Here is a 72,089-nt window from a genome sequence, read left to right on the forward strand (position 1 = left end):
TGTTGGATCTTTCAAAACACTAACTCGAGCTTTTGGTGCTCGCTTTACTACATGCAGCAAGCCTTTGGGATCCTTGCTGAATTTGTCTATGCGAGAGGGCGAGACTCTCAAGAGTAACTCGGATAGGTACTGGGAAATGTTTAACGAAATAAAGGGAAAGAATGATCCTGTGGCTATAACCACTTTCAAAACTGGTCTCCCAGCTGATCACGATTTGAGGAAATCCTTGACGGGTAAACCTGTCACTAGTGTGCGCCAGTTAATGGACAGAATAGATAAGTACAGAAGGGTAGAGGAAAATCAACTTCAGGGGAAAGGAAAGGCCAAGGTGATCCCTCAGGAGAGGAGGGATTTCAGGTCGGACCGTTATAACAACAGCCGACCAAGGAGGAACTTTGTTGGGCAGTTGGGCTCGGCGGACGCCTAAGTTGTTAATGCAGTATTTCGGGAGCCCGTTTAGCAGGTTTTGGAGAAGATAAAGAACGAGTCATTCTTCAAATGGCCAAACAAGATGGCGGGAGAACCTAGAAAACGCAACCCGAGTTTGTATTGCCATTATCATCAGGATCATAGGCACACAACGGACAACTGCAGAAATTTATGGGACCACTTGGAACAGTTGGTTTGTGAAGGGAAATTAAAGCAACTCTTGCATCACTCCAGTGGAAGGGCGAGCCAAGCAGGTTCCGAGGTGCGTAAGGACGCTTCATCAAGGCTCCTCCTGGGTACGATCAACGTTATCTTTGCGGCCCCGGGAAGGATTGGATCTTGCCCCTCCAGAGTGTTGTCGGTGTCCCGGTCCCCAGTCGAGGATCACTCTCAAGCATTGAAGAGAGCCAAGAGGCGTGTCCCCCTGATTTTGGGCTTTTCAGATGAGGATATGGCTGGGACCATACAGCCTCATAAGGATGCCTTGGTGGTAACGTTAAGGATTAGCGGGTACAATGTCAGAAGAGTGATGGTTGATCAGGGAAGCGCCGTGGATGTGATGTATCCAGATTTGTACAAAGGGCTAGCTTTGAAACCAGAGGACTTAACAACCTATAATTCCCCTCTAGTAAGTTTTGAGGGAAGGTTGGTCACTCCCTTGGGGCTAAGCAAGCTGCCCGTGCAGTTAGGTACGGATGTGGTGGAGGTGGACTTTATCGTCGTAGATGTTTTTTCTCCGTACACGGCTATCGTGGGCAGACCTTGGCTTCACACCCTTAAAGCGGTTTCGTCCATCCTACATCAGAAGGTGAAGTACCCATCTGGAGACCAAGTGCTGGAAATAGTAGGGAGCCAGGCGGCTGCTCGGCAGTGCCTAGTGGCGGCTATACAGCATCGGCCAGAAGCAGAAACCTCAGCTACGGCCGACAATGAGTTATAGCAATTAAAGTCCCCAGTATCAGGCTTAGACGTGCCAGCCAATGGGGTAGAATGTGAAGATCTGGAGAAGGTAGTTGTTGCTGATGATCCAGAAAAATTCTTCCAGGTTTGAGCCAAATTGCCTTTGCAAGAGAAAGCGAGTTTGCTGGATTTCCTCCGAGCCAATGTGGACGTTTTTGCATGGGACCCGTATGAGGCCCCCGAGGTGGACCCGAATTTCATTTGTCACCGGCTCAATGTGAACCCTGTCGTTGTGCCCAGGAGACAACCTCCTCGGCGACCATCGAAGGAGCATGCCGAGGCGGTTAGAAGCGAAGTTGCCAAGCTCAAACAGGCCGGGGCTATCAAGGAAGTTTTCTACCCTCAGTGGTTGGCCAATACGGTGGTAGTAAAAAAGAAGACTGGAAAATGGCGGGTGTGCGTGGATTTCACAAATCTTAATAAGGCCTGCCCTAAGGATCCATTTCCTATGCCAAAGATCTACCAGTTGGTGGATGCGACCATGGGTCATCCCAGGATGAGTTTCCTGGATGCCTTCCAAGAGTATCACCAAATACCGCTGGCCACCGACGATCAAGAAAAGACTGCATTTGTGACCCCGATTGGGAATTACCATTACAAGGTGATGCCCTTCGGCTTGAAAAATGCCGGATCTACCTACCAACGCATGATGACAAAAATGTTTGAACCACAACTAGGTAGGAGTATTGAAGTTTATATCGATGATATGGTTGTCAAAAGTAAAGTGGTGTCTGAGCATGTGGAAGACCTCGCGAGTATCTTCGGGATACTGAGGAAACACAAGTTGCACTTGAATGCTTCGAAGTGCTCCTTTGGTGTAGGTTCCGGGAAATTCTTGGGATACATGATGACCCATAGAGGAATTGAGGTGAATCCAGACCAGATTAGGGCCATTAACGATTTGCAAGCACCTCGAAATCCAAAAGAAGTTCAGAAACTGACTGGGATGACTACTGCGTTGAATCGGTTCATCTCCAGGTCGGTTGAGAGGTGTCGTCCTTTTTTTCGCCTATTACATAAGTGGTAGGGATTCGAATGGACTGCGGAGTGTGCTGAAGCGTTCCAGCAGTTGAAAGATTACTTGTCCAGGCCACCCATCATGTCTAGCCCTGAGGTGGATGAGGTGTTGTATGCCTACTTGGCAGTAGCCCCTCACGCAGTGAGTTTCGTCTTGATACGAGAAGACAATGGTGTCCAAAGGCCAGTGTATTATGTAAGTAAATCCCTCCATGAAGCTGAGGTGAGATATTTGTCATTAGAAAAGGCCATACTGGCGGTGGTCCATGCAACACGCAAACTTCTGCACTATTTTCAGGCTCACACTGTGGTTATTTTGACCCAACTGCCTCTTAAGTCCATACTCAGAAGTGCTGACTACACCGGAAGAATTGCCAAGTGGGGCACGATCTTGGGTGCTTTTGATATCAAATACATGCCTCGCACCTCTGTAAAAGGTCAAGTCCTTGCCGATCTGGTGGCTGAATTCGCCGAGTGCCTAGAGGAAGTTAATATGAATCAAGATCACATGGATGAAAAATCGGTTGGCTTAATATCCGCACAAGGAGAGTCTTTTTGGAAAGTGTACGTGGATGGGCCGCAAACCAATGGGGAGCAGGATTGGGATTGGTGTTGATATCCCCTGAGGAGGTCATCATCGAGAAGTCGTTAAGATTAGGATTCTCAGCTACTAACAACGAATCAGAATATGAAGCTTTGATAATGGAAATGAGTATGGTCCATAAAATGGGTGGAAAGGCAGTGAAATTATTTTCAGACTCGAGGTTGGTAGTCGGTCAGGTGACAGGAGAGTTGGAGGCCCGAGATCCAAGGATGTAAGGGTATCTGGATCGGGTTAGGCGTATGCATGCGAAGTTTGAGTCTTTCGACGTATTGCATATTCCTCGAGGTGAAAATACCCACGCTGATTCCTTAGCGACCCTTGCCACCACCTCAGTACGAAGTTTTCCTCGGGTGATTATCGTTGAAGACCTGTGTACCCCTACCTCACCGGAAAAGGAGGTTTGCCAAGTCAATCAAACCAACCCGTCGGCAAGCTGGATGGATCCCATATTAAAATTCCTTGAAAGTGACGTGTTGCCCGACGATAAGATGGAAGCTGAGAAAATACGAAGGAAAGCTCCTCGGTACTGGTTTTCCGAGGATAAAAAGTTATACAAACGGTCCTTCTCTGGGCCATACCTACTCTGTGTGCCTCTTGAGACAGTAGAGTCGATACTGGAGGAATTGCATAAGGGCATTTGTGGGAGCCATACAGGAGGAAGGTCTCTAGCCTGTCGAGCCCTCACACAAGGATATTGGTGGCCAAATATGCGAAATGAAGCGCAGGAGTACGTTAGGAAGTGCAATCAGTGTCAAAGATATGCTCCAAATATCCACCAACCGGGAGGGGCTCTTAACCCTCTCTCTAGCACTTGGCCTTTTGCCCAATGGGGGCTAGACATTGTCTGCCCTTTTCCTAAAGCCATAGGAAACAAGAAGTACCTGCTGGTCGGAACAGACTGCTTCACTAAATGGGTCGAGGCTGAGCCCCTGGTGAACATCAGAGATGTAGATGTGAAGAAGTTTGTTTGGAGAAACATTGTTACGCGATTTGGAATCCCCCGCGCTCTTGTCTTGGATAATGGGCTCCAATTTGATAGCAATGCCTTTAGGGAATATTGTTCAGAACTGGGCATAAGAAACAGATATTCCACTCCGGTTTATCCGCAAGGCAATGGGCAAGCTGAGGCTGTTAACAAAGTGATAGTCAATGGGCTTAAAAAGAGGTTGGATGACGCTAAAGGAAAGTGGGTGGAAGAACTGCCACATGTGCTTTGGATGTATCGGACAACACCCCGACGTTCGACGGGGGAAACTCCCTTTTCCATGACCTATGGGGCCGAGGCCGTCATCCCCCTGGAAACTGGATTCCCAACGTTAAGGACCAGTACATTCTCTTTGGGTAGTAATGATGCGATGTTGGAGAAAAGTTTGGACTTGATTGAAGAGCGAAGGGAGAGCGCGATGGTTCGACTAGCTTACTACCAACATAAACTCAAGCAGGGCTATGATAGTAATGTGAAGATGAGGCCGTTAGCCATAGGAGATCTGGTGCTGAGGAAAGTGCTGAGGGCCACTAAGAATCCAAATTGGGGAAAATTGGGACCTAATTGGGAGGGGCCATATCGGATCACTCTGTAGCAGGAATAGAAGCCTACTATCTAAAGGACCTAGATGAAAAACCTGTACTTCATCCTTGGAATGTAAATAATCTCAAGAGGTATTATTATTAATAAAAGTATTTCAATTCAAATATTTTCTTTTAACTTACGTCAACCATACATCCTGTACTTCTGCATCCTATGATTTATATTGAATTGTTAAACAGAAACTAGGTTATGCCAGGTTATCGGATCGCAAACTTAGTGGAAATTAACATCCTATATTGTATATTGAAATGTTAAACAGAAACTAAGCCATGCCAAGTCATCGGATCGCAAACTTAGTGGAAATTAACGTCCTATGATTTATATTGAAATGTTAAACAGAAACTAAGCCATGCCAGGTCCTCGGATCGCAAACTTAGTGGAAATTAACGTCCTATGATTTATATTGAAATGTTAAACAGAAACTAAGCCATGCCAGGTCCTCGGATCGCAAACTTAGTGGAAATTAACATCCTATATTTTATATTGAAATGTTGAACAGAAACTAAGTTATGCCAGGTCCTCGGATCGCAAACTTAGTGGAAATTAACATCCTATAATGTATATTAAAATGTTAAACAGAAACTAAGTTATGCCAGGTCTTCGGATCGCAAACTTAGTGGAACTTAACATCCTATATTGTATATTGAAATGTTGAACAGAAACTAAGTTATGCCAGGTCCTCGGATCGTAAACTTAGTGGAAATTAACATCCTATAATGTATATTAAAACGTTGAACGGAAACTAAGTTATGCCAGGTCCTTGGATCACAAACTTGGATGAAATCAACCTCCTATGTTGTGTATTCAATTATTGAACAGTAACAGATTTGTGATAGATCTTCTAATCATAAACTTGACGGGAAATAACACCCTGTAACATTCATGGAGGAGTCAGAGAGAGATCTTTGGACGTAAGTTGGCGTACAATCAAGAAGGTGGTTGAAGTGAACTCATCCAAAATTACAATGACACAGAGAACGAGTGCAAAGATAACATAGAGCCGCAAGAGTGATAAGAAAATGAGTAAGGAAGTCCTCTACTAAGTGTCTAATTGAGTTACAAAATAGGTTCTACTTTTTTAATTACAACTGGATCTATGGGTTCTGACTGGCGGGTAGGTCTGCCTCCGAAGTTGTGATTCCATCTTTGGCTTCGGTAATGCCCCCAGTTGGTAGAACTGTGGAGTCCAATTCCCGTTGAAAACCCTAGGAGGCCGTCTCTGCTTCCGAAGCGGTGGTGGTCTTGTCTGGGGAGGCTCCTGGTTCCGGTTGGCCGCGAGGAGGAGAATTGCGAGTCAAAACCTCCTCGTTGAGGTTAATGACTGGAGAAGGAACATCAACCTGTTGGAGTTGAAGAACTGAGGGGCGTATTGCCTCGGGATAGAATATTCTCTGGCCTACGTAGCTCAGATGAGGCTTCGACCCCAGCACGATTAAGAGCCTCGCTCTAAGTTCTTGCGCAGTAGATACGGCATACCTTCAGAACCTCGGCTCTCAAAGCCTTCTCAGTTTTAGCTATACCAACTTCGTAGCCTCTCTGCTCAGCTTCGTTCATTGCCTGTTCGGCGTTGATTTTCGTTTTTTCAGCTTGCTCTTTGGACTTTTCAGCTCACTCCCTTAGCTTCTGAGTTTCCTCCAGGTGCTTCTTAAGAGCTAGAACTTGCTCCTGAGTCTTCTTTAGCTTGGCATTCGCCTCGAGCAGAAGCCTTCCCTGGTCCTTGGCCTGTTTCTGGTAGCCTTCTAATGCCGACTCGGCACTCTTGCGAGCTTGCTCTTCGACCTGTAATTTTCTCCTTGCGTCGGCCAAGTCCTGTTCAGATTTGGACAAGGTCTGTACAGCCGTTGCCCGTCTTTTCCTTTCGCCATCTAGCTGATCGGAACAGGCATTGAGCATCTCATCTAGCTTGAAAGTATTTTGGATGATCTGTAAAAGAAAAAAGGGGTTAACACTATAGTCAAGGAAAAGTGCATATTAGTGAGTAACAGTCATAGAATGAAAAAGGATAAAAGATAGCTTCTTACCATGCCCAAATATCGTTTGTTGTCGAGGACAAGTTCATTCTTCCTCATTTTCTTTATTTCGGCCATGTCTTTCGGGAGCAATAAGGCTTCCTCTATGGCCGAGGCTACGTGACACCCTATGCCGCCGTTAAAGTCCCTTATAGAGGCATCATCTCACAGGGGCTCCCCACTATGCATAGGTGCTGGCAACCATGCTTGTGGCTCAGGATGTGGGGAATCAGATTTCTCTTGACCCCGCGTGGCTTGGTGCTTGGTTTTCTGCTGCTTTGCAGCTCGGTGGACATCCTCCTTTCGAGTGGGACAGGACTTGCTCGTATTTGCCACCTCCTTACCCTTCTATTCTCTGCGCCTTTTTTGCTCAGCAGCGTTGGGAAGCGCTGGTTGTGGAGATGACCGAGGAGGGTGATGAGGAGCAGGAGGAGGAGACCTAGCTGGAAGGGATGAAGCCTGGGCTGGTATTGTTTTTACAGGAACATTCTTTCCCGGCTGACCTTCCATCAGCTCCAGCAAGCTTTTCTGGGGTTTTCTTTGTATCCCTATCTCGTCAGGGTCTTCCTTGAGACTTGTGGGTTGATCAAAAATCCCGAAATCGTCCGAGGACTCAGATACTGTTACAACGGTTTTCTCGCCTCTCCCCTTTTTCTTTCCCCTTTTTATTCCCTTTTTCCTGAGGAAAGGTAAGGGTGAAGAAGTTCCCGCCCAGACGCTGGCTACGAAAAGAGGCTCTGTGCGAGATGTATACTGAGGAAGTGGAATACCCTCTGGAACAATGAACCCTTCGTAGGCAACACTGATACGGTGAAGCCGAGGATCGCGTGCTCTAATCACGCACTTTGGCGCCTGAAAAGCAAAAGAAAGGGGGGTTTAACCGAGAATTATATGTGCTGCTCGGAGTTGACCATCAGCCTCATTCACGTATATTTCAGCCTTCAATAGCTTATCCAGGCTCGCCTTATTGACTAACCTGAGATTGGGCTTCGTGTAGCGTCTATCTACAAAACCATTGAGTCTAGAGTTAAAATTGTAGGAGACAAAAATAATGAAAAAGGGAAAAAGTAAACGAAATGTGTTCACGAACTAAATAATATAGATCTATAAAAATTGATACCTTCAGCACCCTAAATCCAGTTGAAATGCTCGCATTGCTCAGTGAGCACAGCTTTAACACAACTTATTTTATCTAGGGATGGCTTTTGAGTTGCGTTTGTGACAACAAGCCCTAAGGCTTTGTAACCATCTGGGCATTTTGGCCACCAGATATAGCCAAACCCATCTTGATCGATATCTGATGAATACATGCTACTCCACGCATAATTGTAATCCACTGGAGCCTTTACATTTCCACGTAAGTACCTATCAAAGGCTAGGACAGATCGTCTAGTAAAGGGCTTGTTGTTGGGTTGGCTATAGTAACCTAGCACCTTGTATCCTTATGCTGTATCATCAGTTGTTGAGGGTTCAAAAAATGTTGCTCCAAGGTTGTCTGGACCACCTGAGCGAGTCCTCCAAATTACTTCAAAATTTGTTGCTTCTGACACTATTAAATCTCCCAGACTCAAAAACCTAGTTGCAAATCCTGTTCCTGTTGTAACATAGAACACCAAAAAAATTAATAAAAATTACACATGTTGCCCACACTTACTAAAACATTGACATCTTTAACCGTTCTCACAATTTCATGACTAAGGGTGTGTTTAGATACTGCTTATTGCTGAAAACTAAAAATTAAAAATACCGTAGCAAAATAATTTTTAAATGTGTGAATAGTGCCGTGGGACCTAGTTTTAAAGTTGTTTTAAAGGAAAAAGGTACTTACGGGTTCCAAAAAAAGGAATATAAGGTCAGACTTATTACACACTAGCATGTGTTTACATGCAAGTGTTAAATAATGCATTAAAATTGTGAGTTTAATTTTGAATCAGTGAGTTAGACTTACAATTTTAGTGTGTAATAAACATAGCCTTAAAGAATATACAATACCAATCAAATTTTAGTCTCAAAATTTTGAAAATGGTTAACGGAATAATAATAATAATAATAATAATAATAATAATAATAAAACGATGATGATGAAAATTAACAATAATATAATAAGTGTCTGTTTAGGATCTGCTTATTTTGCTGAAATTGAAAACTTTTTGCTGAAAGTACTATTGATAAAGGTAAAAGTTAGCTGAAATAGTACAATGAAACTCATGAATAGGATCAAAAAGTGCAGTGAGAGCCATGAATAGTAGAATAAATAGGCTGAATAATAAAATAAGTTGGCAAAAATAATTCATGCCAGACACACACTAAAGATCATATTGAGAGATATATACCAGATGGCCAAATTGGTAATGGAGCGGGTAGCTGGAAAACGATTTCAACGGGCAAGGGTGGATTTGCTTTAGGACATGGTGACATTCTACAAATAACACGAACACAATCTCCAGCTACCACAATAACCAATAATGTGATTACAAAAGAAGCAAATTTTGCTAAATTCATTGGGAATAAGAGGGCCATCTCAACTTCTTTTTTATTTTTTTGATCAACTACTAGGTTTCTGTGCCATGGAAGAAAGATTGGGTTTGACTAAAAAATTTCCAAACTTTTTCTCAATTTCACTTTTGTTGGGGACTTTCTTTTATAGTTTCCCTACGCCTATTTTTTATTACCTTTTTTAAGTACCTTTTTATTAACTACTTTTTTTTGGTATATTTATATTTTAATATGTGTGCTACTATGTTCACAATATTTTCACAGCACTGCTATGAACCTAAGATTTTCACAACATTTTTCTATAATTGATAGCCACCTTAAAAAAGAGTTAGAAAACTATTCTTAACTTTTCTATTTAGGTTAGCCTGAGACAAAATAGAATTGATTTTCATAAAATTTTAGGAAAAAACAACATCTGAAAAAGTAACCCATATTTTAGAGGAGGTCGGCTACCGTATCTTTTTAGAATATCTTCCCCTAAATACTTTTACCCTTATAGCATATCATTTGCTCTTTTTTCGTTTAGCTAAATAAATGCTAAACACATATTTGACAACTTGTTTTCCTTTAATAGGAGGGTTGGGGTATGAATATTCCTCCCACATTATAAAGGAGAATTGGTATTTGAATATTCACCCCTCGTTGTTGTAATTATCAACCATTCAAAAATGGGAAATGCTAATGAATGCTCTTAGGATAATGGTTAATAATACATTTAAAGAAATTTTTTAGTGGAAAAGAAAAAAAAAGTAATTAATGTTTTGACAGTTTTTTCCATTTCTCATAAAAGTGGTGTCAAAATTTTCCTGAAATGGATTGTTAACCATTGCCCTAAGATCACTCGTTAACATGACAGTTTCACCCCTCATTGTTGTAATTATCAACCATTCAAAAATAGGAAATGCTAACGAATGCTCTTAGGGCAATGGTTAATAATATATTTAAAGAAAGTTTTTATGGGAAAAGAAAAAAAAAAAGTAATTAATATTTTGACAGTTTTTTCCATTTCCTATAAAAGTGGTGTCAAAACTTTCTTAAAATGGATTGTTAACCATTGCCCTAAGAGCACTCGTTAACATGATCCTTAAAAAATTAGTCTTATCACAAATACAATCCATAACTTATAAACAATAAATAAAATGAGCCAAAATAAGTCCAAAGCATTTATGGATTGAAAAGAAATTGATAAACACATGAAAATTTGCATTGTGAATAGTTTTGTTACATTATGCAAAATAACATGTGATTCACATACTAACACAAATTTTATATATATTCCAGATATTTGTTAACAACTACATTTTAAGGGTGCAATTTAAAATGTATGAACTATCAAGTATGTAATTATTAATTGTAATAATGGAATGTGCATTAAAATATACACTCAATATATGAGCAAGACTTAGGTACAATACTTAGATGTTGTTCCTTAGATACCCCTCTGTTATGTGGATTTTTTCTCATGAGATGTAAGTGTATTTTTTAGTTAAGTAGCCACATGGCTGAATCTTAAGAGGGTAATCTAAGGAACAACACATAAGGTACTGTACCTAAGTTTTGTCCTCGTTATATATATATAGTATGTGTACATGTAAATAATTGTGTAAATTTTGTGATATATTATAAAAAATATATGAAATGTTGGACTACATGATATCATAATGTTGTGGTCATCCCATAGACACTTAAACAACCTGGCAAGGTAAAACATCTAAATTTTTGTGCCTTTTCTAAGATGTGTCCAATTCATTAGTCATTCAATCGAAGAAGCGAAGATTACTTGAATTTGAAGGACGCCCTATTGTAGGGTGCATGTCTTGCAATTTTGAGTGCTTCTTTTGCTCAGTGAGATCAAAACATTTTAGTGTCAAATTGAGAGTCCGTTTGGGAACAGCTTATTTAGCTGAAATTGAAATTTTTTTGCTGAAAGTGTAAAAAAAAAAAAAAAAGGTTAACAGTTAGCTGAATGGCATTATGTAACCCATGAATAGTACCAAAAAGTGCAATAGACCCATGAATAGTACCAAAAAGAAATTAAAAACTAAAATAAGGTGAAACTTTCATTAGCTCTCAAATGGAGTCTGAATTTGTCGTTGTTATTGTTTTACAATATTATATTCTTCTAAAAAAAATGGTTAATAACTCTGTTTTTGAATAGTTAGAAATAAACATTGATGCTTCTATGAATAAACATTTATTCATGATATCAAATATATTTTATATGTTTAAGTAACTTCTTTTAATTAATTAAGTACGTTCTACTTAAATTAAATGATTTTTTTTTTGAATTAATTTGTTTTCAACCTCTTTATTTTGACCTTTCTTGGACCTTGAACTAAAATCCTAGATCCATCGTGGGTGCAAACTGAACATTCTTATAGACACATAATAATTACCAAGAATGTATGGAAAGGCTTAAAATATAACATTTTTAATAATTTAGAGAGACCAAAAATGATTTTCATGCAAATTTTAGGGACAAAATGAATATTTTGGCCTTAAAAAATAATGAAGTGACATAAATACTCATTTTTAAATAAGTTTTTTTTACCACTTATTTCTCCACTTTTTTTTTTTTTTTTTTTTGGAGAGAGAGTGTGAGTGAGAGAACAAATGAAACATGTGTATAGCTTATTTTTTTATGGAAGAATTATTGCAAATGAACTAGCAATAAGTATTAGAGTACAAGTGTGCATGTCATTTGTTAGAGATAAATTTGGGTTTGTAATATTTTATGTATTGGCCCAAAAGGCCCAATTGTAGTGTAAAGCTCATCTATATATACCTAACACTAGATGTGCTAGTCTCTATATACCATAATAGGATTCTCTATAATGTGTACTTCATCATATATCAAAATTAGTTGCTAATACGATGTATGTGATAGTCAATTTTTTAGTAAAGATTACAAAAAGAAGTTATGATATATATTGCCCCATATATGTTTAACTAGTGGCAGAGCCATGATTTTAGGTGAGGTGGGACAAGATTAAAAGACAAACTTGAAAGTAAAATTAATCTGAGAAATGTTAATCAATAATAATAACATAATAAATACACCACTATATGTTAAGATGTTAGTTCCCCCCTCCCCCCTAACTTCTCAAATATTAGACTTTTATACCTAAATATACCAAATATTTACGAAAGAAATATTGTTAGCTCCCCAAACTCTTCATATTTCTTATATGACACTGTTTTATACTTGTTATAATCCCCCCCCCCCCCCCCCCGCCCATTCATAAAATCCTAATTCTGCTCCTGATTGTGAAATTGTTGTAAACGTAGAATTTCTCCTATTTTTTCCCCTTCTAGCTTTTGGTATATTCTGATCCATTAAGGGTTTTTTTTTTTGGGTGTTATTAAAGATTAATTCATTGAAAAAAAAAAAAACCCTTTCGTCAAATTTTCATACCCATCAATGACCTCATAGTTTTGCTTTAAATGTTTTATTTATATAAACGTGTCTAGTAAACTAGAAGACTGAATTCAATCTTTGCCAATAGAAAAGTTAGATATGATTAACCAACTCTTTGGTTTTTTTATTCTTTATTAACAATTTAATACATCACATAATGAAAGCAAAAGAAGGCTACGGGCCTGTAACGGCTTGCAAACTCATGTGTTTTTCACATGTCCCATTCAAAATTGGTTCTACGATGTCTCACACTTTATTATATAATTGATATATAAGATAAATTATGCAATGTTGACACTTGAATATTCTCTTAAAGGCTTCATCTCATTTATATACAAATGTTTATAAATAAACTCTTTAACTTACATCGTTTGCCATTATTTTATTTATTGGCCAACTGTTGAAAAAAAAAAAGTGCTAGCATTTAATTTATTGGCCCTACAGTTGCATTAAAAAAAAAAAATGAGAGTCATAACAAATATAGACTATCAAATTTCATCTCCATACCAACTGCTTTTGGTCTTGATCGATGTGGGCCCTTCCTCCTCCAGTATTTTAATTGGTAATTTGTAGAAAACTCTCTTGAAAGGACCTCTAAGAAACTTAGGTAGTCTTTTCATAATCTTATCAAACTCATCCTCAATATAAATAGCAGCTCGTGGACCCCATTTTCTGCTATAGTTGATCCAAGGTGGCTCAACAACTGCTGTGCCCAAATACTCGGCTGACAGTAGTGTATAAAAAAATCCAGTATCCAAGTACAAATCAGCCTTTTCACAATCGTTCCTTAATCCAATTCCATCACTCCCATCCAAAACAAGTCCAGGCTTTGAATAAAATGCATGCCCATGCTTTGATGCATACACAGCAGCCTTGTTACGATCTTGAAACTCGATATCTGTAGCATCCACCCATGTACCCCCACTATGTTCAGACAAATAGATCCTTTGTAGCTCTCCATTGAAATTGTTGACTCTCAAGGTCACATGCTCCCAATCACCAGTATGTTCACCTAGGTGATCGGCTTTAATATTGAAAATTCTGAACTTTACCGTGGCAGGGCCATTAAATGGATAATACATCCATATAACTATGTCAGTGAATGTAGCACCAAACATGGGCTTTACATGCACATAAACCTTAGCTTTTGCTAAATCTCCTCTCTCAAGCTTGTCTCTGGCGTCTGAGTCAGGTGGTAAATCCAACCAATAGGCATTATCATCTGAACCACCTTGAGGAAGGTTTGAGCCGTCGGGCAAAATTGTAACAGGATTTGCCTCGTCCCCTTTCTTATATAATAGTCCTCCATTCTCAAAAAACCATTCCACTGTAGCCGGCCGGTATTTTTCATCAGGATGAAAGAACACCCATGGAGCGTAGGCATCAATTAATGGCTTAAGTTGGTCAAGAGTAGGCATAGCAGATAAATCAGATTTGGTATTCTTCAAGCAAGCTATGTCAGACATAACCCCACCAACTTGGGCAACAAATGAACCCAAATGAACTCCCATTGATTGGGTCCCTCTATTGCTAGGCCTTGTAGTATAAACATTGAAACCTTCCGCACCCCAAATCCACTTGTAGTGCTCACATTGCTCGGTAAGCTCAGCTTTAACACACCTAATTTTATCTGGGGATGGCTTTTGAGTTGAGTTTGTGACAACATGGCCTAAGGCTTTGTAACCATCTGGGCATTTTGGCAACCAGATAAAACCAATTCCATCTTGATCGATTTGGAATGACAAGCTGTTCCACAGATTAATGTAATCCACCGGAGCCTTTATATTTCCATTTAGGTCATCGTAGGCTACAACACTTCGTCCACTGAAACGCTTGTTGTTAGGTTGGCTATGGTAACCTAGCACAGCGTATCCTTGTGCTATATCAACAGTAGAAGGTTCAAAGAATGTTGCTCCAAGGTTGTCTGGACCACCCGAACGAGCCCTCCATACTACGTCAAACTCTGTTGCTTCAGACACTCGTAAATCTCCCAGACTCATAGATGCAGTTGCAAATCCTGTTCCTGTAGTAGCATAGGACACCAAAACAATTTATAAAAAAATTACACATGTTGCCCACGCTTATCAAAAATTATACATCTTTGACTGTTCCAACAAATTTTGAGACCAAGACTTAATTACTATTTTTATGTACAATAGATAGTGTTCCAACAAAATAAAAGGTAGGGTAAAATTTATTACACACTAGTGTGTATACTCGCAAGTGTTAACCTAAAACATTAAAATTGTGAGTTTAACTTGCTTTTTTAATTTTAGTCCAAAAATTTTGAAGTCGGTTAACGGAATCAATATTATAATAATAATGAAAATTAGCAATGACCTAATAAAGATCACATTGAGAGGTACCTGATGGCCAAATGGGTAATGAAGAGGGTAGCTGGAAAACAGTTTCAATAGGCAAGGGTGGATTTGTTTTAGGACATGGTGAAATTCTACAAATAACACGAATACAATCTCCTGCTACCAAAATAACAAATAAAGTGATAAGAAAAGAAGCAAATTTTGCTAAATTCATTGGGAATAAAAGGGACTTCTCAACTTCTTTTTTGTTTTTTTGAGCAACTGAGTTTCTGTGTCATGGAAGAAAGAATGGGTTTTAATAAATAATTCCAAACTTTGCCCCAATTTCACTATTGCTGCGGCCTTTTCATTTATAGTACCTTTCGGCTATTTTTGTTTACCTTTTTTAGTACCTTTTATTCGTTTATCTATTTTAGTACTGTCTATATTTTTCCCTTTTAAAAAGGGTAGTACTACTAGGTCCACTATATTTTCTTAACACTATCACTTAAGATTTACCGAAAATAGGAGTCAATTTTATTTTCTTTTTTTTTTTTGAAAAATTATCTCATTCTCCTATATTTAATTGCAATCTTAAAAAATGCTTGAAAAACTATGCTTAATTTTCCTTATCTTGCTTAATATGTGTCAAAATAGAGTTGATTTGCAAAAACATTTGGAGGAAAACAAGCCATATTTTAGAGAATGTTGGTGACGGCATCTTTTTAGAATATCTTCCCCTAAATACTTTTATCCTTTTAGGGGAAGAATATCTTTTAAGAATATGTGTTAGAATATCTTCCCCTAAATACACACAGTCGACAACTTGTTCTCCTTTATTAGGAGAAATAGTTGCAGACTCACGCATTGCGTGGGAGTAGGTAATTATTTTATTATAATATATTATATAATCCTTTTCTCTAAAATTGTTTGAAGATGATTTTTTCTTCCTAAAATTAAGAATTTTCTATTTGGTCCAATTATGTCTACTTTGATCCAATTTGGTCTACTTTAGTCCATTTTAGACTAACTGGTTTTCTTTTCAAGTTTCTCTCAAAAATTCATTTTTTTTCTCTTAATTTTTGGGTTGAAAAGTATGAATTTTTATTATATTTTGGCTAAACTCTTTAGTTTTGAGTTAAAAAAAAAATACAAAGAATTGACATTAGACATTAGAATATGAGCCCTAAAAATGCAATAAAAATGATAAATATTCAAAAGTCTTATTCAGTCCTCATTGGTTCTATTCTTTCCATTCTATTCTCTTTGGTCCTATTTGGTCCATTCTGTCCACTTTGGTTCTATTCAGTCTACTTTGGTCCTATTTAGTCAATTCTATCCACTTTGATTCTATTTGTTCCTATTCGGTCCACATTGGTCCTATTCATTTCATTATGTCCATTTCAATTCTATTCAAGCATTCTATCCACATTGATTCTATTTGGTCCTATTCGGCCCACATTGGTCCTATTCAGTCCATTATGTCCATTTCAGTTCTATTTGAGTCATTCGGGCCACTTTGGTTCTACTTGGTCCACACTGGTTCTATTCGGTCCATTCTGTCCACTTCAGTCCTATTCAATTCACATTGGTCTTATTCAGTCGACTTTAATCCATTTTGTCCACTTTGGTCCTAATTTGTCCATTCGTTCTTATTTAGTCCACTTTAGTTCTATATGGTCCGTTTGGTCCACCTTGTTCCTATTTGTTCGGTCCATTCAATCTTATTCTTTCCATTCTGTCCACTTTGTTTCATTTGGTCCAATTCGGTCCATTTGGCCATTTCCGTCCATTTTTGTCCACTTCAATCTACTTTTTTGCACTTACATAATGGGAAAAGATATGTTTGGGTTGAAAATACCTATTCTAAATCCAAATTTATTTCTTTTAAAAATATACTCAAACTTGTAATATCTAAAATCTTAAGCAAAGCATATATTGTTATTACATACACTTTTGTTTAGGGGCGGAGCTAGAAATTTTGGTTTGGGGGGGCCAAGTTGTGATGCTAATATATTAGTTAAGAAAAACCTCTACACACACACACACACAAATTAATTTCCAAGAGAATTTATCATCTTCTAAAATTTAATGAGTATATAAAAGTCATGTATTTCTTCTATTTGACATGTACAAAAATTTATCATTTTCTACATAGTTTAATTTGTTAAACCTCTTAAATAATATGATTTTAATACAATTTCTCTTTCTTTTAGGAGCACCATTGAAATGACTTAAAATTTTTTGGGGGGGGGGGTCTTCAATTTTTACATGCTACATTTTTTAAAATGTAAATAATATACATACTATAAAATAATTTTTTAAAATTTGGGGGGGGGGGGCCAGTGTGGCTCTACCACTACTTTTGTTGAACCATATTAACGTAGCATTTCAGTCCACTTCGGTACGGCCAATTTCAAGGGAAAGTCTATCTAAATATAAAATCTATAAATATACAAATGTAATCTTTAGGGCAATTATTCGTTTGTTTTAACATTGTAACTTTTAAATGAATTGAATGAGGTTGATTATACATTTTTTTAAGTTTGTTTAGACCCATGTATACTCAGATTAGTTAACTTAATTAATTAACCAAGTTGATACTTAGGTTTATTATTCAAATCTAGTCTAAACACATACAATCATATCACTTAATGCGAAAAAGTAAAGAAGACAAGCAATATGATGACCCAGAAAAATTAATGAAACCTTCCAGTTTCAAGGTAAAAAAAACTTGGAGAGAATTTAACCTAAACTATCCTCAAGACAACAAATTCACTAAATAGAATGGAAGTTTTACAATAGATTTTTCCCTAAATCTAAAGCTACCTATTGTAGTACTTACTCACGTGATTACACGCAGCTCCAAATCCACAAACTCTTCCATCTAAATTTGTTGAATACAAACACCCACGTTTGTGACTCTAAGATCCCACTTTAAGATTTAAGTTATCAGCTATGTATGATCTTGTTGCAGTAACTTCAAATCTATTGATTCTAATAATGTGTAGATGGAATTCCGGTAGTGACTTTGAAAGGAGAAGACACAGTACCTCTTTAGATCTAAAGAGCACCTCCAAAGTCATAACAAAATGTGTCTTAGGGTTTCCTTTAAATACTATGTGAAATAGTCTTGACACCCTAATCACTTAATGAGCTTAATGAACTGTTAGGTCAAAATTAAAATTTGCAGAAACGCATCTTGATTAGTCAAACCTGGCATGTTTCAAATTCCTGAACCTGCAGCTTCCTTTTTCTTGTATTCTAACTTGCAACACCTTGAGTATTGTCTAATAATACCTATAGACTTAGGAATCTATATATAGACAAGTTTGTGCCCACGATTTGCTAATTGTTTTAAACTTTTAGAACCAAACACTTTTAAGCAAAATAATTATAATGTATGTATGTATAATTTTTATTTAAATAAATTATTCAAGTTGTTCATTTTTTTAAAAAGAGATTATCATGATAATCAAAACTCATATCAAACTTATGTTGAATATATATAATTTATTCTCTAAATTTTATTATAGAGAGAAAGAGACTCCTTATCATGGGGAACTAAAAAATACAAAACCAAATGTATGAACCCAAAATAGAGATTCAAAAATCACAATGATTCATCAATATAAAGTAGAGTTGCAAGAAAAATAAAAAATCAAGAGAGAGAGAGAGAGAGAGAATAACCACTTTTTCAAGAGACAATGTGAGTGAGAACAATAAGATATTTATAGAAAATAATATGAGAAAAAAAAAGGTAAAAATAAAAAATATAGTTGATAGCTCGAAAATGTGTGAAAGCACAAGAGCTATATAGACCCCCAAATCAAAGTTACAGTTCGATTGATTTTATTTTAACTTAATACTAAGTGCGGAATAGAGTAAATGTGAGCGGATAAACAAACAAACTACTCTAATCCGTAATCATTATAACACAGCAGTAAAATGAAAGGTAAAAGAGTAACGAAGAAGAATGCAAACACAAGATAACACGCCGATGTTTTATTGAAGGGGAAACCGAAGAACTCGGTGAAAAACCTCTCTGCCGCCCTCCAAGCGGTAATCAATCCACTAGACAATTAGTTGGGATACACGAATAGCAAAAGACCCTCTAAACCTAGTCTACCCAATGCACCTAAGCCCTTCAAGCTCCTACTCCAACAAGGATTCTCGGAACCGTGTCTTTTCTAGCTCTCTGTATCCTGCAATACACCCGATTGCATCTGCCAAAGCCTGGCTTCTTCCAATGCTTCTCAGTAGTACCAAAACCTCACTTGAAACTCTGAAAGGGTGTGGTAAGTGTTTGGGTTATCAACCTCTCAATGGTATGGAAATGGAAAGGTAGGAGTTAAGGAAAATCCACAACTAATTGTGTAGAGAATTATGGGTATAATGGCTAGGTTTTTTCTCAGAAGCACTCCTCAACATATGTGGGTAATAGAGGTATATATAGTGTGGGTAAGGATAAAGTGTATCTGTAATGACAATCTGGCAAAACAGAATGTTTCACGGGTGTCTCGCAGGAAGGCCTTCCTGCGAGACACTTGCCAAAACCAGCTGTCTCCATCCTGTCTTGACTCTTCGCATTCCAGTCATGTGCAGGGCACACACATCACTTTGTGGGAAGCTTACTCGCGAGCTACCAGCGAAAACAGCTTTAGTCTTCAATTAGCCTTGAGTCTTCACACACTCCCTCTCACACACACAACCCTTACAAATAAAAACCACATGAAATATAGGGTACATAAGATTGAACAAAATTACAATCAAATTTGGCACAGAATTAAAGCCAACAAAAATATAGTTGTAAATTACAACTTTACAATAGTAATAAACACCAAATTAACCAACTTATGTTATGTAAGAAAATAACATTATATTCATATATATATATATATATATATATATATATATGTTTATGTACTATCTTTATAGTGCAATATGATAACATCTATGAAATGAAAAAGAATAAAAAAAGATAAGAACTTAAAAATGAAAAAAATTAATCACATCAACCCAAAGTAAAGTTCCAAATAATACAAAAATTCATTAACCTAAAGTAGAGATACAAGAAAAAAAAAGTTAACAAAAAATGAAGAAAAAATAATTTGAGAGAGAGAAATAACATTTTTTGTATGGAAAACTATACAAAAAATGGGAAAGAGAGTTGTAAATTTATAATAAGATGAGGGGAATTAAAAAAAAATCCAAAAATAAAGGAATATAAAGAAATAAAGGAAAAGTTATATTAAGGTACGTAAATAGTAGTGGAAAGATGAAAAAGTAAAAGGAATGGCTAAAGTTAGAGAAAATATAACAAAAAGTTAGGAAATTAATAAGAAAAAAAATGAGTTAAAAATAAGTAAGAGAATGTTAAAAATTAGTTTCTACCCCAAAAAAATATTAAAAATTGGTGAATGATATGATTGTTGATGTGGTTTAACAAGAACGTAATAACAATAAAAATTACGCTTTAACTTTTAGGTATATATATAGATATAGATTGAGGTCCGAATATTCCTCCTCCATTATAAAGGAGAATTGGTATTTGAATAGCCCCCTCATTGTTATAATTGTCCACCATCAAAAGATTAGTCCGACAATGACAAACACAATCCATAGGATATAAATAATAAATAAAATGAGCAAAGTAAGTCCAAAGCATTTATAGATTAAAAAAGAAATTGATAAACACTCGAAAAATTGCATTGTGAGGAAAGGATGTAGTTTTGTTACATTATGCAAAATAACATGTGATTCACATAAATAGCACAAATTTTATAATATTGTAGATATTTGTTAACAACTTCATCTTAAGGGTGCACTTTAAAATGTATCAAATATTTAATTATTAATTGAATAATGGAATGTGCATTAAATATACACTTGTTATATATATAGTACGAGTACACAGAAATAATTGTGTGTAAATTTTATGATATATTATGAATGATATATGAAATTTTGGGTTATATGACACTGTAATGTTGTGGTCATCCCATAGACACATAAACAACTTGCTGAGGGAAAACTTCTGAAAGTTTGTGCATTTTCTAAGATACGTCCAATTCAAATCATGAAATTATCTTTAGTCATTCAATTACAGAAGCAAAGATTACTTGAATCTTAATTTAGTCATGCAATTTTGAGTGCTTCTCTTGCTTGGAGAGATTACAACATTCCAGAGTAAAATTTAATTTGTCGTCGTTGTCGTTGTTTTTTTTTTTTTTTTTTGGAGGTAAAAGGCGATAGAAAGTGTATTATTATCAAAAAAGTATACAACCCCATGTATAATACCACGGGTGAGGGAGGCACCAACAGCACATTAACGCTGGGCCATGAGCAAAACAAAAAAACATTGAAAATATTAGCCTGACACAGCCATGTGCATGAAAAAAAAAAAAAAAAAAAAAAAAAAAAAAAAAAAAAACAGGACATTCACGCTATTCTTTGTGCTTCCATAAAGCTTTGATATTCCTCCAGTAAGACTCTTGCTCCTTCCCAAATTATATGTGGCTGAGGTTGGAACTGTTCAAAGTACACTTTATTCCTTGCATTCCATAGAGCCGAAGCTGTAACCGCCCATGTCTCCAGTTCTTGTTTGCTCAGTTTAGTTTGCATCTGCTTGAAGAGAAGAAAAAAGTCACTGTCTCCATTACTGCATTTTTGGATTTTTCCCTTGATCAGTGCCCAGACGTTTCTTGCAAAGGGGCACGTCCATAATATATGAGTGGTAGTCTCGGGTTCTTGTTTGCACAGCTCACAAGTCGGTTCCACTCGCACTCGCCTGCGGTGTAGATTGTCTCGGGTAGGCAAGCAATTAGAGCACGCTCGCCATATAAACGTTCGTATCTTCGGTGGCACATTGAGGGACCAAATCTCTTTCCATGTCCACGCGTGAAGCCGAGCTGCTGAATGTTCTGCCTTGGGCTGGTTTTTCAAGCGAACCGCTACCTTATAAGCTGACCGAACGGAGAATTTTTGTGCTCTGTTTTCCATCCAGCACACAGAGTCATGAGAGTTAAGGTTTTTTAGCGGCAGTGACATGATCTCATTTCGTGTTTGAGGGCTAAACTTGGCATCTATTTTTCCTCGGTCCCATTTTCTTGAGTCGTGGTCGATTAGCTCACACACCTTCATGTCTGGTGGTACATCATTTAGTCGTGGTCGTGGTTGTTGCTATTGTTTTATTTTATTTTTTATTCTTTACAATATTATATGTTTATAAAAAAAAATGGATAACAACACTCTTTTTGAATAGTTTGAAATGAACATTGATACTTCTATGTCAATTTAAAATATAAAAACATCTTACGTTTTTTTGTTTAAAAAATCACGACATATATAGAAAATTTTAAATATTTCAAGTGATTTATTGTACTTTTGATGCATTTAAGTTAATTCATTTTTATTATAATTTTAAGTAATCAAATGACTTTTTTTAATTACTTTGATTTAGTTTTATCTTTTTAACTTCATCTAATAATTTTTCTCAAAAAAAATTCATCTAATAATAACTAAATATTGATTATTTTTATTTATGTTTTTTACTTTTTGAAAATATATTATATATACTTATGATCTTAGAATTTAAAGTGCCTTAAGGATAGCAATCTATATATATAATAATAGGTGAAGTTGAAAGAAATTCAAATTAAAATTCCAAATTAAAGTTTCAATTTTGTGTCATGTGTCTTAAATTATTTATTCTTAAAGAGTTTTATTTTTTAATTTTATAATCAAATGTGAGACCAAATTATAAATATTCATCCACGTGACATGATCCACGTGACATAAATATTTATCCAAGTGAGTTATTAAATATACAAACCAAAGAATCTAGAATAAATAAATCGTAAAAAAAAGTGTTTCACAATAATTAAAAAAATATATATGGACAATTTACATTTTATACCAATAATATCCTTGCAAAAATTTTTAAAGAGTTAACAAAATATAAAAATGACTATCAATAGTCTTTAAATTATGTGTGTATATATATATATATATATATATATATGAATTATATTATGCATCTTAGTGTATATCTTTAAGTGTATTCATTCATATGCATGAGGTTACAAGCTAGTTATTATAATAGGTATCAACTCTAATAGCACTACACTAAAAAAAAAAAACTCTCTCTCTAAATATATATTATATATTATATGTTTAAGTAACTTCTTTCAAATACTTAAGTACGTTTTACTTATATTAATTAATATTTTTTGAATTAACTTGCTTTCAACCTTTTTATTTTGATCTTTCTTGACCCTTGAATTAAAATCTTGGATCTGTCACTAGTGCAAGCTAAACATTTTGATAGGCACATAATAATTTGCAAGAGTGTATGGAAAGGCAAAAAAACAATATTTTTAATAGTTTAGGGAGACCAAAAATAAATTTCATGCAAACTTTAGGGATAAATTAATATTTTAGCCTTAAAAAAAATGAATTGACATAAATACTCATTTTTAAATAAGGGTTATTTTTAGCTTATTTGCCCACATTTTGTTTTGGGAGAGAGAGAGAGAGAGAGAGAGAGAGAGAGAGAGTAAATGGAATAGGAATAGAGTAAATGCAATAGGAATAGAGCTCATCTTCAATGCATCCCAAACACAAAGGCATATGGAAGAATTATTGCAAATTAACCAACAATAAGTATTAAAGTGCTTGTTTGCATGTCATTTGTTAAAGATAAATTTGAGTTTATAATATTTTATGTTTTTTCCCAAAGGCCCAATTGTAGCGTAAAGCTTATCTGTACCTAATACTAGATGTGTTAGTCTCTATATAAACTCTATTAGGGTTCTCTATAATTTGTACTTCATTGTATATTAAAATTAGTCGTTAACTTCTGCAATACAAGTTATAGTTAAATAAAAAAGGCAATAACAATAATTGTTTCTAAATACATAAAAATGAACATTAAACTAAAATTAACTATAACATTAATCGTTTTTAGTAAAGACTAGTCGCTAACCCATGCGATGCACGGGACAGTTAAACAAAATTTATACACATTCACTTTTATTGGTACAATCATTTGAAAATAATTTTAACTAATACCCAAATGTAAGAGACGCATTGGCTTACTATTTAAAGTAGGCTTCTGAAGAATTTACACATATTGTGTAACTGAGCCTTAATTTCTCATCAACAATAAAAAATGGAAATTCAAAACATGGAAAGAAAAAAAATAAAAATTACAACAATTAATTCCATTATCTTTCATGCTATACTTTGTAATTGTACGGAATTAAGTCAACTCAATTTAAGCAGTTGTAATAAAATTGGCTTCTACTATTCTCTATTCTATAGAGATATGAACATATTGGATTTCTCAAACAATTACCGGTATTGCAATAAAATGATTTATTATTAAAAATAAGAAACAAAGAAAATCTGTCTATAGTTTAAGAAACACAATATAATAAAATTAAAGAGATAAAATTTTCGGAGGACAAAATATTATAGATAATTTTAAAAACAGATTATACACTTAAAAGGGTTAGTAATTTACAGCACTTACCCCCCACTATTAGTATACAGACACCAAGTGCGGTCGTCGTAACCCTTGAAAGAACCTTCCCCAATTGGACCCTAAAAAAAAAAAAAAAAACCCAATTAACAAAATTGATCCAAAAGGGTCTAAAAAGCACACAAAATCAATTCAAAAAACAAAAATATGAGACAAAGTAATTACTTTCCGCTGCCAATGAAATCGTCTTTTGTATTGCTGTTCCAAACTGCAACACTTATCTCTCTAAGGCCTTCAATTAACGAAAACACAAATTTCTCTTGGAATACCGGAGTATTATGACCATTTATACACACACACACACATAAAACAAAATCAGCATAACTCACTATAACTCTATAGAAGCCTCACAAATATAAAGAGAAATTAAAGGGGTTGAATTTGATATTTATGTTTGGAGAGGGAGAGTTTGCAGAAACTGTGATTTTATATTTCTTAACTTGAGAGGGGGGTAAGGTGGCTAGGGTTTTGAGGGTAAGGTTGCTAGGGTTTTGAGGTGTTATAATATTTTTATTTTTATTTTTTATTTTTTAAATATTGTACTGACGTGGAAAATTGTGGTGCTAGCAGAGGTTTCGGTTTTATATATATATAGATTACAAAAAAAAGAAAAAAGAAAAAAAAGTTACTATATATATATATAAATATATATATATATATATTTGATAAGTACAAAAAGAAGTTAAGATATATACTGCACTACCACCGCGCACCCTTGGTGTGGTGGTCACTCTATAAATATAAATGCATGTAGGGTGTGGAGGGCAAGGGTCGGGGTTTAAGTTTCTACGAGAGAGTTTCACACACATATATACTTAGATTAGGCTAGAGTAAAAATTTTATCTTGTATAAAAAAAATAAAAAAGATATATACTACACCATATATATTTAACCAGTGGTAGAGCCAAGATTTTTGATAGATTGAGGGTCTGTTTGGATACCTCTTATTGCTGAAAATTAAAAATACTGTAGCAAAATAATTTTTAAATATGTGAATAGTGCCGTGGGACCCAGTTTTAAAGTTGATTTTGCCAGATTTCGTACTTGCAGGTCTCATGAATAGTGCACGGGACCAGGGAAAAAATGCAGACGCACAAAACGTGTAACTTGCCACTATCCAAACTCACACTGAGATTAAAAGAAAAATTTGAAAGTAAAATTAATCTGAGAAATGTCAATTAATAATAATTACATAATAAATAAATCACTATATGTTAATGTAATTGTCATACACAATTTAATATAAAATGTAAACTTTAATTTATTTTTTCATACCTAAATTCATTTACAGTATTTACTCAATAAAAATAATAATTATCAGTTCATAATTAATAACAATTAAATCAAAAGATTAATTTAATACGCACAGCTCAAACATGTAATTTGATACATTAAAACAAATTGAGAAAATAATCAATGTAAAAATATTATGAATATAGCAATATACCTACGAAATTGAGTAGAATTCAGCTAAACATCTTCATCTTCTAAGTAGTTTGGGGGGGAATTTCCAACCCTTTCTTCCGTCCCTTATTTAACTATTGATAAATGTATTACATATGCAAACTTATCACGATTAGCAATGCATGATAGGAATAAAAATTAGACCCATATAATTCAAAATGTGAAGATGCGCCAATAGGGGTTGGTTGAATGAAAATTTTGAAAGATGTAGAATCATAATCCTAATGCATTACAAATTCAAGCAAGTAGTCAGCACTAACCAAAATAATAGCAAGTGAAACAAATCAAATTAAATGCATACATGTTTCATCTATGCAGTAGCATCCCCTATAAAATTAAATTTATCATGACTACCTATGTTGGGTAACTTTGAAATACAAAACTCCACAATCTACCTTTAAGGTGGTATTAGTAGATACAACATAGTAACAAACATATATGGTAAGATTTACAGCTTTGGTTCTATTATAAAAGGAACCCTTATAATAACAGAGACAATTTTTTTTTTTTTTTTTAAAGAGCAACTTTGGTTTAGTTAGGAAAAGAACCCTTATAATAACACACACACAAAAAAGAAGCAACAAACATAATAGAATTACAGATGAATAACCCATGAGCCTTTTTTCTTTTCTTTCTCAACTAAGAATAATCTCAACACAATGATTAATCCATGAGCCTGCTTGTCTAGCATTTTCTAATAAGATTTATGTTGGAAATATAATAATGAATAAATAAGTTTGGTACAACAAAAAATATCTCAAATAATTAGCAATAATGTAAATAAGAAATAACAATATATATATATATGTAAATTTAGGAATAATCTCACAGTATTATAGAATCACGCAAACACCGTTATCCTTAAAGGTTGATTCGTGCAACCCAAAGTAAAACTTGGTGCGATTGTTTATCTGCTTGGCCAAACAAGCCCCTAGGATTAAACTATAGTATCGACCTTTATAATGTATGCACTTTCACTCACAAAAGGTTTAAGAACAACTTTCTATATTCTTTCCTTAAAAACAAATATTCTTGTATAAAAATATATGGGAGAGCAAAATAATTGAATGGATGTCGTTGGTTGATCTCTCACCGACCTAATGTAACAATTAAAAATAAAAATAAAAAGGTATGTAACAAATTAGGAATATAGGGACAACCCTAAACGATGTGTTTATATATAGTTATTTATTTATTTATTTATTTTAGGGAATGATGATGTGTGAATATACAATATATAAGTGTCACTTGCTCTTCCCCCCCCCCCCCCCCCAAATAATAATAATAATAATAATAATAATAATAATAATAAAAAGTCGCACCAATAAACCAAAAACCTTTCAATCTTTCACAATTAGAGCCCTACTCAAAAGAGGATTTATTTCTATCCTATCCCTACTGATACTCAGTCTAGTATTCCTCTTTGAACTCGAAATAACAAATGTAGTATAAAATACAAGTTAGGCTGGAAAAATAAAACATATATATATATATATATATGGGTTAATTACAAATTACACCTCTAAAGTTTAGAGATGTTTGGATTTTACACTAAAGTTTTAGAATTTAGATTTTATTTCGAATTTTTGTGGTGTTTGGATTTTATATTCTAACATTTTAGAATATAGATTTAACACTCTAAATTTTATGGGGGTAATATTCAAATTCTGAAATATCATGGTGTAAAATCAAAACATTCCAAACTTTAGGGGGTAAAGTCCAAATTCTAAAACTTCATAGTGTAAAATTCAAATACTCCCAAATTTTAGTGGTGTAATTTATAATTTACCTTATATATATAAATATATATTTATATAAAACTTTAAAGCTTATGTAGTAACAAGAGGGGTCAACAAAAAGTTGGAGAAAATGGGCAAATGCCCCTTTCAAAAAAAAAAAAAAAAATCCAGCATTTTGCCCCATTTCCCAAACTAATTATTGAAATGCTTCTCTTTTGAAATTCGATTTTTTCAAAATCGAGTTATAATAAAAATAAAAATAAAAAAATTCTGGAGCCCTATAGTGGCGTTTTAAGGAACCTATAGTGACGTTTTAAGGATCTATAGTGTCGTTTTGAAACTCGAGCTCCATGAACTTGAGTTACATGCAATTTTTTTTCTTTCTTTTTTTACCTATAACTCAACTTCGAGGAGCTCGAGTTTTAAAACGCCATTATAGGTCCTTAAAATGTCACTATAGACTCCTTAAAAACGTCATTATAGAGTTTAACTCGATTTTGAGAAAATCGAATTTAAAAAAAGGGACATTTCCCTAATTAGTTTGGAAAATGGGGCATAATATATATATTTTTTTTGCCCGAAAAGGGCATTTGCCAATTTTGTCCACAAAAAGTTAGACACTATGTTCCGTTAAGTCAACATAACCTTTTCATGTGCTCTCTTTTTCTCCCATTGCTTTACATCTATTTTCTATTTCCTTTAATTTATTTAACATCATCGCGTTATAGGAGAGACCTAAACTTAAAAAGTAGCAATTTGTTGTAGCTAGAATATGGTTTTCTATTCTTCTTAGTTAGAGTTAAGCATGTGGCTTCAATGGATGCCGTTGGTTGCTCTCTCACCGACCCAATGTAAAAATTAAAAATAAAAATAAAAAGGTATGTAAAAAATTAGGAATATAGGGACGACCCTAAACGATGTGTTTATATATAGTTTTATATTTATTTATTTATTTATTTTAGAGAATGAGGATGTGTGTATGTACAATACATAAATAAAAAGTCGCACCAATAAACCAAAACCCTTTCAATCCTTAAAAAAAAAAAAAAAAAACTTTCATTCTTTCATAATTAGAGCCCTGGTCGGAATAAGATTTATTTCTATCCTATTCCTATTGGTACTCAGTCTAGTATTCCTCTTCGAACTCGAAATAACAAATGTAGTATAAAATACAAGTTAGGCTGAGGGAACAATTATTTCATTAACAAAAGCAATAAGCTAGAGAGATTATTTTGTTAAGGTGTTTTATTTTAGCATTAGAAAAGAGAGTCTGAGTTAATAGTTTCAACGCAAAAGCGTCAATATATGGATTCCAAGTTTCCACCACCATGGCTAGCGTCTTTCTTAAATTCTGAATTCTACAAGCCTTGTTCTTGTGACAAACACGGTCTCAAAGATACATTCTGTAATTTCTTCTGTAGAGACTGCGAAAAGAACAAAATATTTTGCGAACGTTGCAAAAATAAACATGATGCTGAAGGTCACAAACACAAAGTTCTCCAAGTAAGTATTTTTTTTTTGGGTCAATAATGATGGTTACTTTCTTAATATATAAATATATAATATCATATTGTTGTAGTCATAAATCTAAATATTATTATTTTTTATAGGTTCGCAAAGCTTCACATCATAATGCAATTCGAAGTAACAATATAAGTGGATTGCTGGATATCTCTGATATACACCATTACACGGTTAACCACAAAAAAATAGTTTTTCTTCAAACAAGAAATAAAACAAATGAATATCGGGCTAATGCACCTTACAAGTGTCAAGTATGTGGATATGAACTATTGGATATATCCAATTTTTATACCGATAAACAAAGAGCTTCATTCAAGTTCTGTTCAATTGCATGCAAAGTAAGAATTTTTTTTTTTTCAGTATACTATTTGTTAATGTTTTATTTGATTTGTTTGAATATAGATTTCTCACTAGAACGATAATTTGATTATAGGTGAAAGATACAGTGATATCAAGAGTAGATCCTTACTATGAAGTGCCATGTTTGACAAGTAATTGGAGTGATGAATTTCCTGTGATACCAAGAGTAGATCCTTCTTGTGAAGTGCCTTGTTTGACAAGTAATAGGAGTGATGAATTTCATCAATCAAATCGCAAAAGAAGAAGAAAAGGAACACCCATTAGATCTCCTTCCTTTTAGATTTTTCATGATGTTGTATTCTATATTATGTAATGTTTCCAGTGAGAACGTCTGAACTCTAAAGATTTTAGCAAACGGGCTTTTTATTATGTTTAAAGTTAGATAAGGGCTTATTAGATCATGATTCTTCAGCTATAAATTTGTAATGCTCTCTAGGTCTATGCCAATATATACTTTGTAATTTCATATTTTTAGCAATAAATTTTTATAGATTTCTCTTCTCAAGGAAAAAAAAAAATTCTATTGATTTCATTTAGAAAATCATGAGATTTAATTTTTTTTAAATTAAGCATGAATACAAATCGAAAAAGAAAAAAGAAAAAAAAAGGATTATTTATTTACCTTTTCTAAAAATAGATTGTTTAATTATGAGATATAGCATTTGGCAGTAATATAGTTTATTTTATTGAATAAAGCTACAACCTTATTCAATAAAATAAATATTACTATATATTTTGAAAATCTAACCGTTAAATTATATGTTCTTTACGTTTTTAATATACATGTCAAATTTTGTGTTAATCAAATATTATTTACTATATGATCTATATAAGCTTATATTTTATACATAATTTCAAACTACAAAAACTTCCAATTTAAACAATTTAATAATGACATAGCTATTGATCTTTAATTTTCTAGAAATTTTGCAAGCATGGAAGATATAAGAAGAAGATGTAATCTAACGGTAGATTTGTCAAAATTTACCTTCAATAAAAAGATATTAAATAAAGTTGTAACCTTAGGTTATAGCCTAAGGCTACAACCAATTTTGTAACTAAACTTTATCCTATAATTTATAAATGTTAATCAATTCCAAAGTCACCTCAAAAAGGATTCTTTATGGGGTGGGAAAAAAAAAAACAGCTTCCCAAAATTTATCTTCCAAAATGCAAACTCAAAGTAAATTACACAGTAATTTTACACTGAATAGAAAGATTGGGCTTATTGATTTGGATTTGAGTTTAGTTGGGCCCAATAGAAGTATCTATTCAGAAATCATCTAATTTTTAAGAAGTTATCTCCTGGGCCAGGCTTATAGCCTTCTCTTCCAACCCAAAAAACTAGCCCATCCATTCCCAACCTTACCCAACACTTAACATGTGGCCATGGTAATTGGTAAGTCACAATTCGTTCATAACCACGTACATCTCAAATTACTTGCAGGTTGCAGTATGATTCGGTTGCCACATCTTTATTATATATTTATATGCTATAAAAATTATAAATGCATTTATTTCTAATTTGTATTTGTATACTCTAATAAGTGCTACTGTTTCCTCAAAAAAAAAAAAAAACACCGTTTATAATTTGAATTAATTTCCCTTTATGTAAGTATTTGATTTCATAAATACTAAAAAAAATATATATATATTTGAATTCATGTTATACATTGAAAAACAAAGGCAGCATTTGGAGATTTGGAAAGCAAAAGAAACAGTTATGAACAAAAACGCAAATTAAATTTGATAGTTTTTTTTCTTTGTCATGTTTATAGTCACGCATTAAATATATTAATGTTTTACTCTATATGTAAAATGAAAAAAATAAAAATAAAAACCCAACTCTTTGCATTATTTCCTAATTGTGATACGTTTATAGTTTAAGCAAACAATATTATGGACACAACCATTCTTAGTGAACGTTTGGATAGCGACAAGCGTCCAGCGTTTGCATGTCTAGCGTTTTGCGCGTGGATCTCGTGCACTATTCACGAGACCTAAAAATCTCTTTTTTCAGCAAAACTTTCATTAAAAATGAGTCCCACGACATTTTTCACATATTTAAAAATTATTTTGCTACAATGTTTTAGTTTTCAGTAATAAATAGTATCCAAACACACCCTTACATCCAATTTTATAAGTTGTTGACGTATACAATTGTGAGTAGTTAATAAAAAGTGTTGGGTTCAAATTGACAGAAAATATTCATCACTCATGGTTGTATAAATTAACGAGTTATAAAATTTGGTATGCGTCAAGAATGATTCTTTGATTAGACCTAAAAAAGAAATATAATACTATAGTGGACTAGTAGTTTTTAATGTAGATTGTTAACTTTTTAGTGATTACCAAAAGGGGCAAAATTTGGTTTTAAACATGTTTGAAACTATTTTTTCCAACTCATTACATGATGTTTATATAAGATTATATATGTGTATTATTTAAACAAGTCACATAGCTCATAAAAAAGTCATGTGAATAGAAGTCTAGACTACATATGTGTGAGGGGGTAAAAGGCTAATAGGCCTATATCGTTGTCTACATTGGGCCAGGAGCCCAGCCCAAGGAAAAGTACCTCCTCGGCCATGGAGAATCCTCCTCGGATGGATATAGCCGATGGTAAAAGAGGCAACATATGACCAGTGGCGACACTCCATATCGTTCCATAGGACAGGAAAAACACTAAAGTAGGAAAAGACAACAGAGAAAATAAAAACGTCTAAGGGAAAGGCTACCACGACTGCATTCAGTGCCTTGTGCCTGGCAGAGCCATACTTCTCTGTACGTACAACCACTCCCAACAATTGAAGAGAGAGGCTGATGGGACAAGTACCTACCCTAAGGACCCTATTCAGGAAAAAGGAAACAACTATAAAAGGGGATAAAGAGAAACAAGAAGGGGATCCTTCCCCCCCAAACAGGCGAGGGGGGCTAGGAAAAGCTCCTCGGATCATACCAAGGACCAATTTCCTTTGGTAAACTCGGCCCATGAGGAACACCGTGATGGTCGTTGTTCATACACTAAAACCCAGCTCTTTGGACCACTCTTTACAAATTCATTGTATCGGGTTCACTGGTCTAAGGATCCATGCATCTTGGGCTTGGCTTGGAAAACATGTCCCTACAATTGGCACCGTCTGTGGAAAGAGCTTGTGCGTTAGCAAGCGCAACGACCAATCACGGTGGGGTCAAGCTCTTGCCACCAGGAGTCCATTAGAAAGACCATTGTGGCGGTGGTACAAGCTGCACGAAAGCCTCCCCCCTTATTTCCTAAAACATATTGTTGTTGTCGTCATTCAGCCTCCACTCAGGTCCATACTTCGAAGCGTTGATTACGTGGGAAGGGTTGTTAAGTGAAACGTGGTCCTAGGGGCTTCTGACGTCAGATATTTGCCCCGAACACTTGACAAGGGGCTAACTCTCGCGGGCCTAGTAGTCCAGTCTATTGAATCCCCTACGGAAAGAAAAGTTGATCGCCTAAGCCCAAGTGCTAGACAGAACCAAGGCCTTACATGGTCCTCGGACTCAAGCCAATGGGGAAACTAGACACACTGAAAACAAAGCCTAAGTGCTAGACAGAACTAAGACCTTGCATGGTCCTCGGACTCAAGCCTATGTGGAAACTAGACACACTGAAAACAAAGCCTAAGTGCTAGACAGAACCAAGGCCTTGCATGGTCCTCGGACTCAAGCCTGTGGGGAAACTACACTCTAAGAGCCCAAGTGATAAACAGAATCAAGGCCTTGCATGGTCCTCGGATTCAAGCCTATGGGGAAACTACACTCTAAGATCCCAAGTGCTAGATAGAACCAAGGCCTTGCATGGTCCTCAGACTCAAGCCTATAGGGAAACTAAACACACTGAAAACAAAGCCTAAGTGTTAGACAGAACCAACGTCTTGCATGGTCCTCGGACTCAAGCCTATGGGGAAACTACACTCTAAGAGCCCAAGTGCTAGACAGGACCAGCAAGGGGAAACTACACTCTAAGAGCCAAGTGCTAGACAGAACCAAGGCCTTGTATGGTCCTCGGACTCAAGCCTATGGGGAAACTAAACACACTGAAAACAAAGCTTAAGTGCTAGACAGAACCAAGGCCTTGCATGGTCTTCGGACTTAAGCCTATGGAGAAACTACATTCTAAGAGCCCAAGTGCTAGACAGAACCAAGGCCTTGCATGGTCCTCGGACTCAAGCCTATGGGGAAACTACACTCTAAGAGCCCAAGTGCTAGACAAAACCAATACCTAGCGACCCCCTCGGACTCAAGCCTATGGGGAAACTAGACACACTGAAAACAAAGCCTAAGTGCTAGATAGAATCAAGGTCTTGCATGGTCCTCGAACTCAAGCCTAAGGAAAACTAGCAACTTTAAGAAGGGCTTGAATCTTAGGCATAACGGAGATATTGCATGGTCCTCGGCCTTTGGCCTTATGGAAACTAACGCACAATGGTGCCTTTCTGTGTTTAAGACCATGTACAGTCATGCCTTGGTCTTCAGACCATATACCTAAAGCAAGTTAATGCTACGAATATCATCAAAAACGCGGGAAAGAGCCTTAATGCCTAGCGACCCCCTCGGACGGTTTATTTGGGATTACATATCCTTAGGCGGTCATTCCATTCGCAATACGGAACGTGCGGCTGTTATCCGGGTTGGTCTTGTATAGTTAACCTATTTAAAGTTGGCACTGTTGTGCTCGTCGATTTCAATAAATAACTATATCGACGAGGGCATCGGTTCTATGTACGGTTCGAAAGAAAAAACAACACTACATCCATTCACAAGATAATTATTGCAAAAGAGAAAGGATACGTAAAATGTGATAAAATCATCTTTTATTAGATAAAGAGATAGTACAATATACATAAAGGGGTTTAGACAAGCCTGTAATCATAAGCTAACTAAAAATATATATATAATAAAAATAAAAACAAAAATAAAACATATAAAAATACACGGGGATGATAAACCCTTCAATTTTGCTCTAACAACGACTAGGCAAGTCTGGGTGGCACCAGTGATGGAAGAGAAGAAGAAACAGAGGCATCTGGGTGGCATCAGTGATGGAAGAGAAGAAGAAGCAGAAGCATTTGAGTGGTGCCAGTGATGGAAGAGAAGAAGAAGCAGAAGCATTTAAGTGGTGCCAGTGATGGAAGAGAAGAAGAAGTAGAGGCATTTGGGTAGTGCCAGTGATGGAAGAGAGAAAGAAGCAGAGGCACCTGGGTGGCACCAATGATGGAAGAGAGGAAGAAGCAGAGGCACCTGGGTGGCCCTAGTGATGGAAGAGAGGAAGAAGCGGGGATGCCCAATCCCTATACCTGCTCTAGCAGTAACTGAGCAAGTATCTTTCTAGCAGCAATCGAGCAAGTATCGAATTTTGGCCGAAGGGAGGAGAGGCTCCTTTCTCGCCTTGTCAAGGAGAAAAAAGGCCTTGAGTCTTTGTCTCCCTTGTCCTGACCGGACCATTCTGAATCTCGGAGGTATCCAAGACTTCTAAAGAGGGTTTTGTTTCTTCACCCTCACCCTAATCATGATCATTTCACTCCCAAAATCTCAGTCACTCGGAGGAGTTAGAAACCTGAAAAACCCAGGGCTTTGCAAATAATGGGGGACTGTCTCCCACTGCATGTCTTATATAGGGAGCCAATCTGGATGCAATCAATTCGCCCCAAATCTCCAGGAAGGAATTACAAACGAGATCAATCTTGCTCGAACTCCAAAGTAGTCTTCAGTCGTTGGATTTAGGTCACCTCGTGAAAGGGCTCTAATTAAAGCGCGCATCGTGTACCGAAACGACAGGGATGTGGCTTAGATAGACTAAAAGAATATCTCACAGCTAGGGACGCGCCTCGAGTAAACGAAAAGACTCTGGCATTAATGCAAGGCAAGGCTTGGGAAACCGTGACACAGACTCGATGTCACCAAAACCCTCCTATTCGTCCGAGGAGCCGGATAGCAGGATTTTGAGGGGCTATTGTGGGGGGGGTAAAAGGCTAATAGGCCCATATTGTTGTTTACATTGGGCCAGGAGCCCAGCCCAAGGAAAAATACCTCCTCGGCCATGGAGAATCCTTCTCGGATGGATATAGCCGAGGGTAAAAGAGGCAACATATGACCAGTGGCGACACTCCATATTGTTCCACAGGACAGGAAAAACACTAAAGCAGGAAAAGACAACAGAGAAAATAAAAATGTCTAAGGGAAAGGCTGCCACGACTGCATTCAGTGCCTTGTGCCTGGCAGAGCCATACTTCTCTATACGTACAACCACTCCCAACAACTAAAGGGAGAGGCTGATGAGACAAGTACCTATCCTAGGGACCCTATTCAGGAAAAAGGAAACGATTATAAAAGGGGATAAAGAGAAACAGGAAGGGGATCCTTCGCCCCCAAACAAGCGAGGGAGGCCAGGAAAAGCTCCTCGAATCATATCGAGGACCAATTTCCTTTGGTAAACTCAGCCCATGAGGAACACTGTGATGGTCGTTGTTCATACACTAAAGCCCAGCTCTTTGGCTCACTCTCTACAAATTCATTGTATCGGGTTCACTGGTCTAAGGATCCATGCATCTTGAGCTTGGCTTGTATGAATGGTCTCTTTAGTTGCTACATAATAGAATGAAGTAAGATAACTCCAAACATGTTTAGAGTTAAACTTTTTCCAATTGGTTTATAATTAAATATAATTATAGCTTTTCTTTATTTTATTTTAAATTGATAGTATTTGCTTGAGCAATTAAATTAAGTTAGTGATTATTATATACTTGTTTGGTTTTAATTGATAATAATAATCTAGAAATATTCAGTTCAATTGTTTGGTTTTAATTGATAATAACTTAGGATTGATTATTATATATATATATATATATATATATATATATATAAAGATAGCTAAAAATTTAAGTTATGAATTAATTATAAATAATATTAATTCCATGACAAAAAAAAAAACTGCATGACTTAAATTTGTTGAGTTAAAGTAAATATGTTAAACTAATAACTTGTTTTTAATTAATTTTTTTGGGTTGTCTTTATATATGTTATTAACACGTATCCCACGCACCAAAAAGACCTAAATACTGTGGGATTTAGAGCCCTAGCCGGCAAGACCAATATTTTTATTATTAAGTACCAGTTGGGATAGGATAGAAATCCTAATCCTCTTCCAACTCGATAAATATATATATATATATATATATATATATAAATTTGTGAGATTATTTTTTTTATTTTATGTTCTTTACATTAATAACATCGAGAACAAAAAAAGAAGAAGCATAATTCCAACAGAAAATATTAAGAAAGATGCACTAGTATGGCTCCCAAGTTTCCATCTGCATGGCTTACATCTATAATTAATACTAAACTAGCTAGTTGCGTTTCCACACGATATGCGGTGTAACTCATTATTCGTTTTCTCCAATATTTCAATTAGATTTAGTTTAACTAGCTGGCATCTCAATTTCTAATAAAGACATTCAGATTCAGATCTCTCATCCTCAACTATCGATGTATATAAAAAAAAAAAAATTTTAAAAATTTTTCAATAACTTTCCTTGTAAAAAAAAGGTAATCTTTAGTTATTTTATATATAGTCAAAATAGAAAGACACTAACAATAGTGTAGAGATTTGATCATAGTATATATATGTGTGTTTAAATTTAAAATTGCATGATATATTGGGTCATATAAATAGACATGTTTCATGCCTACAAAAAATGCGAATATCCTTCAATTTTTATTTTTTTACATTCTACATTTTGTGTTAGTAAAGTTATTTATTTTTTGCCCCTTTTTTTTGGACATTATTTCAATAGTTGCAAAGATAACTAAAATTTTAGTAAGAATACCATATTTCAAATCAATTGTTCCCCCACGTAAAAAATAAAAAAAATAAAAAAATTCTCATATAAATCTTAGAAAAATGATATTGAAATTTCATTATGCTTAAAATAATTAATATTACAAAATAAACATATTCATTCTATTAGTTATCTTTCTAATTACTTAGAATAAATACTAAAATGTTAGTTTTGCGTACACACACACACATATATATCACATGTCACTGAAAGGAATCAGGAAATTTAAAGGGTTAAGATAAATTTTTATTAAATACACAAATATTTAATTTAAAAAAAAAATTTGTGTCAAAACAACTAAACATGAGGAATAATGTTATATTGTTAATCTAATATTATTATTCCAACTAAAAATTATTTCTTAAATAAAGTTTACAAAAATAAATAAATTCATTTAATATAAATAATTAATGCACAACTATAGATAATTAGTATATACATTTACTCTATTAGCTAGTTCAATGAACTAATAATTTGATATAAATACAAACTCTTTGAAGTAGAAGCCTAAATAAAAAGAACTTCAAGGAATGCGCCATTTGGCACAATTTCATGCTCTCTCTCTCTCTCTCTCTCTCAGAGAGAGAGAGAGAGAGAGAGAGAATTCAATGTTTGTTGTGACAAACACAAAAATATATGCTCTACTTACTTATGTCGAGTCTGCAGTATTTTGTCCAAGTTGCAAAAATAGTAGGCATAAAGATCACAAGTTTCTCCAAGTAAGGTTTATTTTTTATATTTTATATTAATGATGTTTTTTGTTTAAGAAAAAAGTGCATACATATAAATATATATATATATATATATATCAATGTTTTGTAGTGATAAATAATCTTACTATTTTTGTTTATGTTTAAGGTTCTTTAAGCTTCACGTAAAAGAGCGCTTCAAATTAGTAAAATAAGGAAATTTCTAGATGCCTCCGATATACACCATTTCACTTTTAATTTCAAAAAAATAGTTTTTATTCACTCAAAAAATAAATTGAATGAATGTTGAGTTAATGCTACTTACAAGTGTCAAGTTTGTGGATATAAACTAATAGATCATTTAGAAATATTTACAACTGAGGAAAGAGATTCATTTAAGTTCGGTTCAATCGCATGCAAAGTAGGATGTATATTTTTTTTCTTCAATATATATTCTATTTATTAATGTTTTAATTTGATTTTTCAAAATATTTTTCTCACTAGTACAATAATTTGATTCTTACAGGTGAAAGATATAGTGAGAACTAAAGTAGATCCTTCCTCTGAGGTACCATTTTTGACAAAAAAATAGGAGAGATGAACATGAACATGAACATGAACCTAATCAATCAAATCGCAAAAGAAGTAGAAAGGGGATTCCCTTTAGATCTCCTTTCTTTTAGATTTTTCATGATGCAGTATTCCATATTGTGTAATACTTCCAGTACTGAGAGTGTATTCTAATCTATAATCTATATGCTGTATTTAGCTTTTCATTTTTTTAGATGAGAAGAGCTTTTCCTCTGTTTAGCAAAGCAGATCTTTTTGTCATGTTCTATGGTAGTGTTTTTATTGTGTTTAAAGTTTATATTATTGGAAAGGGCTTATTAAATCATCATTATTTATTTGCCTTTATAAATAGAGATTGTTTATGAGATATAGGTTTGCTAGTAATACATTTGTTGCGTGGAAAGAACATTCCCTTGCTGTAGGAACTTGTTTTGCAAATCGCTTATTTAACTCGGAACCAAGAATAAATATGTGAAAGAATATGACAATGCAACATTTGTCAAGTGACTTTCTTTGTTTTTCTTTTTCTTTTTTTCTTCCAAGAGGAAATAAAAAGAAACAAAAAGAATTTAAGTGGATGAGTTTATAAATGTCAATTAATTCCAAAGCCAGCTCAAAAAAAAAAAAAAAAAAAAGCTTCCCAAAATTTATCTTCCAAAATTCAAACTAAATAGCAAGATTTGGGCCCTTTGATTTCGATTTAAGTTCCTAAATCTAAAGATTTGTATTTGGGCCTTTTAATACTCTGCTTAAGTCCACAAACATAGAACCTCTTTTAAAATTTTCTGAATCTAATAATCACAAGCTTTGGCATAATTAAAAAATATAAATGTGTTTGGTGAGGTAAATGAAGTCTGAACAAAGCTTGCTAGGAACATGGTTTTGTAGTAGATTAGAGGTATGCCTAATTTTATCTTTAGATAATAATTGAAATTTTGGTTGCTAGATTCTTGAATTGCAACCTTGAGCAATAGGCTTTTTTTGAATAATACATCAGTCTAATTTGCTATCGAATTTAGATAATCTGATTAGCTAATATAAGCTTTTCCAAGCCTTTTTAGGAGAGATGATCGCTTAAAAACCTGATAAATTTGAGATTTTTTGTTATTTAGCATTAAATGTGGTTAAATAGCTTTTCATAGCTTGAGATGATTAGACTGAAATTTTAGGGACATTGAGAAAATTACACCTTTTTTTGGTAAATACAACAAATTATTCAAATATTCCCTTTTGTGTTTTTTGCTTGTTCATGGACTCATGGCTTTTGCAAGATTTTCAAGCCCACTTGACATATCCACCTCTTGGGCCCATAGGCTAACTCAAATAGGTCATACTCTTTGCTTTCATGCCATGTTCCTTCAAAAATCCCATTAAAAAAAATTAACGGATTTAGTCCATACGAAAATTAAAAAAAATACATATAAGAAAGTGATGGACCCAAATATAAAAATGGCCAACAAAAACTTCAAGTTACGGTCACTTAAATATAAAAATAGATTGGGGTGACCAAATTATTACATTTTAAATATTTGAAAATAATGGACCAAAATCAAACATAAACAATATTTGAGGGACTAAAAGTGTAATTTATCAGAAAAAAAGAGAAAAAATTGATGCATGAAAATAGCAAGACTCTACAAACTAGAACAATTTATGATCAACTGAAAGGACCATTTTGTCAATTTCTTTTCCATCCCTTGACCCCAAAAAGGGTCCAATATTTATATATCCAAAATTCACAATACAACTGGTCTTATCTTCTTCATCCTATATTAAATACAAACTGGAAGGCTAAGTTTTCTACCAATAATAAAGATTACCTGTCAAGATCAAGTAAATTGACTTGACTAAACAAAGTAGATCTTAAATTATACTCATTCAATATTATTTCTTTTATTAGGCTCCAGCTAAGACAAAGTCCATCACTAGTAGCACAAAAGCAAATTCCCAAATAACAACCAAACAAAACTCATGACCAACAATTAAAGCAACACATGTTATTAACAAAGACTTCAAACAAAAATTCTATGAACATAGCATAAATCACAACTTCAGTCACAACAATTCATGTGAAAATTTGTGGGCGGAGAAAAAAAAATGTAAATCAATGTAAAACTGACAAATAACTAATTATAATCTGTCACATAAAATAATTGTAGCAAAAATTGTGACATTTTTACATGCTGTTAGAATTTTTCAAACTTACCACCAACGGGTGTGGTACAACTGGTAGGTGATTGTTGAGGCTTTCATCACATTCCAAGTTTGAGTTCTCACAAGAACTGTAATTGTAATTTCTAAAAGTCCTAGAAACCAATAGAGGTTGGAGTATGTATGGGTTTGGAGTTTTCGAGTTCCAGTTCGAGCTGGTGTGCCTATGGGCTTATCCAACTCACCGTGAGGCGTGGGACAATGACTGTTCATTTTTTTTATTCTTTTAAAAATAAAATGAATTTCTCAAACTTTAGACTTTAGTCTAAAGCAACGTGTCACAGAGAAAACCATGTCAATCACTGTTTTCAAAGTGCTCAAAAAGTCTCCCCACCTCACCTATTCTGAACAGAGGAAACATGCTTCTTCCTTTCTTCAATTCTATTCTCATAATCTCCGCAGGAATAGCAGTGTTGTCCGTCCCAATCTCGACAGTTGAATCTACAATCCAAGTATGGCCAAAGCCACGAACTTTTTCATGGCCACAACCACAAGCCACTCTTCTCTCTCCCACCTTTACCATTTCAACTCCCAACCAAATACATATACACCTCTCCTCCGCCATCAAGCGCTACCTCAATCTCATTCAAACCGAGCACCACATTCCCTTAGTCCCTCCCACTCTCAACTTTACCACCTCCACCCCTCCTTTACAGACCCTTTTGGTCTCTGTCTCAGACCTCCCTGCCCCACTTCACCACAACGTGAATGAGTCCTATACACTCACTATTCCCACAAGGGGTCCTGCTAATTTGACTGCAGAGACTGTTTGGGGTGCCATGAGAGGCCTTGAGACTTTTTCTCAGCTCGTTTGGGGTGACCCTTTACGTGTAGCTGTGGGGTTGTATATATGGGATGCACCACTTTTTGCTCACAGAGGGGTTTTGTTGGATACTTCAAGGAATTACTACCCAGTTGAGGATATACTGAGGACCATTGGGGCTATAAGTGTGAATAAGATGAATGTGTTTCATTGGCACATCACTGACTCACACTCTTTCCCACTTTTGGTGCCGTCTGAGCCTGATTTGGCAGCTAAGGGGTCATATGGTCCTGACATGCTGTACACTCCTTATGATGTCAACAGAATTGTGCAGTTTGGCTTGGAGCATGGGGTTAGAGTGGTTCCAGAGATTGACACACCCGGTCAGTAAAACTTTTCTCGTTTGCCTTTACTCTTTTGTTTGATATCCTACTCTTTTTCTCTTTTTAGTGCAAAATTTCTGGGATTGTATTGCTAGTTATAAAGGTCGTATCTAGTACACAAAATTGTCACTTTTATGGGTTTGAGAGAGGTATTTTGTAGGACAATTAAACAAATTCTTAGCTAGCTGGCCTTGTATATGCATAAGAACTTTGGAATCTCAGACTACATCAAAGATACTAGAATGAGTTCAAACATTGGATATGCAGATCTAACTCCTCTAAGTGCATTCCAAAAGTGACAAAACTTAGGTATAGTCTTGTACTTTGGGTTCCTAAATCATATTCCACAACACAAATGTATTGACCAAAGACCAATGCAGTGTGAATAGTATCATACTATCATCCTCTCCCAAGGACAATTGAATTCAACCATGTGGTTTATTGGCCAATACAAACACATAATTGAATTTACTTGAGGAACCTAAGGTTTAGTACATAGAGAACTGTACCTAAATTTTACCCCTCCAAAATAGTTATCTTCTTTAGCAGGTTCAGAAATCAATCAGGAAACATCAAAAGACAAAGCGATTGAATCTCACAAATTCTGATGAACCTTTTATCCCAAAAAAGGAGAGAAATGAAAAAGGATTATGTTTAGTAAACTTGTTTCAACTACCTATCTACTACAATCAGTCTAAATCTAATCTAGCAAGCCCCATATATGCATCTCTTGCCCTTATAATTAAAAATTAGATTGCTTAAATAATTTCTGATGAACAAGTGCCCTTTGTTCAACATACAAAAACATTGCATAGTAGCAAAAACAAGTAGCTATTCAAAGCTGCAAACACTCCTTGCCAGGGGTACAAACAGATCTTACACAATGACAAACAATACAGATAAAACTAACCATAACTACCATTACCATCTAATTATTCAACAAAACATGACAGAAATCACACCCTAAGCTCTTCTACAGTGGCATTTATTCCTCTTAAGAAAACATCCCCCACTGACTGCATAGAATTTTATTTTGCATTACTGCAAAAATTCCCACTAAATCAACCCAAGCCCTCACCTTCCATTTAATTGAATGATGCTTTCCTCTGCCTTAACTTGTCCATGGTGATTCTTGCCTTTGGCGTCAAATATGATAAATGGAAGCAGCCCAAGCTAGTTTACACAGGATATTGGATTATCAAGCATACAGCTTCCCATTAGATGCTTTCATTATTTTTTCATTGCTTGCCAAAACTTATTAGACATTTTATATATTTGAATTTGAATATGTGCAAGATATAATTTCAAAATCAAACTCAAATATAATTGGAGAAACCTTGATAATTCTTATATTACAATATGGTGAATATACACAAGCTAATACTACTTTTGACAGTGGGATTGGGTGAGGCTTTTTGAAAGACATAAAACACAAGATGATTCAAATGATTGAACCATTTAATCCAGAATCATAATGCATACAATGATATCAAGTAAATTTCAGTCCATTCCTTTTTCCATACCATAGGTTTGTACTTAAACTTTAGTAATTGTTGTGGCGAAATGGAAGGAGTTTAAAATTTTATTTTTTTTACTTGTAGCCCATACGGGATCATGGGCAGAAGCCTACCCTGACATTATAACATGTGCAAACATGTTCTGGTGGCCAGCCGGAAGCAAGTGGGAAGACCGTCTTGCCTCTGAACCTGGAACAGGCCAATTGAACCCCTTAAACCCCAAGACTTACCAAGTCCTGAAACGAGTTATTAACGATGTAGCCACCCTATTCCCAGAACCATTCTACCATGCTGGAGCTGATGAGATCATCCCTGGTTGTTGGAAAGCCGATCCGGCCATTCAGTCCTTCCTCTCAAATGGTGGAACTCTCAGTCAGCTACTCGAGATCTTTGTCAACTCTACTTTTCCTTATATTGTATCCCTCAACAGAACAGTGGTCTACTGGGAAGATGTTATATTGGATGCTAATATCAAGGTACCAACCACAGCTCTTCCTCCAGAGCATACCATCTTGCAAACATGGAACAATGGCCATAATAACACCAAAAAGATTGTTTCTTCTGGATACCGGGCTATTGTATCATCTGCGGATTTCTATTATCTGGACTGCGGGCACGGTGGCTTTGTAGGGAATGACAGCCAGTATGATAATCAAACAAGTGGTACCTCTGGAAATGGAGGATCATGGTGTGCACCTTTCAAGACATGGCAAACCATATACAACTATGATATAACGTATGGGTTGAGCAAGGAGGAGGCCAATCTAGTGTTAGGTGGGGAGGTGGCATTGTGGTCCGAGCAAGCAGACCCTGCAGTTTTAGATGCAAGAATATGGCCACGAGCTTCAGCAATGGCAGAGACACTGTGGTCTGGGAATCGAGATGAGACAGGTAAGAAAAGGTATGCTGAGGCAACTGATAGGTTGAACGAGTGGAGATATAGAATGGTGCGAAGAGGTATTGGAGCTGAACCCATTCAGCCACTTTGGTGCATTAGGAACCCTGGCATGTGCAACACAGTTCAGTCTGCTGCTTAAGTATTTCCTTCTTATATGCTTGAAAAATAATAGTAATAACAGTCACTGGTTTGATTTTTTGTGTTACTTTTCTTGCTAATGCATTAGTTGAGGAAGATGAGTGGCAATTGTATTTAATTTTCAATATGTATCAAACCTTCAACTTATGTGGCAAAATGGTTCAACTCCTCTTTGTCTTAAATCACTCTGCTGTGTGCAACGCAGTTTAAGCAGCGAGCCTCAGCCTCCTCAACTTAGGTCAATCTAAACTTCTATTAAAATAGTTATGGAACTTATTTATCGATATTTGTTTTACAGTTTTTACTCTACATTTAATCTTTCTCTTGGCTAGCACTAGCTTGAGAGGGTGTTATGTGAATGAATTAAGATTATGTTGAAGCTATAGAGGAAAAGAATGACAAGGAAGTGGTGTTTTGGCTATGATACATTCGTTGGTGGAGCTATAATACACTAGAACAGGTAATCTTGTATTCTTGTTTGTCACTGTGATTGGATGATTAATTTCTTGCTTGATGTTAACAAAATACTTTCTGCAGTGCAGAAAACAGAGAAAGAACAGAGCAGTGAAACAAGGACACCAGCTGCAATATATATAATATCAATTTCTTGTAGTCATATCTTACTATTGAATCATCATTATTTATTTGCAATTGTTTATGAGATATATAGGTTTGCTAGTAATATATTTGTTGCGTGGAAAGAAGAACATGGACTTGCCGCAGGAACTTGTTTTGCATATTGCTTATTTGACTCGGAACCGAGAATAAACATGTGAAAGAATATGACAAAGCAACATTTGTCTGGTGACTTTCTTTGTTTTTGTCTTTTTCCTCCAAGCTGAAGTAAAAAGAAACGACAAAATTTAAGTGGATGAAGGTTTATAAGTGTCCATTAATTCCAGCCACTTCAAAAAGAATTCTTTTAAGGGCAAAAATAACTGCTTCCCAAAATTTCTCTTCCAAAATTCAAATTAAATTAATTTACTCATTCTTTGGGTAGCAAAGATTTGGGCCTTTTGATTTGGATTTGAGTTTATAAGTCTAAATACTTTGATTAAATAGTTTAAATGTCAATTATTTGTATTTGGGCCAAATTCATCAAAGATTTAAAAACTTGAAATCCTTTGAATTTTTTGTTAGACAATTGAAATCTTTGGATTTGAAATAAGATTTAGCATCTTTAATTTTAGATTTAACACTTCAAAAATTTTAAATCCCACAACTCCCCAAAAATTTTCATAGATGTTGAAGGAAAGGAGAGAGAACTACTTCTGCTACCACACACCCATTACAAAACCCCGTTTAAAATTTATTGAATCTAATAATCATAAGCTTTGATAGAATTCAGAAATATAAATGTGGGTGGTGAGGTAAATGAAGTCTAATTAAAGCTTGGCTTGGGACAAAGTTTTGCAGTAGATCATGGGCATGTCTAATATTATCTTTAGATAATAATCGAAGATTTTGGTTACTGGATTTTTGAAATGACAACCTTAAGAAATAGGATTTTTGGGATATTACATCAATCTAGTTTACTATAAATTTTGGATAATTTGGTTAGCTATACAAACTTTTATGAGCCTTTCTAGGGGAAATAATCTTTTAAAATCCACCTAAAAGAAAGACAAAAAAAAAAAAAAAAATAAATAAAGAGATAGTATTCACTTTTTTTTGGTGCGGGTGAAATATAAATAAAATGGAAGAAATGTATAAAAAAAAGATTGAATGAAAAAGAAAATAATTTATTATTATTATTATATATATTGTTACGTTAAAGTATAGATTAGTAGGAGGATTAAAAGATATAAGGAAAGAGAAAAATAAAACAGAAAGTATTGAAAATAAGTACATGATGTAATAACTAATGCAATTTAACATAAACATAATAATAATAAATACTATATTTTAATTTTTAGATATATCTATTAACTATATAAAAAGCGGCTATGCCGCTACAGTTATTTGTTACTGTGCACTCAGTGTAAAAACACTGTTCAATCTACAGTAAATTTTGGTGAGTCCCTCTATTTTGTCCGTTTGTGGAAGACTAAACGATGCGTTTGGCCAAAGGGTGTAGAACTCTCTTTTCTTTCTGGAACTCTCCGTAGTTCGTTTATGTTCTCTCTCTCTGGAACTCTCTGTGTCTCTTCTCTCTCTCTTATCTTCTTCTCCTTCTTTCTAATAAACGTATTTTTTTCTTTTTTCTTTTCCTCCCAAACCACCGATTTGTACTGTGATTCAACTCCTTCACAACCCAGCCTCAGCACCGATCTCTCTCTACGAATCCAGATCAACAAAAAAATTTGAAACCCAAGAACATTTGCAGCTGATCTGCATGAGAGAAGAGCCAGAAAAAAAAAATGGAGCTCAAAGCCTCAAACGTTGTTTGTGATCTCGATCTGTTGGTTGGTGGATGTGCGAGAGATAGACGATTGCAGGTTTGAAACTCTGTTTTATTTACTTATTTTTGGTTTCTGGTACTACAAAATTATTGTTGCTGTGAAAATTGGGGACAAATGAAAGAAATGGAAGGAAATTGAGGATTTTTGGTGTTCGCTTTTAGAATAAAAAATTCGGAGCTCAATTCTCCCAAAATACTAAGTTTTGAGTTTTTGTGCGTATGTTTATGTGAAAGTTTGGTAAACTCAGATGGGTCAGAATATTTAGTGTTATATTTAGACCATATGAATGAAAGTTTGGATTTTTACTCAGGTTGAATTTGTGTTGTGTTTGCTATTTGTAGGTGTTCTTCTTTGCAATTATCTCTGCGCGTGAGATTGAAAGTTTGGATTTTTACTCAGATTAGATAATTCTTGTATGTTAATATTTGCTATTAGGTGTTCTTTTGTCATATCCGTAAGTTTAAATAACAACATCGCCTTCTGAACTTTGAAATAACAAGCAAGCAAGAAGGCCAAGCAAGTCGGTGAGAAAATATCTCTACTGGGTGAGCCAGTAAATGGGTGAGACAAAATTGAAAAGATAGACCTGAGAGAGAAAAAATAGAGTGATTTAGTGAGATGAATGCGTGTGGCAGTGGGATTTTTATAGAATTAGTGAGGCTTGGCACTGAGACAGAGGGAGAGAGGACTGGGGATTTGTAATGAAAATGGATGATTGAGATTTGAGATAATTGGAGCAAAGTAGAGAGGGTGGCTTTCGTGTTTTCTCTCAACTGGTATTTTCTCTCTAAATTTATCTATGGTTTGATTGTCCTTTAAAGTAGCTTTGGAGTCTCGAGGTGGAGCCTCCTTCATCAATTCAGAGAAGTCACATGGAGAATAGTAGATATCCCTTTATTATTGTTGTCCTTAAGGTTTTTTTTATATTAACTTCAATCAGTATATACCTGGATAAACTTTTCAATCAGTATGTCTCAATTGTTCGCTCCTAAACTTCCGTTCTGGCTTTGGGGGAGGTATGCTTGTTTTACCAAATTTCTTGATTTTGCTGGTTTAGTTGAGATGTTTGAAGCTACTACATTTGATGGATTTAAATGGGATTGATTATCCTGTTGTTATTCATTTATCAGGTCATTCTACAAGCAATATGCACAAGATATGGACTTACTATCGGGGCCAAGTTCATATGGATTGTGAGAGTTTTAATGATAATTTTCTATCCTATAGCTTGGATGAGTTTATTTTTGTTCAGTTCACTTGTGAATTTAGACTAATGCATGGCACTATATGAATTATCCTTATGTAAATCTTGAACATAATATTTTTTTATCCCTTTCATTTTGCTGAGAAGTTGATTTTTTTACTATGTGAGGTTGATATAGAAAAAAGCTTCCATTTATTCTTATTCTTTCATGGAGAAGCAATCAACTTAATTATTCTTCTATACTTTGCAGGATTAAACATCAGTCCATGCTTTGTCTTCAAAAAGGTCTGACTCTTTAGCAAAACCTTCAAATTGATATTCTTCCCCTAATCATAGAATATTTGATTGTTATGTACCTTGTGCATTCTATGCTGCTTCATTTATTATTTCATTTTTTTTATTAGGTAGAGAATCACATTGTTGGAGCTCCATGTGGTGTGATGGGCCAGATAACTTAAGCATGTGGTGAAGCCAACAAACTTCTTGTAGTTATGTTCTAGGTATGCATATTAGTTATGTAGAAAACTACTCGACTACTGTTTTTTCACAGATCAAAAAATGATGTCTAAATTTGAATGTATGCAGCCTGCTGAGATATATCAAATTGCTTTCTTAGCTAGACATGATGACCACAGCCCAGTGCTTTCGTTGGTGCTGATTAACATCATAAGTGCTTTCTCTAAGTAGCGATAACTTAGACTCATATTCCATGTTAATGGTACTGTTGGAGCAAAGTAGAGAGGGTGGCTTTCGTGTTTTCTCTCAACAGGTATTTTCTCTCTAAATTTATCTATGGTTTGATTGATCCCTCTCTCTCTTTAGTATTGATACTCATTTCACAAATCTGGTGGTGAGCCTTTTACATGTTTGATGAAATGTTTGTTTCATGCTTGGGAATTTCACCAAAACCCAATTCTCCAAAATTTCAGGTGCATTTTTCATTCTTATTTTTGTTATCCTTCTTTCAACCACCTATGTTTGAATTTGTTAGTGTGTTTCTGCGAATTGATGAATCGATGGTATTGAATTTTGTTTGAAATTTCATCTTCATTTTCATTTCCTTACAGCTTTGTTGTAGTTCCATTATAGAACAAGCTAATCTTTGTGAAAGTGTTTCGGTGGAAATTATTTGTGACAACTATATGTATTAACCTTGAATCTATAACATTAAAGTAGTTGTCAAATGGAGTAATCTATCTAGCTTTGTGAAAATCAAGTGTGACTATTGGTCTCAAAATTCAAACTAAACGAGGAGAGTTTAATAGTCATGGATTGCTACTCTAGATGCATTCCTTCTATCCTGCTTTTAAGGATTTAAGTATTTATTTGATGGTAATTAAATTTAAATGTACTAGGATGTACTGTAGACAGTGAGGTGCTGTATGATTACGCATGGTAGAAGAGTTTTGATTTTTTGTGATCAGTTTGCAAAATAGTTGTTAAGAAAAAAGTTAAAATATTTTCTGGGTCTTCACTCCACAAACATTGTAACTGCACCATTCTATTGCAAGAACTTTGTCTGACATGTGCGTGTGTGTGGGTGTCCATGTTTATTTTTATTAATTACTGGTCGTGACTAAAATTAATATAAATTAAACAATATTTGTCATGGGCCGCAACTCCCAAGTAAGAAGCAACATATTCCATGGATAGGGCAAATGTTTAGTCAGTTTACACTAGGTGTATTGACAGTGTAGTCAAAATATGGTTTGATAATTGGAAAAATTGCCACCCTCCACTCGGTCACTTTGCCAAGATTTGTATTAATTCACTCTATTATTAAATTATTAATCCTGCTATCAGACTTACGAAGAATATTTACCTATAGATTTTATTTTAAAATATGTTTAATCTGACCAGGAATGCTTTGGTCTGCAGGGGTATTATAATGCAGCAGCATGAAGAGTTGCCCAGCAAGAAAGCATGTTGAGAGATGCCAAGAAGAGTTAGGCCTTTTGTGTGTGTAATGTGAGTTAATTAATAGTATTGAACCAATAAGTAATTTCCCCCTTTCCCATGTAGTATAAAGTTTCCCAAAAAAATAAATTTATCAAGATTACTATCTATCCATAAATGAGAACTTCATGGATATCCTTTATTAAAGGGTGAAAAAACACTCCAAAAATTCTACTGCCAACTTTTCAAATACAATTAAATTTGAATTATGTTTTGTTATAAATTGTTCCTATATATAATGTGACTCAAGTTCAACTCATCACTAATAGTAGAAGGATCGGTTGTAAGTTAAATAGGATTTCTAAGTCCTGTTCAGCTTTTTGTTAAGTTTGGTTTGAGCCACAAACCAGAATTTTTTAAGGCCTTCTGTAGGGCATTTGGCTTAAAAATTTCCAAAGCTCTTTCTCAAGGACCAAGTAAATTTTTTCCCCATTTGTAAAATATATTCTCCCTAATTACTCCATTTATAAATAATCTTCAGCCTGACAATCAAAGATTCTCTTATCTTATGACTGATATATAATTCTATGTTCAATTCTCTTTATTAACATAACCAAATATATCTACAAAATGTATCGAATGAAAATTAATATTTGGTTCTATTTCAAGCTGTTTGAGCTGACCAGTACCAAAATATCTAGCTAACATAGATACTAGAATTGTCAATTTTCTTGCTGGTATGTCATATGAGAACGAGTTTGTGTATGTCTATGAAAAGATGGTGGTCCAAGTGAGAATTACAGTTCCATTCACATCTCAATTGCATGTATAAGGTTATTGAATGAATAAAATGAAAATATCAGCAATAAAGCAAATTCCAGTAGAGTTTATCAGGAATTTGAGCTGTAGTGCACGAGCAAAAGAATTAGTTAAACCCCCCTTTAAAGTAGATTTTGTGCACAAAAATCCCCCACCTCCCAATAAAGACTTTTCATTAATTTGATTTTTTTTTTAGGGACAAAGAAACTTTAGGATGAATATTTTATAAATGGTTATTGTGTATATGACAGCTTTTGGAGCATGCATAGCCTTATAGGGAAAGTCATTTCGTTGTTGTAGTAACATTTTTTTTTTTTTTTGGGTCTACATTGAGCTTCTGTACCATCCAAAAATTTCCATTTAAATTATACTAATTAGATACCTTTGTGGATTGATCCATTTGTTCAATGGTTGGACTTATTATGTCCCTCATTCATTCTCATTAAAGTTATCCATCATAATAATAATAATAATAGAAACATAATATTCGTCCCAAAAAAAAAAATATTAGAATTATATAAAGGGAAATCAAGGTGCCTTTCAATTTCTTTAAAAGGTTTTAGGGGGCTACATCTTTCAATTTACATCATGTGGTTGGCCCAATTTAATATGTTGATGATTCATAGTTGACCCTAAATTTGGAGACTAAAACTTTGTAACTGTTGTGATATTTAGAGGATGCAAATATTCTTGAGAGTGAGTAGATAACTAGGATTGGGAGCAAAGAGCAAATCTTTTAAGATGGACTTCAGGAACATGTCCAAAAATAATATATTTCTCCTTGGCCACTTTTATATTTAAATAAACCATTTTTTAATTTTTATTGGATAATTTTTTATCATTTATTCTATTTTTCTTTTTTTAAATTAATATAAAAGAAAGTCTTTGAATATGCATAATGATGCTAAATAACCATTTGCATTATGTTTATCTTTTTATTACAAAAAAATAGACCTCTAAATACAGGAGCAGCACGTGCCTTGCACGTGCCTCTCCAACTAGTAAATATAAAAATAGGTATAGATATATAAATATAAATTGGACGGCAGGTTTCCACAAATATTAGAGATTACAAGTCAAAGAAGGGGTAAATTTTTTTTTTTTTTTTTGAAGAAGATAAAGAAGAAGGGATAAATTGACTAATAAACAAAGTAGATCTCAAATTATACTACCATTCAATGTTTCTTCTCGGCTTCGGCAAAGTAAAGGTCAATCACTAAAAAAGAAAAGCAAAGTCCAAAATAACAACCAAACAAAACTAAGTCCAACAACCGAAGCAACACAAGTACTATTTAACTATAACTAGGCCACAACATGGACAGTCCAGTAACTGTTTTCAAAGTGCTTCAATCCCTCGTAATTTGGTCAAAAAGTCTAACTCTAACTCTAACCCACCTAACATTTTATGGTAAACAAAAAATCCATGTTTCTTCCTTTCCTCAATTCCATTCTCATTATCTCTATAGGACTAGCAGTATTGTCCTTCCCAATCTCAGTAGTTGAATCCTCAATCCAAGTATGGCCAAAGCCACGAACTTTTTCATGGCCACAACCACAAGCCACTCTTCTCTCTTCCACCTTCACCATTTCAGCTCCCAACCAAACACATATACACCTCTCCTCCGCCATCAAACGCTACCTCAATCTTATCCAAACAGAGCACCACATTCCATTAGTCCCCCCCGTACTCAACTTCACCACCTCCACCCCTCCTTTACAGACCCTTTTGGTCTATGTCTCTGACCTCACTGCCCCACTTCACCACAACGTGAATGAGTCCTATTCACTCACTATTCCCACATGGGGTCCTGCCAATTTGTCTGCAGTGACTGTGTGGGGTGCCATGAGAGGCCTTGAGACTTTTTCTCAGCTCGTTTGGGGTGACCCTTTACGTGTGGCTGTGGGGTTGTACATATGGGATGCACCACTTTTTGGACACAGGGGGGTTATGTTGGATACTTCTAGGAATTACTACCCAGTTGAGGACATATTGAGGACTATTGGGGCTATGAGTGTGAATAAGGTGAATGTGTTTCATTGGCACATCACTGACTCACACTCTTTCCCACTTTTGGTGCCGTCTGAGCCTGATTTGGCAGCTAAGGGGTCTTATGGCCCGGACATGCTGTACACTCCCGATGATGTAAACAAAATTGTGCAGTTTGGCTTGGATCATGGAGTGAGAATTATTCCAGAGATTGACTCACCCGGTCAGTACAAATTCTCTCTTTTGCCTTTACTTTTTTGCTTGCAATCCTACTCTTTCTTTTTGGTACAAAATTTTTGGGATTGTATTGCTAGTTATAAAAGGTCCTGTCTAGTACACAAAATTGTCACTTTTACAGGTTTGACAGAGGTAATTGGTAGGCCGTCTCTTACCCAATTTTGCATTGTATTGCAAAGAAACTACTAAACAAATTCTTAGCTAGTTGGCATTGGATATGCAGATCTAATTCATCTAAGTGTATTCCAAAAGGGGCAAAACCTAGGTATAGTTCCTTAAGAGTTGTACTTTGGGTTCCTCAATTGTATCCAACAACAAGATTGTATTGACCTATGCAGTGCAAATAGTGTCATCCTGTCATCCACTCCCAAGTACAAATGAATTAAACCACAAATGAATTCAACCTTGTGGTTTATTGGCCAATACAAACACATGATCGAATTTAATTGAGGAGCCTACGGTTTAGTACATAGAGAACTTTACCTAAGATTTAACCCTCCAAAATTATGGTATTCTTTAACAGGTTTAGAAATCAATCAGAAAACTTCAAAAGACAAGGTGGTTGAATCTCACAATTTCTGATGAACCTTTTATACCAAAAAAAGGAGAGAAATGAAATTATGTTTAGTAAACTTGTTTCAAACAACCTATTTGCTACAATCAGTCTAAATCTAATCCAACAAGTCCCATATATGCATCTCTTGCCCTTGTAATTAAAAATTAGGATGCCTAGATAATTTCTTGATGAACAAGTGACCTTTGTTCAACTAACAAAACATGGATAGTAGCAAAAACAAGCTGCTATTCAAAGCTTCAAACACCTCTTACCAGTGGTACAAACAGATCTTGCACAATGACAAACATTATGGATAAAACTAAGCATAACTACCATTACCATCTAATTAATCAACAAAACATGACAGAAATCACACCGTAAGCTCTCCTACCGTTACATTTATTCCTCTTAAGAATACATCCCTTAATCACTGCATAGAATTCCATTCTGCATTACTGCAAAAAAAAATTCCCACCAAAATCAACCCAAGCATACACCTCCCATTTTAATTGTCCATGGTGAGTTCTTGCATTCCTTTGGCATCAAATATGATAAATGGAAGCAGCCCAAGCTATTTTACACAGGGTATTGGATTATACACAAGCTAATACAACTTTTGACAGTGGGAGTGGGTGAGGATTTTAGAAAGACATAAAACCCAAGATGATTCACATTGTTGAACCATTTAATCTAGAATCATAATGCATACGATGATATCAAGTAAACTTCAGTCCATTCCTTTTCCATATCAGAGGGTTGTACTAAGTTAAACTATAGTAATCCTTGTGGTGAAAATGGAAGGAGTTTAACATTTTGTTTTTTAATTGCAGCCCATACAGGATCATGGGCAGAAGCCTACCCTGACATTGTGACATGTGCAAACATGTTCTGGTGGCCAGCTGGAAGTATGTGGGAAGACCGTCTTGCCTCTGAACCTGGAACAGGCCACTTGAACCCCTTAAACCCCAAGACTTACCAAGTCCTGAAAAGAGTCATTAATGATGTGGCCACCTTATTCCCAGAACCATTCTACCATGCTGGAGCTGATGAGATCATCCCTGGTTGTTGGAAAGCTGATCTGGCCATCCAGTCCTTCCTCTCAAATGGTGGAACTCTCAGTCAGCTACTCGAGATCTTTGTCAACTCTACTTTTCCTTATATTGTATCCCTAAACCGAACAGTGGTTTATTGGGAAGATGTTATATTGGATGGTAATATCAAGGTACCAACCACAGCTCTTCCTCCAGAGCATACCATCTTGCAGACATGGAACAATGGGTATGAAAACACCAAAAAGATTGTTTCTTCTGGATACCGGGTTATCGTATCATCCTCGGATTTCTATTATCTGGACTGTGGGCATGGTGACTTTCTAGGGAATGACAGCCAATACGATCAACAAACAAGTGATAACTCTGGAAATGGAGGATCATGGTGTGGGCCTTTCAAAACGTGGCAAACCATATACAACTATGATATAACATATGGGCTGAGCAAGGAGGAGGCCAATCTAGTGTTAGGTGGGGAGGTGGCATTGTGGTCTGAGCAAGCAGATCCTGCAGTTTTAGATGCAAGAATTTGGCCAAGAACTTCTGCAATGGCAGAGACACTTTGGTCTGGGAACCGGGATGAGACAGGTAAGAAAAGGTATGCTGAGGCAACAGATAGGTTGAACGAGTGGAGATATAGAATGGTGCGAAGAGGTATTGGAGCTGAACCCATTCAGCCACTTTGGTGCATTAGGAACCCTGGCATGTGCAACACAGTTCAGCCTTTTTCTTAGCTATTTCCTTTTTATATACTCGAAAAATAATAATACTAATACCAATTACAGATTTGATTTGTTGTGTTACTTTTCTTGCTATAGAATGCATTATTTGAGGAAGATGAATGGTAATTGTATTTAACTTTGCAAATGTGTTGAGCCCTTAACTCATGTGACAAATAGTTTGACTCCTGTCCTGTTTTAAATCACTCTGCTGTGTGCAATGCAGTTTTAAGCAATGAGCCTTCTCAACGCAGTTTTAAATCTTTTTCTTCATCTATCAAAAAATAAGTTAATTTTTCTCCTGGCTAGCACTAGCTTGAGAGGGTGTTATATGAAGGAATTAAGATTATGATGAAGCTATAGAGGGAAAGAATAACAAGGACGTGGGGTTTTGGCTATGATACTTTCGTTGGTGGAGCTATAATACACTAGAAGACGTAATCTTGTACTCTAGTTTCTGTCATAGTGATTGGATGATTGGATTTTTGTTTGATGTTAAAAAAATACTTTTAAGGAATTTTTAGAATTATTAAAATGAAGGATTTTACATTAATTAATAGAATTGAAATTCTATCAACTCAAATTTCTAATAATTGAATGAGTATAATTAATGCTAAAGAGAATAGAACATTATGAACATGGTCATATGGATGGTAATGGTGGTGAAAATAACTAGGTAATAGTGGAGGTGTGAAGTCATGGTTGTAGACCTCACAGGAATTTATGAAGCTATGTACATAAAATAAATTGGCTTTGATTTATAAAATTATCCAATTTCTAAGAATGTATGCCTGGTATTAAGCATTGTAATCAATTTGTCAATTAAAGTACCTAGAGCCAAAGACAACAATCACAACAACAACCTAGAACCATAGACATTGTACAATAAAATGTAGCTCGGCAGGGAGTTGCAGACGGAGAGGGAAAAAACTAATGTTAGCAGATAAGACACACAAAGATAGCTTAAGGATTGCAACAAACCAGCCCTTATCACAGAGAAAGAAGCTGCAATTTTCTGCAGAAAACAGAGAAAGAACAGAGCAGTAAAACAAGGACTCCAGGGCCTGATTTTTATTCATTCACTGTTTCAGCCAGTAAATTTAGTATGTATACATGAACATGGCTCATATTCAGCCTTTACAAGTTACAAGTGAATCACTTCATAATCAAACAACTATTTTTTAGTTGAACAGACCAAACACAAGTTAAAACTAGTGTTACAACTTATTTTATTTGAAGTAACAGTTTTGTGAACAGTGTCTGGATTTTCAGCGAAAATGGCTTTATATTTTTCCATTGCTTATATAGACAGTTAAGTTTCCTTTGTCTTTCTCCCCTGTAGATAGAGGGCAGCATAATGATATCATATTTAGCATGGCTCATTATTTCTTGTTTTTTGATACCATAGTTCCAAAAGTACGGAGCAAATGTTGAGAGAAAAAAGAAGTCCAAGAGCTTTAGTTGTTATTCTAGGTAAAATTTTATAGGACTTGGAAGCAATATTTGCTAATGCTAACGGTTCAGCTAAACTGAGTTTGTCCACTTGTCCAATCTACGCATTTGTCATCTGCTTCTTTTCCCTGCTTAAAGTCTAGCATAACTGCCTCCATAGACCAGCTAGAGCTACACATTCCATTACACAAACCAGACACTGCTTTGCTGCACTTGAGTACTAGAGCTGAGTGAATATCCCTACGCTGAAGCTTCAGCATAATTTGGCAAATAGCAAGGAAGGCTGCAGCCCGCAGTTATTTTAGAAATTGAAAAATCACTTAAATTGGTTTTTGACACTTACTGTTTGTTCTGCTTGTCACCTATACAGATGAAAATATATTTATTGATATTTGGAGGTTGAAACTAAACATAATCAAGTTTGTGCATTGCGACCAGACTAACAGAGTTTTACCTTATTCCAATCTGAAGTATAATTTATGTTCAACATATTCTACTGGTTATTGCTGTTTGTTGGGTGCAAAAAGAAGGAAGGGTCATATGTCTTGAAGTCAAGACGTTAATGCCAAATTATTTCTTGTAGAAACTGTCTTCCTTTGATATTGATTGTTTTGGTTGTTTGCAGATAAAATTTGCTGATATTTGTCAATCTTTACAACTTAGCTTTTGTCTCCACTCAAAGCATAAGCCTTCCTCAATCCTGAGTAAATGAAAACCCACCTGAACATGTCAAACTATCCATGATTAATTTATTTTGTCATTTTCAAAGCATGTGCCGGCCAAAATTGTCATATTGAGTTTAAAATCCAAAAAAAAAAGTTATCCAAAACAGTGCCATATTAAAACTTTGTGATCTATGAGATGTGACAATTAACTACCTGCTGCCTGCAGTTTGATTTTCCTGACTATTTTGACCATTTGCAAATTTCAAAGTCAAAAATATTTACCAAGGCTACACATTTAAGTTCTTCATAAGTCTACCATTGACCACTTTGTATTAGCTCTATCTTTGTCCAATGGTTTCATTACTCTCTCATTTCCATTTGCCAATTGCTTGTCCTTGTTATCAGTTATCACTCTCCTAGTTCCTGCAATAGCTGAAGTTAACAATAACATATGTGTGGTTTCAACTCTCTTTGCCACTGACAATAACTCCACATGGTCTTCACCATCTGGCGATTTTACATTTGGATTCCATTGGCTTCCAGGTGAACAAGATCAGTTCCTACTTGCTATCTGATTTGCTAAGATACCAGATGAAACTATAGTTTGGTTTGTAAAGAGAGACAATCAAAAGCTACCAGACAACTTGTACTCAAAGCTCCAAGTGGATTGGAGTTGTGAAGGTCCAACAATAGTGAGAATCGTGAAGTATCAAATGGGGCTATGCTAGACGCTGGGAATTTTGTGATGGAAAATTACGAGGGGGGAAATTTCAGCTCCATTTCACTGGTATAGATTAGAGCAGACATCCTACAATCTAATACTTAATCAAATAGATGTCAACACCAAATATCCTTTTGGAGTTTATTATAGTCATCAGGATGTTTCTGAGCTAATCCTGGACAAGTCAGGCTACCTTCAAGTCAAGAACTCATAGGGAAATATATCTAAGCTTATATCAGAGGCTGCGGTCTTCAGGACAGACTCTTACTATAGGGCAACACTTGGTTTTGATGGAGTTTCAGACTCTATACTCACCCAAAGCTGGCTTCCCAACTGGTATGCTTCTGATAACATTTGCTTGGATATTGGTGGCGATTTTGGAAGTTGCACTTGTGGTTATAACAGCATACTTACTCTGGAAGCTTATGGTAAGCCAGTGTGCCAATGTGCCCCAGGCTTTTCTCTCTTGGATGTAAATAAGAGGAATATTGGCTGCAAACAAGATGATTTAAGCTACATAAGTGAATCTTACAAGATAGGATCCTTAATTTCAGAGGATCAATTTGAATTCTTGGTGATGGAGTATGTTGTTTGGCCTTTAGCTGACTGTGAACTGCTACAGCCTACAACAGAATCTGCATGCAAGATTTCCTACGTGCACAATTGTTATTGTGCAGTTGCCATTTTCCAGCAACCTGAGTATTACAATGGTACAGGAAGATGTTGGAAGAAGAAATTACCACTTTCTCACGGGAGGCCCAACAGCAGTGCAGTTGAAAGAAAAGTACTGTTCAAGAAATTGAAATTGAATAGCTCTTCACAAAGTCCAGGCCTAGGAAAGCAGAATCAAGCAATATTGATCCTCGCAATCCTCTTAGGTACTTCTGTATTTTTTAACTTCTTTTCTGTAACTGCAATCTCTCTAGTTGTATTCTTCTTGTGGCAAGGAAAACTATCAAATTTCTCCAAAATTGTTCGTATAAACGATCTTAATATGAATCTACGTTCATTTACATATGAAGATCTTGAAGAAGCTACTGGTGGGTTCAAAGAAGAATTGGGTAAGGGTTCTTTTGGCACTGTTTATAAAGGGGTATTAGCATCTAGTCATAACAAATATGTTGCTGTCAGGAAGCTAGACAAGATGGTGAGGGAAGATGAGAGGGAATTTGAAACCGTCGTGACTGTGATTGGCCAAACTCACCTTAAGAATCTAGTTCGGTTACTTGGCTACTGTGATGTGGGTGAAGACTGACTTTTAGTGTACAAGTTTATGTTCAATGGCTCATTGTCAAATTTCCTCTTTGGAGTAGTAAGACCAAGTAGGCAACAAAGAATGCAGATTGCTTCAGGAGTTGCTAGAGGACTGATGTACTTACATAAAGAATGCAGCACACAAATCATTCATTGTGACATAAAACCTCAAAACATACTATTGAATGATTTTTTTACAGCCAAAAATTTCTAACTTTGGACTAGCAAAACTTTTGATGAACCACCAATCCTGAATTCTCACTAACATCAGGGGGACTAAAGGCTCTGTTGCACCAGAGTGGTTTAGGAACACACACTCGCCACAATAAAGGTGGATGTTTATAGTTTCGGAGTCATGTTGTTAGAGATCACTTGCTGTAGGAGATGTATGGAAATTGAGATGGAGAGGGCAGCAATTCTAATGGAATGGGGCTTATGAATGTTACTGTAATGGTAAAGTGGAAAGATTGGTGGAAAATGATGAGGAGGCTCTTAGTGATCTGAAGTGGTGAAGAAGTTACTGATGGTGGCAATTTGGTTTATCCAGGACGTGCCATCATAAAGGCCTTCCATGAGGGAAGTCACTCATCCTGGAAGGCATTCTTGAGATTTCTACACCCCCATGTCCTTTCCTCACAGTTCAACATCTGAACCTGGTTTTCAGTCATCCTAGGTAGGATTTCCAGTCATCTTACGTTTGCTGTGGCTGAATATTGTGGTCTAGGTGAGACTAGCTTGGAGCTCCTTTGGTTACGTTGGCTTTTTCAGGATTTGGGGTCCCTCTTGCTTCTACTACTCCTATATACCATGACAACGGAAGTTCCATTCAAATTGCCCGTAACAATGTCATCCACTAATGGACCAAGCATAATGATATCGATTGTGATCTTCATCATCATCTCCTCTAGGGCTCCCTCCAACTCTACTCTGTTCCATCTGATGATCAACCTACAGACATTTTCACAAAGTCACACCCTCGTTGTCATTTCCATGACCTCATATCCAAACTGAAGTTGGTCTCTCATCCTCCACCTTGACGTTGAGAAGTATTGGCCCCAAGCGCATTCTTGGGCCTACTGTACTGCTACAAATTCCTTGGTACTCTCTTATACTATTTTACTGCACTGTGCCACCTGTGTAGTTGTATTGTACTACTGGTACTCTTGAGTTGATTGATTTCTCTATATATAGGCTCCCTCTATTTATTACTGTTCATTAAGCAATGTACTTAATTATTCTCAGTTTCTACCTATACAATCCTCCAATTTCTTAAACCCTACACTTGGGCTTGGTTGCTTAATTGTTATCAATTTGCTAGTTGAAGTACTTGGAGACGAAGACATTGTACTATAAAATAATGCTTGGTAGGGAGTTTCATATGAAAAGGTGAAAAACTAATGTTAGGCTGTATATTCCAGCAGATAAGATGCACAAAGATAGCTTAAAGGTTGCAACAAACAACTCTTTTCAGTAGAGAAAGAAGCTGCAATTTTCTGTAGCAAAACAAGGACTCCAGACCTAATTTATATTCTTTCACTGTTTGAGCAAGTACAAATATTTATACATGAACATGGCTCATTTTCAACCTTACAAGTGAAACATTGCATAATCATACGATTAATTCTTTAGTTAACAAAACCAAAGACAAGTTCAGTGAACAGTCTCAGAACACATTGCCCATAACAGGGGACGTGATATTCAGCTGAATGGCTTTTTATGTTTCCATTGCTTAGATTGACAGCAATTGATTTTAATTTTTACTTCCCTGTAGATAGAGGGTGGCATAATAATATGATTTTCCATTTTCACTAGGCTTGTCTTACCACAGCACAATATTTTTTGTTTTTTGAAACCACAGTTCCAAAAGTACAAAACAAAATGTTGGGAGAAAAAAAAGGACCAAAGAGCTCTATTTGTTTTTCCAGCTATTCATATAAGACTTGGAAGCACTATTTTCTATTGCTACAGTTCGGCTAAAATGAGTTTGTCCAACCTACACATTTGTCATCTGCTTCTTTAACAATTGACGGTCCAGCACAACTGCCTCATGGACCAGCTAGTGTTCCCATTCCATTACACAAATAAGACACTGCTTTGCTGCTTGGGGGGTATATAACTGAATGCATACCCCTACACTGAATAGCAAGGCAGGCTGCACTTAACAAAGTCAAAAGTCCTGAACAGACCAAGCTAGAACCACGCCACTTCCTTCTCTTGATTTTGGACATAGAAAAATCATATTTAAAAAAATGAGATGACAATTACTATTTGTTCTGTTTGTCACTTGTTTTGAAGAATAAACGTTTATGGATACTTATTACAGGTTGAAATCAATCATAATTAAGTCTATGCATTATGACTAAATTATTCTGATTCAAAGTAGAGTTTATTTTTTTCTAAAAGCTTCACTCTATTATTGCAAACAATATAAGTATGACCAGTGTTTCATCGTCATGATAGTATGCTTCCAAAATGTGATCTTATTAAAATTTAAAGCACCCAATAATATAAGGTATGTTAAGAGTGTCATTTGAGGTGAAAGTTGTGGAAATTGAAGTGTCATTTGCAAAATACATTATATTCATAGATGACATTGGGTTCTTCAACTATGCCCTTAGAAACATAGACTAAATCTTATTATTGAAGAAACAAAAATAAAAATTGACACACATTACAGATTCATACAGCTCCAAGGTCGGCTAATATATATATATATATATATATATATTTTATTTTTTTTTCCCTTCAATTCTTCTCCCATGATTGAATCTGCAAACCACTTAGCCTGACTCTTTCCAAAGCTGGAAAATTCACCGGTGAGATTGCAAAAATCAAGGCTGAAAGAAAAACTGAAATAATCGATCAATTTGGAGTCTGGTTAATGGTCAGGAGTGAAGAAAAATAACAAAAGCAGAGGAAGTAGGCATTGATTCCAAAGAAATTAATGTACCCATCTGGAATGAGGAGAACAATTACTTAGTATGAGAACACAATTACTGAGTCTGATTATTGGTATCAAGAAGCACTGCTAAAACAGAAAATATGGCCGAAAGATATGCCAAACAAAACGCCAAAAATTTATCATCGATTATGGCCTGGATTGAACAAAAATAGCTAAAACAGAGGGTGAGATTGAGTCCCAAGAACAGAAACTTCATGCGCTCATTTAGAACGGCGAGAACAATTAATGAGTTTGAGATCCCAAATGTCAAAGAATTACGAATGAGGAACAGCCAAAAAAGGCTATCTTTCAAAGCAATGGCTGTCCCTGCTTTGTGTTCACACACTAGTGTGGTATTGGACCGAGTCAGATGAATGGTAACAGGATAATTACTACTCCCTACCGTTGCATTGAAGGGAGTGTGATCATTGGTTCCATTATGACTACTCCCTACCTCTGTGGTATTGATGCACTGACCATTATCTTGCCAAACTCCACCAGGAGGGCTGAGCACCGCTTGAAAGCCGATTGTTACAAGCAGTACTGCAACCACCAAAAGCATACTGCGCTTTTCTTCTGATAAGCTCCTTAATTCACTTTTAATATGCAAGCTTGAAAGCGTAGAAGGATTTGGTACTGACAGCCATTCCATTGGATGCCATTTAAATCTAGAAAGAGAAACACCGAATCAGCTCCAGCACGGCGTAGCATAACTCTAATCTCTTTGTTGTCTACTTCTTGTGTCTGTCCTTGCAAGATGTCCCATGCTGTTTTACCCTCTGTATTCTTATGATTTACAACGACAAAACGGGAACTCCGAGTGAGTAAGTGTCTCACGGCCTGCGTAATGTAAATCAGTCAAGTCTCGTCCATGGTCCATTCTTAATCCAAATGCGTAAGTTTCTTCTTTTGTATATAAAATTTACAATTATAATTAAAAGGAAAAATATGATAATATATTATTATTATTATTATTATTATTATTTGCTGAGAGATCATAATGTATTAAATATAGATGTCAAAAATAAATAAAGTATTAAATATAATTGCAAAGCCACTAGATCATTAAAAGAGAATGAAACTGTACGTAAACCAAAGGAAGCCATCACTCCCTACAATTTTAAACATCTTTATTAAATATTAGATTTAGGTATAAAATATTTTGAATTTTGAAAAATAAAAAGAAAGAAATTTACTTGACCCAAGAAATGAGTTTTGTTTCAAAAGTAAAATGGTCATCTAGACTATTCTGGTTGGTTATTTTTATTTTTTATTTTTATTTTTCATAATTTGTTAACACTTAGTAGATGTTAATGGAGAGAGCTTGCCTGGGTTTGATTTTTTGATACTGCAATGTGCAACACAGTGTTGCCTTCATTGTCCTTCCAGTTCAAGACTACTTTTTCATTAAATGAAGCATTTTTAGAATAATTTCTTTCGAGCCATCCCATCAAGAATTTGAAAGCCGCAAGGTTGTCATATTTGAGGGCAATATGCAAAGCCGTCTCGTTTTGCACCGTCACATCTGTAATAGAATTAGGACAAACAAATAGAAATTTGTCCAATAGATCAAGGCTATCACTATTTGTTACTACGTAGTGTAAAGGAGTGATATGCTCTCTTCCTTTGACACGAACAAGGTCTCCATCAAATTGTAGAAGCCGACGCACTAGCTCGATATGCCCATTTTGTAGTGCGACATGAATAGGGCTAAACCCATTTTGATTTAGTTTCCAAGCAAATGAGGGCTTTAAACCTATCATCTCCTTGGCAAATTGGATGTTCCCAACAGATGCAGCTATGTGTAAAGGAGTATTAACAAATGGTAGCTCATCGATGTGCTCCAAAAGTTTTACATCCTCCCCAATTAAGTTGTAAAATTCATCAATATCATTATAATCGCTTTGAGTAACTGCAGAAAGAGATGAACCCGATGAAGCTCCAGCATTGTGTAGCAAAATCCTGATCTCTCTGTTGTCTACTTGTGTTTGTCCTTCAAAGATGTCCCATGCTGTTTTACCCTCTGAATTCCTATGGTTTACACGGATGAATCCGAAACCCCATGCGAGTAGGTGATTCACAGCCTGCATAATGTAAATTATTCAACCTCATCCTTGGTTCATTCTTAATCCAAATGTATAAACTTCTTTTTCTTTTATAATTTGTTAACTAAATTTATAATTAAAGAAGAAGAAAAAATTATCATAATCCATACTATTACAAAGCCACTGAATCATTAAAAGATAAAATAATTTTTGATATAATACCAGTTATAAAAATGGAATTGTGCGTAGACCAAGGGAGGCCATCGCTCCCTAAATTTTATACATTTTTAAATTGTACATTTAGATATAAAATATTTTAAATTTTTAAAAGAAAAAAAAAATTACTTCTCCTCAAAGAAATATTTTTAGTTCAAATAATTCAAAAAATAAAATGCTCACTTAGACTATTCCTAGTTAGTTATTTTATTTTAATTTTATTCCCTTTTATTTATATTTTGTTAATGAAGAGACATAAAACTTACCTGGGTTTCAATTTTTGATACTGCAATGTGCAACACAGTATTACCATCATCATCCTCCCAGTTAAAGACTGCTTTTTCATTAAATGAAGCATTTTTAGAACAATTTCTTCCAAGCCATCTCACCAAGAATTTGAAAGCCTCAAGGTTGTCATATTTGAGGGTAATATGCAAAGCAGTCTCATTTCGCACCGTCACATCTGCAATAAAATTAGGACAGACTAATAGAAATTTGTCCAATAGATCAAGGTTATCACTGTTTGCTACTACATAGTGCAAAGGAGTGATATGCTCTCGTCCTTTGACACGGACAAGGTCCCCATCAAACTGTATAAGCTTACGCACCAGCTTGTTATACCCATTTTGTAGAGCGAGATGAATAGCGCTAAACCCGTCCGGATTTAGTTTCCAAGCAAATGAAGGCTTTAAACCCATCATCTCCATGGCAAATTGGATGTTCCCAGTGAATGCAGCTATGTGTAAAGGAGTTTGAACAAATGGTAGCTGATCAATGTGCTCCAAAAGTTTTATATCCTCTCCAATTAATTGGTAAAAGGCATTAACATCTCCACTTTCAGCAACCTGCTTCATCCTCTCAATTCTCTCATCCATTTTAGAGAAGGCTGATATATAGGGTTTTTCTTGATTTGAACTTCTTGATGTATGACTTGAATAAGTAGTGCTGCATGCTACAAAGCCAATATTACTGCCTCATCCTAATTAGTTTCAAAGATCTCCAGCATGTCACCTAATTAAAACTTTCGATATGTTTTAGATTCTTGTTCCTACGTGGTTTTGACTGCTTCGGAATATTATTTCTGTTTGATTTAGATTATGCTTCTTGCTAAGCTTGCTTTAGATTAGCATATATTTTAACTCACTCTTTATTCTTTATCTATATCATGCCATATTCGACTTTCTTATTATTTTGAGAGAGAGACAATTTCTCTACTTCAAATCCCCTATTCCATTGTTGTTATTATTGAATCGTCAAAAAATAAAAACAAAAGACCAAAAAAAAAAAAAAGGAAAAAGAAAAAGACTTGGTCATATGTGTGGAATGATCCTAAACGAAACGAAAGAAGTTTTCTCTGTTTTTGTGTTTTTTTTTTTTATTATTATTTAAAAAGGAAGGTTTTTTTTTTTTTTTTTTTTTTTTTTTTTTTTTTTTTTTTTTTTTTTTTTTTTTTAAGTAGAAAGTGTCATTCTCTTTCAGCTTCTTTTGTAAATATCCTGTTGGCTTCTTGGTGAATATCTTGTATGATGATTTAAAATTCATTTCCTAGAAGGAAAATAAAAGTTCAGCTGGAAAGCTCGGATATGACTACAATTAAATATTTTCAATTTAGAATCGAATAACATTTTTACATCTAAGTAGTCTATACCACTTAGAAGGAATTTTATCATTCAGTGTTGTCATCTTTTAGATGTCTAAAATAGTCTTATAAAAAATTGGAATTGGACAAAATTTTAAGATTTAGATTAAAAATTTTAATCTACTAATTAAACACGCACAGATCAATGTGAAGAATATACCCTAAATGAAAATTTATTAGACCGTTAAAATGGCGCAACATGCGTTCTAAATACATGAGTAATGCTAATTAAGTAAAATCATATTCCAATATACCTATAATGAAAATTTATCACACCCTCAAAATGTCATAACATGAATATTATATTAAATATATGACAGATGTTAAATATATTAATTATTAATTTTACTACATATATCTTATAATGATGTGTCAACTTTTTTATTAAGAATCAAAAAAGTAACAAGGAATTTATCTAGTTTGGGATGTGACAATTGGTTATCAATATTCCGATCTGAATCTTAGGATCTTACAATCCGAAGATCCTATAAACCTAAACCGTCCTGAATCTCACTAGAATCTTTATTAAGGTCAAATTCATGTTGGATCCCAATATGGATTTTAGAATCTTATAGGATTCCAATCCTATAGCGATACTAAAGATCCTTTGATATAAAGGAAAATTCAATTTTTCTTTTTTCTTTTTTCAAGCCTCCAAACAACCCAAATTGATAAATAAATAAAAAAATGTAATAAATAGATTAGCCTAGTAACCCTAGCCCAATTGATTAAAATATATATATATATATATTAAAAAATGAACCCTAAGGGTCACGTCAATAATAAGCCGTCACCTTAACAACTTACTCTAATAAACAAAATCACAAAAGACATAAGAGAAGAGAGCAGACTAGGTTACCAAAGAGTTGAAGGCGAGTGCAAGAATATGAAAAATCCGACAGTGAAGCCACTGTGAGAAAGACAATCAACAACAGTGAGTTTTGTTTTTTGTAATATTTCACTATTAGTTGCTTACTCTTGAGATGTATTGGCTGTCAGTTGCTTACTTTTTATTATGATCAATAAAATTATAATTGATATAATGTGTTCCTGGCTAGTGAATCACTTAATTTCATCATAGTTATTTGTTATGAATTGTGATGACTTAATTTTCTAAACTAATCTCATGAGAAATGTTTCCAATGAGGCAGTGATAATGTCTTTAGGTGACATTGGAAGTGGTGGTGGTGGCAATGGCACTCCCCCTAAAAAATCTACACCTACTTCTTTGAACTTTGTTAATGTATTTGTAATTTAGTATTTTACTTTTTATTAAATTCACTTATTTGTGTAAAAAATTACTTTTTTTCAATGTTTATTTAATATATATATATATATATATATTATGAATTATGATTATGAGTATTTTTTAGTATATTCTTTTTAATCAAAAAATATGATCTTACATACTGGCCTCTCAGGGGATTAACAACATAGTGGTGGCCGGAACTTGATGCAAAAGTTGTTATTGATCTGGTTTGTGCTAACAATACCCCTAATAGATATTATACTCCTCTCTTAAATGACTGCAAGGACCTTGCTCACCCGGTTGCAGGGCATAAGGATCAGTCATGTGTACAGGGAGGGGCACAAATGCACGGACAAGCTTGCTAGGGAAGGCTGCCGCTTGATTGATGATTTTGTAATTCTAGACAATCCTTTGTCAAACGATCTTTGTATTTTGTTAGATGCAGATGTTGTTGGCATGTATTCCTTAGGGCTTATAGCTAACTCACAGCCCACGCTGGCTAGTTAATCTATGGATATATCTTTTTAACCAAATATATATATATATATATATATATATATATGATCTTACGATCTCTTGTACCAATCTTACGATCCGATCCGATCCCCGAACTCTCTCACCGATCCCATGTAGGATTTCGATCTTGATAATCTTCATGTATTATATTCATTATCATTTTAGTTTTTAAGTATTTTGTAGTAAATAAAAAAATTTAAAAAAAATAAAAAATAAAAAACATTTCCGGACAAACTTAAAAGTAAAGAAAAAAATCCTAAAAAATCACATTTAGTGATGATTTATATATATAAATTGATGGTTAGTGACGAATTCAAAACCATTAGGAGGAAGAAACAAAAACAATAGAGAAAGAAAAAAGAAGAAAAGAAAAATTCAATGTAAATTTTACCTCAAGGTGCTCGTAGTTCGCCCTTTGCCCCCTTCTTCTTTATATATGTAAATTGATGGTTAGTGACAAATTCAAACCCATTAGGAGGAAGAAACAGAAACAATAAAGAAAGAAAAAGAATATAAGAAAAATCCAACGCAAGTTTTACTTCAGGTGCTCGTAGTTCGCCTCTTTCTTCTTATTTTTCTTCTCTTCTTCTTTGTCTTGCTGCCAGCACCCTTGGGCCTTTCTCGTTGATTTATAGAAGCTATGTACTCACCTCTACATTACCTATATGTTTTTCTAATTTTTTTATTATTATGTTAACTTTGTAATTCTCATCCATGGGGCCAACCACTCTTCTCTGTCTCTCTTTTAATCCTGGCAAGCCTTTTCTTTTCTCCATTATTTTTTTTGTTAATCCTTTTTAAAATAACTTTATCTTTTCTCTCTCTCTCTCTCTCTCTCTCTCTCTCTCTCTCTCTCTCTTTTAATCATATATAAATTTTGGTTTAAAAAAAAAAAAAATCATTAGCCCAGTGGCGGAGCCACGTTGAGCCCGGGGGCATGGCTTCCCCCCCCCCCCCCCCCAAATATTATGAGAAAAATTCAAAAAAGATTATCCCCTTTCAAAATTCCATTTTGTCTCCTTCAAATTTTAAAATTTGGCTCAGAAAAATCCAAAAAAGAAATAACACCTGCCCATTCCTTGGCGACAAAGCCTCTCCAAATTCCATAAATATTAAAAAATAAACCTAAATGCTTAGGACTCTATTCAATGTATTAGGATTCCACCAAATACGAAAAAATATCCTTATAGTTATAGCTAATATTTTTTTGTTTACTCAAAAACAAAAACTGAAAATAAATAATAAAAAAACAAAAAATAAATCCTCCTTACAGGGCTGTCGTTGCTTGGCTTAAAACCCTGATTCATTGTGTGTGAGAGAGAGAGTAAACTCATGTGTATATCTAAAAGAAATTAAGGAGAGAGAGGAGAGACAGGAGAGAGAGAGAGAGAGAGAGAGAGAGAGAGAGAGAGAGTAATTTGAATCCACATATATGTGTAATTGTAATATTTTTTAATTGTACCATGCATATGCACGGATTATAAACTAGTATATATATATAATAATAGGTAAAGCAGAGAGAAAATCCAATTAAATTTTAAATTGGAATTCAATTAAAGTCTAATTTTGCGCCATGTGTCTTATCTAATCTAAATTTTAGAATTTTGTGCCAAGTGAGTTAATTTAGTGTAAAAATTGAATTTCAATTAGACTTTAATTTTGCGTCATGTGTCCAATTTAATCTAAAATTTTAAAATTTTGTGCCAAATTAGTTAATTTAGCATAGAAAACGAGGAGTCCAATATAATAAACCATAAAAAACATAATCATATAACTAAAAAAATTCAAATTTATAAGTCATATATATATAATAATAATAATAATCTATATATATAATAATAGGTAAAGCAGAGAGAAAATCCAATTAAATTTCAAATTGGAATTCAATTAGAGTCTAATTTTGCGCCATGTGTCTCATTTAATCTAAATTTTAGATTTTTGTGCCAAGTGAGTTAATTTAGTGTAAAAATTGAATTTCAATTAGAGTTTAATTTTGCGTCACGTGTCCAATTTAATCTAAATTTTTAAATTTTTGTGCCAAATTAGTTAATTTAGCATAGAAAACGAGGAGTCCAATATAATAAACCATAAAAAACATAATCATATAACTAAAAAAAATTCAAATTTATAAGTCATCTATATATAATAATAATAATAATAATAATAATAATAATAATAATAATAATAATAATAATAATAATTGTAAGGACACGATTTAGTGACGAACCTAAACAGTATTGGGTTCGTACGTAAAAGGCTCAGACAATATGATTTGTAGAGTGTGGGTGTAAAGAACTAGGTTAACTATGGTATCTACCTCCAAGATTTTCTCTCAAGCCCGTACAAGGTTTTTTCTTAGTTGGTATAATGAACGTTTTTCTTTAGTCACTAGTGCAACTCTCTCTTCCTTCTCTCTAGTTTATCTCTGCTCTTTTCTTTCCTTATTTTTCCGATCCCCTTCTTCATGTTCTTCTTTTAGTTTATATACCCCCTTTGCGCTCCATCCTCGTTGAACACGTGTAGGTTGTGTCCGGGGGATTTCTTTCTGTCCCATCTGGCACCTCCTGGAACTTCCTATGGGCAGCTGTAAGGCTGCTTCCCTACTGTTCAGGTATCACCTCCACATTAATGCGGCCAGAGAGTTGGTTGGGAGGTCATTAATGCGGAGGCAGCTGTAGTTTCAGATATTTGTTTGCCTTATCTCTTTCATCTTTAGTCGGCTACTCTACCCTTTGAGATGACCTAATTCTGAGATCTGATCGTGGCGAGACCACGTCCTGATCGTCCTCGGACGCGATCGTCCTCGGACGCGTACTGCCGAGGAGCATGATGTCCTCGGACGGGTATACGACCTTGGATGGGCCACTGGCCCAACAATCCTCAACCAATTCTGAATCCTATGGGCCTATCAATCGAACGATCCCCACAATAATAATAATAATAATAATAGGTAAAACTGAGAGAAACTCAAATTAGAGTTTCAATTTTGCGCCATATGTCCTAAATTATTTATTCTTAAAGAGTTTCATTTCTTAATTTAGAATCAAATGTGGGACTACATCATAAATATTCATCTAAGTGAGTTATTAAGTACAAAAACTAAATAGTCTAAAATAAATGAATACTAAAAAAAAAAAGTGCTTCAAAATAATTTTTTTAAAAAAAATACATGGACAATTTACATTTTATACCTAATAATATTCTTACAAATTTTTTTAAAGAGTTAACAAAATATAAAAATGACTATCAATAGTATTTAAATTGTATATATATATATATATGAATTATATTATGCATCTTATTGTATATTTTAAAGTGTATCCATGTATATGCATGAGGTTACAAGTTAGTATAAAACTAGTATGTAGCCCCGTGCTACCGCACGGGAATGAATATATTATTAATCATGAGTTTATTCATATTTAAAAGGCTCAGTTAAGTCTAAATTCATATTATTAACCAGAAAATTTCATTAACAAAACTTAGCAGTATATATATTTTACACAGAAAGATGAACCTTGGTGACAATGTTTATCCAAAAGATCCATTCAAGCTTTTGAATCTTCAATCTCTATTGGTGATTGAAATTTTCGCAGCTTAAAAAATTTAAAATTAAAAAAAAAAATTCTCAGAGTTGTACTCATTTTGTAGTTTTACGATGGGTCATTTTGTAACATGATGGGCATTTGTGTGAAGAAAAAACCTCTAAAGTTCCATGGCTAATAAAAGAAATTCTCTCCAATCTCTTTTTATAGAGAGAGGGGTTTGTGCGTGTTTTTATACATCCTTCATAGTTGTATTATCATGAAGCAGGTCTAATGGATTTAGATTGGTACTACCGATTCCCAAAGCATGAGTGTTTAATGTGTTATTAATTTCATCTCATTGGCTTCTGCACATGACAGCAAAATTAAAAATAATTAGATTGTACACGTGTATAGTAAAATTGAACTCCAATTTCAGATTCTAATCGAACAATTGGAATGATAATATATGATAGTAACAACAATAAGAAAATTCAAATAAAATTTCG

At 34.8% G+C, this 72,089-nt stretch overlaps 5 protein-coding genes and 1 long non-coding RNA gene across 10 annotated transcripts; 4 read left to right on the top strand and 2 right to left on the bottom strand.

Moving 5' to 3' along the window:
• Window positions 1-7,718: 7,718 nt before the first annotated feature.
• Window positions 7,719-9,200, bottom strand: LOC115983748. Its single transcript, XM_031106511.1, has 2 exons — window positions 8,941-9,200; window positions 7,719-8,201 (listed from the first exon to the last, which is right to left on the bottom strand). The coding sequence occupies exons 1-2, from the start codon at window positions 9,125-9,127 to the stop codon at window positions 8,050-8,052; spliced, it is 339 nt and encodes a 112-aa protein (XP_030962371.1). The 5' UTR covers window positions 9,128-9,200; the 3' UTR covers window positions 7,719-8,049.
• A 3,809-nt stretch (window positions 9,201-13,009) lies between these two features.
• LOC115983390 lies at window positions 13,010-14,521 on the bottom strand. The gene has a single exon (XM_031106061.1). It carries the CDS (start codon window positions 14,519-14,521, stop codon window positions 13,010-13,012), a length of 1,512 nt encoding a protein of 503 aa, XP_030961921.1.
• Window positions 14,522-41,091: 26,570 nt separating this feature from the next.
• LOC115987251 (beta-hexosaminidase 2-like) lies at window positions 41,092-44,949 on the top strand. The gene is made up of 2 exons (XM_031110760.1): window positions 41,092-41,936; window positions 43,538-44,949. The coding sequence occupies exons 1-2, from the start codon at window positions 41,150-41,152 to the stop codon at window positions 44,488-44,490; spliced, it is 1,740 nt and encodes a 579-aa protein (XP_030966620.1). The 5' UTR covers window positions 41,092-41,149; the 3' UTR covers window positions 44,491-44,949.
• A 1,564-nt stretch (window positions 44,950-46,513) lies between these two features.
• Window positions 46,514-50,260, top strand: LOC115988125. 4 transcript variants are annotated; one of them, XR_004091326.1, is made up of 7 exons: window positions 46,514-46,927; window positions 47,233-47,907; window positions 48,022-48,084; window positions 48,346-48,380; window positions 48,500-48,595; window positions 48,681-48,864; window positions 49,956-50,260. It is a non-coding gene; the product is annotated as an uncharacterized LOC115988125 (long non-coding RNA). The 4 variants fall into 4 exon arrangements; XR_004091324.1 differs by having other exon boundaries at window positions 46,518-46,927; window positions 49,974-50,260; XR_004091325.1 differs by having other exon boundaries at window positions 46,518-46,927; window positions 47,327-47,907; window positions 49,974-50,260.
• Window positions 50,261-52,125: 1,865 nt separating this feature from the next.
• On the top strand, window positions 52,126-56,314 carry LOC115987091 (beta-hexosaminidase 2-like). Of its 2 annotated transcripts, XM_031110547.1 has the most exons (3): window positions 52,126-53,020; window positions 54,421-55,168; window positions 56,201-56,314. In XM_031110547.1, exons 1-3 carry the CDS (start codon window positions 52,216-52,218, stop codon window positions 56,223-56,225), a joined length of 1,578 nt encoding a protein of 525 aa, XP_030966407.1. In that variant the 5' UTR covers window positions 52,126-52,215; the 3' UTR covers window positions 56,226-56,314. The 2 variants fall into 2 exon arrangements, with proteins under 2 accessions (XP_030966407.1, XP_030966406.1); XM_031110546.1 differs by lacking the exon at window positions 56,201-56,314 and having other exon boundaries at window positions 52,127-53,020; window positions 54,421-55,475.
• Window positions 56,315-57,968: 1,654 nt separating this feature from the next.
• On the top strand, window positions 57,969-59,451 carry LOC115983397 (G-type lectin S-receptor-like serine/threonine-protein kinase LECRK1). The gene is made up of 2 exons (XM_031106068.1): window positions 57,969-58,018; window positions 58,452-59,451. Exons 1-2 carry the CDS (start codon window positions 57,969-57,971, stop codon window positions 59,449-59,451), a joined length of 1,050 nt encoding a protein of 349 aa, XP_030961928.1.
• Window positions 59,452-72,089: the final 12,638 nt, after the last annotated feature.

Source organism: Quercus lobata, chromosome 4 (genome assembly GCF_001633185.2).
Source record: "Quercus lobata isolate SW786 chromosome 4, ValleyOak3.0 Primary Assembly, whole genome shotgun sequence".
Classification (NCBI taxonomy): Eukaryota; Viridiplantae; Streptophyta; class Magnoliopsida; order Fagales; family Fagaceae; genus Quercus; species Quercus lobata.

What these genes read in the sequence shown, in the direction of transcription:
- LOC115983397 (XM_031106068.1), top strand. Translation starts at nt 57,969, where the DNA reads ATGGTCTTCACCATCTGGCGATTTTACATTTGGATTCCATTGGCTTCC. An exon ending in TGGATTCCATTGGCTTCCAG is followed by an intron (nt 58,019 to 58,451) that starts GTGAACAAGATC and finishes TGCGGTCTTCAG; the next exon opens with GACAGACTCTTACTATAGGG.
- LOC115987091 (XM_031110546.1), top strand. Translation starts at nt 52,216, where the DNA reads ATGGTAAACAAAAAATCCATGTTTCTTCCTTTCCTCAATTCCATTCTC. An exon ending in TCCAGAGATTGACTCACCCG is followed by an intron (nt 53,021 to 54,420) that starts GTCAGTACAAAT and finishes TTTTAATTGCAG; the next exon opens with CCCATACAGGATCATGGGCA.
- LOC115983748 (XM_031106511.1), bottom strand. Translation starts at nt 9,127, where the DNA reads ATGGCCCTCTTATTCCCAATGAATTTAGCAAAATTTGCTTCTTTTGTA. An exon ending in ATTACCAATTTGGCCATCTG is followed by an intron (nt 8,202 to 8,940) that starts GTATATATCTCT and finishes ATGTTACAACAG; the next exon opens with GAACAGGATTTGCAACTAGG.
- LOC115987251 (XM_031110760.1), top strand. Translation starts at nt 41,150, where the DNA reads ATGCTTCTTCCTTTCTTCAATTCTATTCTCATAATCTCCGCAGGAATA. An exon ending in TCCAGAGATTGACACACCCG is followed by an intron (nt 41,937 to 43,537) that starts GTCAGTAAAACT and finishes TTTTACTTGTAG; the next exon opens with CCCATACGGGATCATGGGCA.
- LOC115983390 (XM_031106061.1), bottom strand. Translation starts at nt 14,521, where the DNA reads ATGAGTCTGGGAGATTTACGAGTGTCTGAAGCAACAGAGTTTGACGTA.